Source organism: Ictidomys tridecemlineatus, chromosome 15 (assembly GCF_052094955.1).
Source record: "Ictidomys tridecemlineatus isolate mIctTri1 chromosome 15, mIctTri1.hap1, whole genome shotgun sequence".
NCBI classification, from domain to species: Eukaryota; Metazoa; Chordata; class Mammalia; order Rodentia; family Sciuridae; genus Ictidomys; species Ictidomys tridecemlineatus.
Genome location: NC_135491.1, coordinates 24,804,119 through 24,875,610, shown reverse-complemented (window position 1 = coordinate 24,875,610; position 71,492 = coordinate 24,804,119). Strand labels below are relative to the sequence as shown.

Genomic DNA, 71,492 nt, shown 5'->3' with positions numbered 1-71,492 from the left:
TAGTGTTATTTTTAGGGTTTGGGTTAGGTTTCAAGTTAGTTTAGGGTAAGCGTTATGGTTTGTGGTAATGTTAGGTTTAGGGTTAGGGTTAGTTTTAGGATTAGGTTTAGGGTTAGTGTTAGGGTTAGGTTGAGTGTTAGGTTTAACGATACAGTTAGGGTCAATGTTAGAATTACAATTAGGATAAAGTTTAGGTTAAAGTTAAATTTAGTGTTAGTGTTAGGGTTAGAGTTAGGTTTAGGGTTAGTGTTAGGTTTAAGGTTACTGTTAGAGTTAAGGTTACTGTCATGGTTAGGTAACGGTTAGAGTTAGGATTAGGGTTTGTGTTAGAATTAGTATTAAGATGAGTGTTAGTGTTAGGGTTAGTGTTAAAAATAGGGATAAGGTTATTGTTAGGGTTAAAGATAGGATTAGAGTTAGTTTAAAATTTAGTGTTAGAGTAAGAGTTAGGTTTAGGGTTAGGGTTATATTTAGTGTTAGGTTTACGGTCAGTGTTAAGTTAAGGGTTAATGTTAGGTTTAGGGTTAGTGTTATTTTTAGGGTTTGGGTTAGGTTTCAAGTTAGTTTTAGGGTAAGCGTTATGGTTTGTGGTAACGTTAGGTTTAGGGTTAGGGTTAGTTTTAGGATTAGGTTTAGGGTTAGTGTTAGGGTTAGGTTGAGTGTTAGGTTTAATGATACAGTTAGGGTCAATGTTAGAATTACAATTAGGATAAAGTTTAGGTTAAAGTTAAATTTAGTGTTAGTGTTAGGGTTAGGGTTAGGTTTAGGGTTAGTGTTAGGTTTAAGGTTACTGTTAGAGTTAAGGTTACTGTCATGGTTAGGTAACGGTTAGGGTTAGGATTAGGGTTAGGGTTAGTGTTTGGGTTAGTGTTATGGTTTGTGTTAGGGTTAGGGTTAGAGTTAGGTTTAGTGTTAGGATTGGGGTTAGGTTTAGTAGTAGGTTTATATTTAGGGTTAGGGTTAGAGTTAGTTTTAGTGTTAGAATTAGTTTCAGGTTTAGGATTAGGGTTATGTTTAGTTTAAGATTCGGGTTAGGTTTAGGGTTTGGTTTAGGTTAGGCTTAGGATTAGTGTTAGTGTTAGTGTTAGTGTTAGGGTTAGGATTAAAGTTAGGGTTAGGATTAAAGTTAGGGTTAGGGTTAGAGTTAGAGTTATCATTAGGCTTAGGTTTAGGGTAATATTTAGGGAGAGATAGGGTTAGGTTTATATTTAGGTTTACTGTTCAGGTTATGGTTAAGTTTCAGGATTGGGTTAGAATATGGGTTAGGGTTAGATTTTGGTAATGGTTAATTTTGGCATTAGGGTAAGTGTTTGGGTTTGGGTTAGTGTTAGATTTTGTGTTAGGGTTAGGGTTCAGATTAGGTTTAGGATTAGTGTTAGAGTTAGATTTTCTATTAGGTTTAGGGTTATGTTTAGGGATAGTGTTAGTGTTAGGGTTAGGTTTAGGGTTACTGTTAGGTTTAACGTAAGGTTAGAGTCAGGGTAGGTGTCAGAATTAGGGTTAGGGTTAGGGTAGGCTTAGTGATAGGGTTAGGTTTAGGTTTAGGCTTAGGTTTAAGGTCAATGCTAGAATAAGTGTTATGTTTAGCTTTAGAGTTCGATTAGTGTTAGGGTTAGTGTTAGGGTTAGCGTTAGTGTTAGGTTGAGGGATAGGGTTAAGGTTAGTGTTAGGGATAGGGTTAGGCTTAGGGTTACGGTTAATTTTAGAGTTAGGCTTAGGTTTAGAGTTAAGGTTTTGCTAGGGTTAGTGTTTGTGTCAAAGTTATGGTTATGGTTAGAATTATGGATATTTTAGGGTTATTTTTAGGCTTAGTGTTAGGGTTACTGTTAGTGTTAGGGTTAGGGCTAGGGTTAGGGTTAGGTTTGGGGTAAGGTTTAGGATTAGTGTTAGTGTTAGATTTAGGCTTAGGTTTATGTTTTGGGAAAGGGTTTTTTCCTTGGTGTTCAGCTTAGGGATAGGTTTAGTTATAGGTGTAATGTTATTGTTAGGGTTAGTTTTAAGGTTAAAGTTATTGTTAGAGTTAGGAATAGGGTGAGTGTTAAACTTAAGTTTAAGGTTAGGGTTTTGTTTAAAGTTAGGTTTAGGGTCAGGGTGAGAGTTAGTGTTAAGTTTATGGTTCAGATAGGATTAGGGTTAGGGTTAGGGTTATGTTTAGTGTTAGGTTTAGGGTTAGGGTTAGAGATAGTGTTAGTGTTCATGTTAGGTTTAGGTTTAGGGTTATGGGAAGTGTTAGGGTAAATGTTAGTGTTAGGGATAGGGTTAGGGTTAGTGTTAGAGTTAGGTTTAGGGTTAGGTTAGGGATAGGGTTAGGGTTAAGTTTAGGGTTACAGTTAGGGTTAATATTAGGGTAAGTGTTGGGTTGAATTTTAGGATTATATTTAGAGTTACTGTTAGTTAAGGGTTAGGGATTTTGTTAGGGTTAAGGTTAGGGTTAGGTGTAGTCTTAGGGTATTGTTAGTGTTATGGTTAGGTTTAGGTTTAGGGTAAATTTTAGTTTTAGGGTTATGTTAATGGTTAGTCTTAGTGTTAGAATTAGGGTTATGGTTAGGGTTAGGTTTAGGTTTAGTGTTAAAGGGTTTAAGGTTAGGCTATAGTTTAGTGTTAGAATTAGGATTAAATGTAGGGTAATCATTGCAGTTAGGATTATTGTTAGGTTTAGGTTAGGGTTAGGGGTAGGGTTAAGTTTAAGATTAGATTTAAGGTTATTGTTAGGGATGGGTTTAGGGTTAATTTAGGCTTGCATTTAGTGTTAGATTTAAAGGTAGGTTTAGGGTTAGGGATAGTGTTATGTTTAGATTCAGAGTTAGGTTTAGGATAAGTGTTACAGTTAGGATTAGGTTATGGTTAGTGTTAGGGTTAGTGATAGTGTATGCTTTTGGTTAGAATTAGGTTTAGTATTAGGGTTAGACTAAGGGTTAGGGTTAAGAGTTAAGAGTTAAGTAGAGTTAGGGTTAGTGTTAAGGTTAGGTTTATGTATAGGTTTATAGTTAAGGTTAGGGTTAGAATGAGGGTTAGTGTTAGAAATATCATCAGGTTTAGGGTTAAAGTGCGGGTTAGAGTTACTTTTAGGATTAGGTTTTCTATTAGAATTATTGTTAGGGTGAGGTTTAGGAATAGGGTTAGGTTTACGGTTAGTGTTAGTGTTAGGGCTAGGGTTTTGATTAAGATTAGCATTAGTGTTATGCTTAGGTTTAGGGTTAGAATTTTGGTTAGGGGAAGGGGTAGGGTCAGGGTTAATTTCAGCATTATGTATAAGATTAGGTTTAGTTTTAGGGTTAGGTTTTGGATTAGGGTTAGGTTTAGGGTTACTATTAGGGTTATTATTATGGTTAGGGTTAGTGTTAGGTATAGTGTTAGGCTTATTGTTAGGGTTAGTGATAGGGTTAGGTTTAGGGTTAGGGTTGTGTTTAGGGTTAGTGTTAGGGTTAGGGATAGGTTTAGTATTAGGTCTAGGATTAGGGATAGGTTTAGGTTTAGGGTTAGGGTTAGAGTTAGGTTTAATTTTAGGGTTAGGTGTAGCATTGCATTACTGTAAGGTTACAGTTAGGGTTTGAGTTAGAGTGAGGGTTAGTATTAGGTTTAGTTTTAGGGTTAGTGTTATTGTTAGGGTCATGGTTATGGTTAGGGTTTGGTTTATGTTTAGGGTTAGAATTGTGTTTAAATATAGGCTTAGATTTATTGTTAGAATTTAAGTTAGGGTAGGTTTAGTTTTAGGGTAAGTGTTAGTTTTAGGGTTAGGGTTAGTTTATGATTAGGGTTAACTTTAGGGTTATTGTTAGAGTTAAGGTTAGGGTTAGGGTTAGGGTTTGTGTTAGTGTTAGTGTTAGAGTCAGGTTAGTGTTAAGGTTAGGGTTAGGTTTATGGTTAGGTTTAGTGTTAGGTTTAGGCTTAGGGTTAGGGTTAGGTTTAGAGTTAGGGTTAGGGTTACTGTTAGGGTTCGAGTTAAGTTTTGGTTTAGGGTTAGGATTAGGGTTATTGTTAGGTTAATTTTATGGTTAGTGTTAGGATTAGGGTTAGGTTGAGGTTAAGTGTTAGCTATAAAATTAGGGTCACGTTTAGGGTTAGTGTTAAGATTAGGGTTAGTTTTAGGGTTGGGGTTAGTGTTAGGTTTAGGGTTAGGGTTAATGATAGTGTAAAGATTAGGGTTAGGTTTATAATTAGTGTTAGGGTTAGGGTTTGTGTCAGGGATGGTGTTTTGGTTCGTGTTAGGGTTCGTGTTATGGTTAGTGTTAGGTTATGGTTAGGGTTTGTGATAAGGATAGGGTTAGGTTAAGGGTTTTCGGATACTAATAAGGTTGAGGTTAGGCTTAGGTTTAAGTTTTGGGTTAGGGTTTAGGGTAATTGTTAGTGTTAGGGTTAATTTTAGTATTTGGGTTACTGTTAGGTTAGTTTAGGATAAAGATTCGGGTTCGTGTTAGATTTATGGTTAGGATTACGTTGAGGTTTAGTGTTAGTGTTAAATTTAGAGTAGGGTTAGTGTAAAGGGAAGGGTTAATTTTAAGATTAGAATTAGGGTTCAGATTAGTGTGTTAGGTTTAATGTTAGTTTTATAATTAGGGTTAGACTTAGAGTTAGGCTTAGGTTTATGGTTATTGTTAAAGTTCTGGTTAGGGCTAGGTTTAGGGTTAAGGTTATGGTTAAGTTTAGTGTTACATTTAGGGTTACGATTAGGTTTATTGTTAGTGTTAGTGGTAGGGTTAGGGTTAGTGTTAGAATTAGGCTTAGTGTTAGTGTTAGGGTTATCATTAGGGTTAGGGTTAGTTTTACGTTTAGGGTTAGAGTTAGTGTTGTAATTAGTTTAAGTGTTAGGTTTGGAATTTGGTAATGTTTAGGGTTAAGGTTAGTGTTAGTGTTACATGTAAGGTTAGGGTTAAAGTTAGGGTTTAGGTCAGGTTTAGGTTTATGGTGAGGGTTAGGGTTAGTGTTAGGATTAAGTTTAGAATGAGAGTAATTTAGGTTCAGAGAGATTTTGATTTGGGTTACGGTTAGGGATAGTTTTAGAGTAAGTGTTAGGGTTTGGTATAGTGTTAGGTTTTGTGTATGGTGGGTGTTAGGGATAGATTTAGGGTTAGGGTTTTGGTTAGTGTTAGAGTTAGTGTTAGCATTAGGGTTAGGATTAGTATTAGGGTTCGGGTTAGGATTAGTGTTAGGATTAGGTTTAGTGTTAGGTATTGGTTTATGTTTAGGGTTTGTGTTAGGGTTAGGGTTCGATTAGGTTTAAGGTTAGGTTTAGTTTTAGTGTTAGGATTATGGTTAGCATTAGGGTTAGTGTTAGGGTTATGGTTAGGATTAAGGTGAGGTTTAGGGTTATAATTTGGGGTACGGTTAGGGTTAGGTTTAGGTTTAGAGTTAGGGGTTAGGGTTAGGGTCAGAATTTGGTTTAGGGTTTGTGTAAGGTGTAGATTTAGGGTTAGAGTCAGGGTTAGGGATAGAGAAAAGTTAAGTTTTAGGTTTAGGGTTAGTGTTAGGGTTAGGGTTAATCTTAAGGTTAGGTTTAGTGTTAGGGTTTGTATTATGGTTAGGTTTAGTGTTAGGGTTAGGTTAGGGTTAGAGTTTGTGTTAGCGATAGGTATAGGTTTAGAGTTATGGATAGAATTAGGGTTAAGGTTAGGGTTGGCTCCAGCATTTGGTTTAGGATTAGGGTTGGTGTTAGGGTTAGGGTTAGAGTCAGTGTTAAGGTTAGTGTTAGAGTTAGGGTCAGTTTTAGGTTTAGTGTAAGGGTTAGGGTTAGCGTTAGCGTAGGTTTAGGGTTAGTATTAAGGTTAGGATTAGGATTATAATTAGTGTTAGGCTTATGATTAAGTTTAGGGTTTGGGGTAGGGTTAAAGTTAGGTATAAGTCTATGTTTATGGTTTGGGTTACTGATAGGGTTAAATTTAGGGTAAGTTTTTTGGATAGAATTAGTGCTATTTTTAGGCTTAGGTTTAGAGTTAGATTTAGGGATAGTGTTACTGTTAGGTTTAGGGTTAGGGTTAGTGTAAAGGTTAGGGTAAGGATTAGGTTTAGGGTTAGTTTTAAAGTTAGGTTTAAGCCTAGGTTTATGGTTTGAGTTAGGGTTAATATTAGGGTTACAGTATGGTTTGTTCTAGTGTTAGTCTTAGGGTTAGGGTTAGGGTTAGTTTTAAAGTTAGGTTTAAGATTAGGGTTATGGTTAGGGTTAGTGTTAGTGTTTGGTTTAGAGTTACTGTTAGGATTAAGGTTAGATTTTGGATTTGGGTTCTTGTAGGGTTAGGGTTATGGTTATGAGTAGGGTTAGGGTTAGGGTTAGTTTTACTTTTAGGTTTAGGTTTTGGATTAGTCTTAAGGTTAGGATTAGGGTTAAGGTTTGTATTAGGTTTAGGGTTAGGATTATGGTTAGGGTTAAATTTAGTGTTAGGTTTAGGGTGAGGTTAGGTTAGGTTAGTGTTAGGGTTATGGTTTGTGTTAGGTGTAGAGATTGGAATTATTGGTTTAGTGTTAATGTTATTGGTTTAGTGTTAATGTTATGGTTAGGGTTAGGGTTAGGGATAGGGTAAAGTTTAGTTTAGGTTTTGGGTTTAGGGTTAATGTTAGTGTTATTGTTACAGTTAAGGTTAGGGTTAGTTTTAAAATTGGTGTTAGTTTTAGGGTTAGGGTTAATGTTAATTTTACGGTTAGGGTTAGGGTTAGGGTTGTGGTTAGGGGTAATGTTAGGATTAGGGATAGGGTTAGGTTTATTGTTAATTTTATGGTTACACTTAGGGTTAGGGTTAGGTTTAGGGTTAGGTTTAGGCTTCAAGTTAGGTTTAATTTTCATGTTAGGGGTAGTATTGCATTACTATTAGTGTTAGGTTACAGTTAGGGTTTGAGTTAGGGTGAGGGTTATTGTTAGGTTTAGGTTTAGGAAATGGGTTAGTGTTAGGGTCATGGTGATGGTTAGGGTTTGGTTTAGGTTAGGGTTAGGATTAAGTATACAGTTAGATTTATTGTTAGGGTTTAAGTTAGGCTAGGTTTAGTTTTAGGGTTAGTATTAAATTTAGGGTTAGGGTTAGTGATAGTTTATGTATAGGGTTAACTTTAGGGTTATTGTTAAAGTTAAGGTTAGGGTTAGGGTTTGGGTTTGTTCGTGTTGGGTTAGGTTAGTGTTAAAGTTAGGATTACACTTACGGTTAGGTGTAGTGTTAGGATTAGGGTTAGGGTTAGGGTTATGTTTAAAGTTATGGTTAGGGTAACTGTTAAGGTTAGAGTTATGGTTAATTTAGGGTTAGGATTAGGGTTATTGTTAGTTTTAGTTCTATGGTTAGTGTTAGGAATAGGATTAGGTTTACATTAAGTGTTAGTATAGGATTAGTGTTAGGGTGATGGTTAGTGTTAGGGTGAGGGTTAGTGTTAGGGTTATGGTTTGTGTTAGGTGTAGGGTTATGGTTAGTGATAGGTAAAGATTGGAATTAGGTTAAGGTTAGTGTTAGAGTTAGGGTTAGTGTCAGGGTTACTTTTGGGGTTCATGTTAGGGTTATGGTTAAGGATAGTGTTAGGTTATGGTTAGGGTTTGTGTTAAGAATACAGTTAGGTTTAGAATTTCTGATATTAATGGGGTTGGGGTTGGGGTTAGGCTTAAGTTTAGGTTTTGGGTTAGGGTTCAGGGTTATCATTAGTGTTAGAATTAATTTTAGTATTAGAGTTAAGGTTAGTTTAGAATAATGGTTCGGGTTCATGTTAGAGTTATGGTTAGGATTATGTTGAGGTTTAGTGTTAGCATTAAGGTTAGGGTAGGGGAAGTGCAAGGGCAACAGTTAATTTTAGGGTTAGAATTAGGGTTTGGATTAGTGTTTTCGGTTTAGTGTTAGATTCATAATTAGGGTTAGGCTAGAGTTAGGGTTAGGTTTAAGGTTATTGTTAAGGTTACGGTTAGGGATAGTTTTAGGGTTAAGGTTACAGTTAAGTTTAGTGTTATATTTAGGATTATGATTAGATTTAGGATTAGTGTTAGTGGTAGGGTTCGGGTTAGTGTTAGAGTTAGGATTATCGTTAGGGTTAGGGTTAGTTTTACATTTAGGGTTAGGTTTAGGGTTGAAGTTAATGTAAGTGTTAGGTTTAGAATTTGGTAATGTTTCGGGTTAGGGTTAGTTTAGGTGTTACGGTTAGAGTTAGGGTTAAAATTAGGGTTAAAGTAAGGATAAGGGTTATGGTAAAGGTTAGGGTTAGTTTTAGGATTAAGTTTAGAATGAGGGAAAACTTTAGGTTTAGGGATAGGTTTTGATTTCGTTAAGAGTTAGGGTTAGTTTTAGAGTTAGTGTTGGGGTTAAGTACAGTGTTAGGGTTAGGGTGGTGTTAAAGATAGATTTAGGGTTAAGGTTAAGGTTAGGTTTAGGGTTAGTGTTAGGGTTAGGGTTAAGATTAGTATTACAGTTAGTGTTAAAATTAGTGTTAGAATTAGGTTTAGTGTTAGGTATAGAGTTTTTTTAGAATTTGTGTTACAGTTAGCATTCTGTTAGGTTTAGAGTTAGGTTAAGTTTTAGTGTTAGGATTACGGTTAGCATTAGGGTTTGGGTTAGTGTTAGGGTTATGGTTAGGATTAAGGTTAGGGTTAGGTTTAGAATTTGTGGAAGGTTTAGGGTTAGGGTTAAGTTTAGGGTTAGAATCGGTTTAGGGTTAGTGTAAGGTGTAAGCTTACAGTTAGATTTAGGGTTAGTGTCAATGTTAAAGTTTACAGTTAGGGTTAGTGTTAGGGTTAGGGTTAAGCTTAGGGTTAGATTGAGTGTTATGGTTTGTATTATGGTTTATGTTAATGTTAGTGTTAGTGTTATGGTTATTGTAAGTGTTAGGGTTAGGTTAGGATTAGAGTTTGTGTTAGCATTAGGTTTAGGTTTATGGATAGGTTTAGGGTTGAGGTTAGGTTTAGCTCTAGCATTTGATTTAGGATTAGGGTTAGTGTTAGGGTTAGGGTTAGAGTCAGTGTTAGGGTTAGTATTAGTGTTGGAGTTAGTAATAGGTTTAGTGTAAGGGTTAGGGTTAGGGTTTGGATAGCATCAGTGTTAGTGTTAGGGTTAGGTTTAGGGTTGTGATGATAGTTGGGCTTATGATTAATTTTAGGTTTCGGGTTTGGGGTAAAGTTAGGGATAATTTTAGGTTTTGGTCAGGGTTATGGTTAAGCTTAGGTTTAGAGTTACATTTAGGGATAATGTTAGTGTTAGGTTTAGGGTTAGGGTTAGTGTAAAGGTTAGAGTTAGGATTAGGTTTAGGGTTTATTTTAAAGTTAGGTTTAGGCCCAATAAATGATTTGGGTTAGGGTAATGTTAGGGTTACAGCTAGGTTTTGTGTTAGGGTTAGCTTTAGGGTTTAGTTTAGGGTTAGTTTTAAACTTAGATTTAGGCTTAGGGTTATGGTTAGGGTTAGTGTTATTGTTAGGGTTAGAGTTACTGTTAGGGTTAGGGTTAGGTTTTGGATATGGGTTAGTTTAGGGTTATGGTTATGATTAAAGTTATGGTTAGGGCTATCGTTAGTTTTAATTTTAGGTTTAGATTTTAGGTTACTCAAAAGGTTAGGGTTATGGTTAAGGTTTGTATTCGGGTTAGGGTTAGTATTATGGTTAGGGTTAAATTTAGTGTTAGGATTAGGGTGAGGGTTAGTTATAGGTTTAGTGTTAGTGTTAGAGTTAGGATTAGGGTTAGGGTTAGGGTAAATTTTAGTTTTAGTTTTATGTATAGGTTTTGGGTTAATATTAATGTTAGGGTTACAGTTAAGAGTTAGTGTTAGTTTTAGGGTTAGGGTTAGTATTAGGTTTAGGGTTAGGGTTATTTTAGGGGTAGGGTTTGTGTTAGGGTTAGGGTTAACGCAGGGTAAGGGTTATGGTTATGGTTAGTGTTAGTGTTAGTGTTAATATTAGATTGAGTTTTAGGTTTAGGTTTAGAGATAGTGTTAGGGTTAGGGATATGTTTAGGGTAAGGGTTAGGGTAAGGGTTAGAGTTTGGTTTATTCTTAGGGTTAGAGTTAGTATTAGGGTTAGAGTAAAGTTTAGTATTAGGGTGAGTGTTTGTGTTATGTTATAGTGTTAGTGTTAAGTTTAGGTTTAGAATTATAATTATGGTCATTGTGAGGGTTAGGGTTAGTGTTAGAATTAGGGTTAGGTTTAGGATTAGTGTTTTGGTTTGGTTTATTGTTTGGATTATGGTTATGGTTAGTGTTAGGATTAGGATTAGGACTAGGTTTAGGGTTAGAATTAGTGTTAGGGGTAAAGTTAAGTTGAGGGTTAGGATTAGGATTTCTGTTAGGGTTAGTTTTAGGATAAGGCTTACAGTTAGATTTAGTGTTAGTTTTAGGTTTATGGTTACTTTTAAGTTTAGAATTAGGGTTAGAGTTTGTGTAAGGGTTAGTTTTAGGATTCAGGTTATGGTTATGGTTTTTTTTTAATGTTAAGGTTATGATTAGTTTTAGGGTTAGGTTTAGTTTTAAACTAAGTTTTAGGGTTAGAAATTTTGTTAGTTTGAGGTTTAGGGTTAGGGTAATGGTTAGGGATAAATTTATGGTTAGAGATAGAGTCAGGGATAGGGATACGGTTTAATTTATTCTCAAGTTCACGTGTAGGGTTAGGGTTACTTTTAGGTTTAGTTTTAAATGTAGGTATAAGGTTAGAGTAATGGTTAGTGTTAGGGTTAGAATTAAATTTAGTTGTAGGGTGAGCGTAAGGCTTAGAGTTAGATTTAGTGTTAGTGTTTCATTAGTGTTATGGTTAAGTTTAGGGTTAGTGTTAGTATTGGGGTTAGGTTTATGGTTAGTTTTAGTTTTAATTTTAGGATTAGGGATAGGATTAGTGTTAGTGTTAGGGTTAGAGTTAGGATTTGGTTTATGGTTAGGGTTAGTTTTAGGTTTAATGTTGGGGTTAGTGTTAGGGTTAGGGATAGTGTTGGTGTTAGGGTTAGGTTTAGTGCTAAGGTTAGGTTTAGTGTTAAGGTTAGGTTTAGGGTAGGGTTAATTTTAGGGTTAGGGTAGGGTTATGTTTATATTTAAGGTTAGTTTTAAGATTAGGGTTAGGGTTAATGTTATGGTTACGTTAGAGATAGGGTTAGGGTTACTCTTAGGGTTAGGATTAAAATTATGTTTAGGTTTTGTGTTAGGTTTAGGGTTAGGATGAGTGTTACAGATATGATTACTGTTAGGGTTAGGCTTAGGTATAGAGTTTGAATTAGTTTTAGGGTTAGGGTCAGTGTTAGGGTTAGAATTAGGTTTAGGTTTACATTTAAGGTAAGGTTTGGGGTTATGGTTAGGGTTATGGTTAGGGTTAGTGTTTGTTTTAATGTTATGGTTATGGTTAGGGTAGGATTGGTTTTAGGGTTAGGGTTAGTTTTAGAGTAAGTGTTAGTTTTATATTTAGGGTTAGGGTTAGGTTTAGTATTAGGGTTAGGGTTAGTTTTAGGTTTAGGATTAGCATTAGTTTTAGTGTTATGGTTATGGTTATGGTTAGGGTTACATTTATTATTAAAGTTAGGGTTAGGATTAGAGTTTAAGGAAGTGTTAGGGTTCAGGTTATGGTTAGGGTTATTGTTAAGGTTACATTTAGGGATAGTTTTAGAGTTAAGTTTATGCTTGATTTTAGTGTTAGGTTTAGTTTTCAGGTTAGTTTTAAGGTTGGGGTCACAATTAGGGTTAGTTTTAGGTTAAGATTTAAAGTAAGAGTTAGGTTTAGTGTTAGGGGTTAAATTTAAAGTTAGGGTTAGCATCAGGGTTAGTTTCAAGTATAAAGTTAGTGTTAGATTAGCTTCAGGGTTAGAGTTAGGGGAAGAGTTAGTATTAGTGTTAAGGTTAGTGTTAAAGTTAGGGTTAGAATTAAGGTACGTATTAGGGTTAGGTTAGCATTAGAATTAGGTTTAAGGTTTGGTTAGTGTTAGGGTTGAAGATAGAGTTAGGTTTGGTGTTACAGATAGTGTAAGGATTTGTGTTAGTTTTAAGGTTAGGCTTAAGGTTAGGGTTAAGTTTAGTGTTAGGTTTAAATTTATGGTTTGGGTTAGGGTTAGTGTAAGAGTTAGGTTTAGGTTTAGTGTTAGGGTTAGGGTTATTGTTAGTGTTAGGGTTTGTTATAAAGTTAGTGTTAGGTTTAGGCTTAGGTTAGGGTTAGGGTTTGTATTAGGGCTTGAGTTATGGTTAGAGTTAGGGTTTCGGTTAGGATTAGGGTTCGAGTTAGGGTTAGTGTTAATTTAGAGTTAGGGTTTGGGTTAGTGTTAGAGTTAGGCTTATTGTTAGTGTTAGTGTTAGGGTTAAGGTTAGGATAAGGGTAATGTTTAGGTTTACATTTAGGTTTAGGTTGTGGGTAGTGTTAGCTTAGTGTTAGTGTTAAGTTTAGGCTTAGGGTTAGGCTTTGGTTAAGGGTTAGTTTTAGGTTTTGAGTTAGGTAAGGTCTAGTGTTATGGTTAAATGTTTAGAGTTTGGATTAGTGTTAAACTTACATTTAAGATTAAGGATTGTGTTAGTGTTAGAGTTAGAAGTAGGGTTAGGGTTACAGTTAGTGTTAAGGTTATAGTTAGAGATAGAATTAGGGTTAGGGTTAGGTTTAGTATTAGGTTTAGTTTTAGGGTTAGAGTTAGCGTTAGTGTTAAGGTTAATGTTATGGTTAAGTTTAGGGTAAAGCTTAATGTTAGGCTTAGGTTTGGGATAGGGTTAGTTGTAGGGTTAGCATTAGAGTTAGGGATATGTTTAGGGTTAGGGTTTTGGTTAGTGTTATGGTTAGGGTTAAGTTTAGATTTATTGTTAGGTTTGGGTTAGGATTAGGTTTAGTGTTAGGTTCAGGATTATGGTTAGGGTTAGGTTTACTCTTAAGGTAAAGTTTGGGGTTAGGTTTAGGGTTGGGGTTAGTTTTAGGGTTAGGGTTATATTTATTGTTAGTGTTAGGATTAGTTCTAGGATTAGGGTTATGTTTAGGGTTAGTGTTAGGGTTGAGGTTAAGTTTAGGATTAGGGATAAGTTTAGGTTCAGTTTAGGGTTTGTGTTAGGGTAAGGTTTAGGATTAAGTTTGTGGATAGGATTAGCATTAGAGTTAGGCTTAAATTTAGGCTTAGGGTTAGTGTTAGGGTTAGGGTTAGTGTTGGAGTTAAGGTTAATGTTAGGGTTAAGGATAGGATACATTTTGTGTTAGTGTTAGAATTATGATTAGGGTAAGTGATTGGGTTAGTGTTACGGCTAGGGTTATGTTTAGAAATGGTTAGGGTTTGTGTTATGGTTAGGGTTAGTGTTAGGATAAGGACTATGGATAGGATTTGGTTTAGTGTTACTGTTAGTATTATGGTTAGGGTTAGTGTTAGTGTTGCATTTAGGGTTAGTTTCAGTGATATATTTAGTGTTAGGTTTAGGATTAGGCTTAGGATTCGGTTTAGTGTTAACCTTAGTGTTAATTTTAGGTTTTGTGTTAGGTATAGGGTTAGGGTTAGTGTTAGTGTTAGTGCTAGTGTTATGGTTAATCTTATGGTTAGGATTAGGATTAAAGTTATGGTTAGCTTTAGTTTTAGGGTTAGTGTTCCTGTTAGGGTTAGTGTTAGATTTAGTCTTAGGGTTAGGCTTAGTGTTATGTTTGAGGTTATAGTTAGTGTTAGGGTTAAGGTTAGGTTTTGGGTTTGGTTTAATTTTAGTGTTAAGGTTAGGGTTAGCGTTATGATTAGGGTTATTGTTAGATTTAGTGTTAGATTTAGTTTCAGAGTTTTTGTTAGGTTCAGGGTTAGGGTTAGGGTTACGATTAGGGTTAGGATTAGGGTTAGAGTTAGTGTTAAGTTTAGTGTGAGTGCTGGAGTTAGGGTTTATGTTAGAGTTCAGGTAAAAGTTAGTTTTAAGGTTAGGGTGAGGTTTATTTTTAGGGTTAAGGTTATAGATAGAGTTGGGGTTAGTGTTAAACTTAAGGTTACGCTTGGGTTTAGGTTAGTGTTAGTGTTAGGGTTAGGGTAAGATTTAGTGTTACTTTTAGTGTTAGGTTTAGGTTTATTATTAGGGTTAGCATTAGATTTTGGTTTAAGATTAGTTTCAGTGTTAGGGTTAGGGTTAGTCCTAGGGTTAGGGTTAGCATTAGTGTTAGTTTTACTGTTAAGTTTAGTGTTAGGTTTAGGATTAGGGTTGAGGTTAGTGTGAGAGCATTACGGTTAGTTTTAGGGTTGAGTTTAGGGTTAGGGTTAAAGGTAGAGTTAGGTTTATGGTTAGAGTTAGCGTTAAGGTTAAGTTTAGTGATAAGTTAAGTGTTAGAGTTAGGGGTAGGTTTAGGTTTAGAGTTTGGTTTAGGATTAGGGTTATGGTTAAGTTTAGGGTTATTTTATGGTTGTGGTTTAGGGTTATTGTTAGTGTTAGTGTTAGTGATAGTTTTAAGGGTAGTGTTAGTGTTAGTGTTAGGAATAGTTAGGGTTAGGGTTAGGGTTTTATAGTTAGTTTTAGGTCTACAGTTAGTGTTATGATTAGTCTTAGGGTTAGGATTAGGTTTAGTGTTAGGTTTAGGTTTACGGTTAGGTTTAATGTTACTGTGAGAGTTAGGTTTAGGTATAGTGTTAGGTTTAAGTTTATGGGTAGATTTAAGGTTAGTTATAAGGTTAGTTATAAGGTTAGTGTTAAGATTAGGGTTAATGTTAGGTCAGTGTTAGAATTAGGATTAGGTTTAGGGTTAGATTTAGGTTTACAGGTTTGTTTAGAGTTAGGGTTAGTGTTAGGTTTAGTGTTAGTGTTAGAGTTAGGCTTAGATTAGGATTAAGGTAAGGGTTAGTTTTAGAGTTTGGGTAAGGTAAGGGTCAGTGATAGGGTTAAGGATATCTTTAGGTTAATCATTAGTGTTAAACTTAGGGTTATGGATTATGTTAGTGTTAGTGTTAGGGTTAGTGTTAAGTTTACAGTTAAAAATAAAATTTGGGTTATGGTTAGGTTTAGTATTAGGTTTAGGGGTACGGTTAGGGTTAGGGTTAGTGTTCGGGTTAGTGTTATGGATAGGGTTATGGTAAGGGTTAGTTTTAGGTTTAGGTTTGGAACAGGCTTAGTAGTCGGGTTAGCATTAGGGTTAGGGTTATTTTTAGGGTTAGGTTTTTGGTTAGAGTTAGGTTAGGGTTTTGATTAGGGTCAGTGATAGGGTTAGGGTTAGGTTTAGTGTTAGGTTTAGGATTAGGGTTAGGGTTAGGTTTAGTGTTCAGGTTAGGATTAGGGATAGGTTTAGAGTTAGGGTTAGTGTTAGACTTAGTGTTTTGGTAAGGGTTAGGTTAGGTTTAGGTTTAGTTTTAATTTCAGGTTAAGTTAAGGAATTGTGTTAGCATAAGGTTTATTGTTAAGGTTGCAGATAGAATTAGGGTTACAATTAGGCTTAGGTTAGGGTTAGGGTAAGGGTTAGATTTAGGTTCAGGTATAGGGTTAGGGTTAGGTTTAGAGTAGGCTAACTGTTAGGGTTAGGTTTAGTTTTATGATTAGTTTTAGAATTACAGTTACTGTTAGGCTTAGGGTTTCAGTAATGGTTAGGGTTAGAGTTAATTATAAATATATTGTTAGGGTTAGGATTTGGTAAGTGTTAGGGTTAGGGTTAGGGTGAGGGTTATTGTTAGGATTAAGGTTAGAGATAGGTTTAGGTTTAAGGTTATGATTAGGTTAAGTGTTAGGAGTAGGGTTAGGATTAAAATTAGGTTTAGTGTTAGGTTTAGGTTTAGGGTTAGGTTTAGGTTTAGGGTAAGGTTTAGGGTTAGAATTAGGGTTAGTGATAGTGTTAGGTTTAGGGTTAAGGTTAGTATTAGTGTTAGGGTTAGTGTTAGAGTTAGAGTTATGGTTAGAATTAGGGTTAGTGTTAGCTTTAGTGTTAGTGTAAGGATTACGTTTAGGGTTAGGGTTAGGATATGGTTTAGGTATAGTTTTAGGGTTAGGGTTAGGGTTAGGGTTAGATTTAGGTTAAGTGTTGTTTAGGGATAGGGTAAGGTTTAGGTTTAGTGTTAGGTATAGGGTTAAGTTTAGGGTAAGTGTTAGGGTTAGATTTAGCATTAATGTTAGGGTTACTTTTAGAGTTAGGAATAGTGTTAGGATTAAAGTTAGGGTTAGAGTTAGGGTTAGGGATAGGATTAGGGTTAGTGTTAGCTTTAGTTTTATTATTAGGATTAAGGTTATGTTAGGTTTAGTGTTAGGGTAAGGGTTAGGTTTAGTTTTATGGTAAGGGTTAGATTTAGTGTTAGGGTTAGAATTAAAGTTAGGGTAATGGTTAGTTTTAGGCTTAGTATTATGTTTATGGTTTTGTTAAGATTAAGGTTAGTGTTATTGTTAGGGTTAAGGTTAGAGTTAGGGTAAGGCTTAGGTTTAGGTTTATAATTAAGGTTAATGTTAGGGTTAGAGTTAGGTATAGGTTTAGGGTTAAGGTTAGTGTTAGGTTTAGGATTATTTTTAGCTTAGAGTTATGGTTAGGTTTAATGTTAGAATTAGGGTAATGATTAGGTTTAGGGCTAAATTTAGAATTAGGTTTAGGGTTAGTGTTGGTGTTAGGGTTAGGGGTAGGGGTAGGTTTATTTTTAGGGTTAGGTTACAGTTAGGGTAACATTTATTTTTTGGCTTAGTGTTAGGCTTAGTGTTTGGGTTAAGCTTAAGTTTGGTGTTATGGTAAGTGCTAGGATTAGATGAGGGCAAGGCTTAGTCTTAGAGTTATGGTTAGGATGAGGGTTAGTTTTAGTGTTAAGGTTACGTTTAGGGTTAGGAGTATTTTTAGATTTTGAATTAGGGTTAGTATTAGAGTTAGGGTTATGTTAGGATAAGAATTAGGTTATAGTTATAGTTAGGGTTTGGATTAGGGTTAAGGTTATTGTTAAAGTTACAGTTAGTTTTAGGTTTAGGGTTAAGTTTAGGATTGTCATTAAAATTATGGTTAGGGTTAGTGGTAGGTTTAGTGTTACTGTTAGATTAATGGGTAGTTTTAGATTTAGGGTAACATGTAGATTTAGGGTTAGTGTCAGTGTTAGGGTTCAGGGTAGGATTAAGTTTTGTGTTAGGGTTAGGTTTAGTGTTAGGTTTATGATTAGGATTATGTTTAGTGTTAGTGTTAGGTTTAGGGTTAGAATTAGGGTATGGTTAGTTTATGGTTATGGTTTGTGTTAGGATTAGGGATATAGTTTGTATTATTGTTAGGGTTATGGTTAGGGTTGTGGATACGATTCCTGTTGGGGTTAAGCTTAGGTATAATGTTATGTTTAGGGGCAGGTTTAGGGTCAGTGTTAGGGTTAGGGTTAGGTTTATGTTTAGGTTTAGGGTAAGGGTTGGCTTAATTGTTAGGGTTAGGGTTTGGAGTAGGGTTAAGTTTAGTGTTAGAGTTATGATTAGGGTTGGGTTTGTGTTAAGGTTAGGGTTAAAATTTGGGTTAGTGTTACAGTTAAGGTTATGGTTAGGGTTAGGGTTAGCTATAGTTTTACAGTTAGGGTTGGGATTAGGGTTAAGGTAGTGTTAGGGTTAGGGTTAGGGTTAGGGTTATTTTTAAAGTTACGTTTAGAGATAGGTTTAGAGTTAAATTTTTGGTTAGGTTTAGTGTTAGGTTTAGGTTTTGGCTTATTTTTAGGGTTAAAGTTACGGTTAGGGCTAGCTTTAGCGTTAGGGTTAGGATTAGGGTAAGGTTTGGTTATAATAAGGTTTAGTTTTAGAATTAGTTTTAGGGTTAGAGTTAGAGTTAGGGTTAGCATGAGGCTTAGGGTTAGAGTAAAATATAGGGTTAAGTTTAGCTTTAGAGTTAGTGTTAGAGTTAGTGTTATTGTTAAGGTTAGTGTTAGGGTTAGAGTTAGAATTAAGGTAAGAATAGGGTTAGGTTAGTGTTAAAATTAGGTTTAGGGTAAGGGTTAGTGTTAGGGTTAGGTTTTGAGTTACAGTAAGGGTTAGGGTTTGTGTTAGGGTTAGTGTAAAGGATAGATTCAGGTTTAGGTTTAGTGTTAAGTTTACTATTAAGGTTAGGTTTAAGATTAGTTTTAGGCTTAATGTTAGGTTTAGGGTTAGTGTTAAGGTTAGGATTAGGTTAGGGTTAGGGTTTGTTTTAGGGATTTTGTTAGGTTTAGGTTTAGGATACGGATAAAAATAGAAATAGATTTAGCGTTAGTGTTAGGGTTAGTGTTAGGTTTAGGATTAAGTTTACGGTTTGTGTAAGGGATAGGGTAAGTTATAGATTTAGGTTTAGGTTTAAAAATAGGGTTATTGTTAGGATTTGTGTAGTATTAAGTTTAGTGTTAGGGTTTGGGTTATTCTTAAGTTTACAATTAGAAATACATTTATGGTTAAGTTTATGGTTAGGTTGAGTTTTAGCTTTAGGGTTAGGGTTAGGTTTAGGTTTATTGCAAGGTTTAGGATTAAGGTTAGGGTAATGGTTATCATTAGAATTAGTGTTAGTGTTAGGTTTAGGGTTAAGGATAGTTTTAGGATTACGGTAATTGTTAGAGTTAGGGTTAGGGTTAGAATTAGGGTTAGTATTAGTTTTAGGGTTAGTGTTAGATTTTGGGTTAGTGTTAGGTTTAGGGTTAGGTGTAGGTTTAGGGTTAGGGTTAGGGTAATGGTTATGGTTAGAATTAGTGTTAGTGTTAGGTTTAGTGTTAGGGATAGAGTTATAATTATTGTTAGGGGTAGAGTTAGGGGTAGAGTTAGGGTTAGGTTTAGGATTAGGATTAATATTAGATTTAGGGTTAGGTGTAGGGTTAGGGTTCGGGTTAGGTTTTGGGTTATGGTTAGATTTAGTGTTAGGTTTAGCGTTAGGGTTAGTTTCAGGTTTAGTGTTAGGTTTAGGGTTAGGGTTAGAGTAATGAGTATTTTTAGAATTAGTGTTATTGTTAAGTTTAGGGTTAGGGATAGAGTTATGATTGTTGTTAGGGGTAGAGTTAGGGTTAGGGTTAGCATTAGGGTTAATGTTAGATTTAGGGTTAGGTGTAGGGTTAGGGTTCGAGTTAGTTTTTAGGTTATGGTTAGATTTAGTGTTAGGTTTAAGGTTAGGGTTAATTTTAGGTTTAGTGTTAGGTTTAGGGTAAGGGTTAGGGTAATGGGTATTTTTAGAATAAGTGTTAGTGTTAGGTTTAGAGTTAGGGATAGTGTTAGGATTACAGTTAGGCTTAGAGTTAGGGTTAGGATTAGGGTTAGTGTTACATTTAGGGTTAGTATTAAGATTAGTGTTAGTGTTAGATTTACAGTTAGTTGTAGGGTTAGGTTTAGGGTTAGGGTTAGGGTTAGATTTAGTGTTAGGGTTAGGGTTAGGGTTATGGTAAGGGTTAGGTTTAGAGATAGGTTAAGGACTAGTGTTAGGGTTAGGGTTAGTTTTAGGGTTAGTGTTAGGGTTATAGTTTTGTTTAGGGTTAGGCTTATTGTTAGTATTTGGTTTGGGGTTAGTTTTACTATTAGTGTTAGGCTAAAATTATGTTTAATATTAGGGTTAGGGTTAGGGTTAGGTTTAGGGTAAGAATTAGGTTTAGTTTTAGTGTTAGTGTTAATGTTATTTTTAGTGTTAGAGTTAGGGTTAGGTTTAAGGTTATAATTAAGGTAATGGTTAGGGATAGGGTCAGGATTAGCAATAGGTTTTGTGTTATGGTTAGTTTTAGGGTTAGGTTTAGTGTGAGTTAGGATTATGGTTAGTGTTAGGATTAGGTGTAAGTTTAAGGTTAGGGTTTGAGTTAGGGTTAGATTTAGGGTTAAGATTAGGTTTAGGGTTTGTGTTAGGTTTAGGGTTAGGCTTAGGGTTAGGTTTAATTCATGGTTATGGTTTGTGTTAAGTTTAGGATTAGGGTTAGGATTATGTTTGTGATTAGGTTTAGGGTTAGGGTTAGGGTTAGTGTTAGGGTTATATTTACGGTTATGATTAGGCTTAGCTTTAGTGTTAGTGTTAGGTTTAGTATTATGGTTAGCTTTAGGGTCAGGGTAATGTTTAGGGTTATGATTAGAGTAAGGGTTAATATTAGGTTTATTTTTAGGTTTAGGAGTATGGTTAGGAATAGGGCTATAATAAGATTAGTATTAGGTTTAGGGTTAGGGATAGAATTAGTGTAAGAATTAGGGTTAGGTTTAGGGTAAGGCTTAGTGTTAGTGTTAGGGTTAGGGACATGGTTAGGGGTAGTGTTCAGGTTAGGGTTAGGTTTAGGGTTATGATTAGTTTAAGTTTAGTGTTAGGTTTAGGGTTATGATTAGACTTATGGTTTGTTTTAGGTTTCCTGTTAGGGTTAAGGTTAGCTTTAGGGTTAGTTTTAGCTTAGGGTTAGGGTTTTTGTTAGGCTTATGGTTAGTGTTATATTTAGTGTTAGTGTTAGTATTAGGTTGAGGTTTAGGTTTACAGTTAGTGTTAGGATTAGATTTATGGTTAGGGTAAGGGTTAGTGTTAGGGTTACATTTAGGTTTAGTCTTAGGGTTACGATTAGTTTTAACGTTAGTGTTAGGTTTAGTGCTAGAATTATTTTTAGGGTGAGTGTTAGGGTTAGGGTAAGTGTTATGATTAGTGTTAGGATTAGGATTAGGGTTTGGTTTATAGTTAGGATTAGTTTATGTTTAGTGTAAGAATTAGGTTTAGCATTAGGTTTAACATTAGAATTAGTGTTAGGTTTAGGGTAAGTATTAGGGTTAAGTTTAGGTTTAGGGTTCGGATTTGTGTTAGGGATAGGTTTATAGTTAGGCTTTCAGTTTGGTTTAGTGTTATGTTTAGGGTTAGTTTTAGGGTTAGGGTTAGGATTAGTGTAAGTTTTAGTTTTAGGGTTTGGATTAGGGTTAGGTTTAGGGTTATGGTTATAGTTATGGTTAGGTATAGGGTCAGGTATAGTGTTAAACATAGTGTTAGGTTAATACTTGGGTTAGTGTTAGTGTTAGGGTTAGGATTATTGTTACATTTATGGTTAGAGGCAGGGTTAGAATTAAGGTTACACTTAGGTTTAGTGTAAGGTTTAGGTTTAGGGTTAAAGTTAAAATTTGTGTTAGATTTAGTGTTAGGGTTAGGGTTAGCATAAGGTTTAGTGTTAGAATTAGGTTTATTGTTACGGTTAGGTTTAGGGATAGGTTTAGAGTTAGTGTTAGTGTTAGGTTTAGGTTTAGGGTTAAAGTTAGGGTTAGGTTTAGCTTTAGGGTTAGTGTTAGCATTAGAGTTAGTGTTAGTGTTATGGGTAGTATTAGGTTTAAGGATAGAATTAAGGTAAGGTTTAGGGGTATATTAGGGTTAGTATTAGTTTTAAGGTTAGGGTTAGTTTTACAATTAGGGTTAGGTTTAGGTTTAGTGTTACAGATAGCATTAGAGTTTCTGTTAGGTTTAGAGTTAGGTGGTTAGAAATAGTTTTAGTGTTTAGTTTAGGGTTAGAGTTAGGGTTTGATTTAGACTTAGTGTGAGAGATAGGTTAAGGTTTAGTGTTAGGGTTAGGGTAATGGTTAGAGTTAGGGTTAATTTTTGGGTTACTGTTAAGGTTAGTGTTAGTGTTAGTGTTAGGATTAGGATTTGTGTTAGCGATTGGGTTAGGGTTAAGTTTAGGGTTTCGGTTAGGATCAGCGTTAGCGTTAGGGATAGGGTTAGTGTCAGTGTTAGGGTTTGTGTTAGATTTAGGGTTAGAATTAGATTAGAGTTAGGGTTAGGGTTGGGGGAAGGGTAAGGTTAGGAATTAGGTTTAGGATTAAGTTTAGTGTTAGGGTTAGAGTTAGGGTAAGGGTTAGGTTTAGGTTTAGTTTTTGGCTTAGTGTTTGAAATACTGTTAGGTTACGGGTGAGGATTATTGTTAGGTTTACTGTTAGGGTTAGATTTGTGTTTAGTATTAGGGCAAGTGTTAGTTTTAGGGTTAGGTTTAGGGTTTAAGTTTGGGTTAGTGTTAGGGTCAGAGTTAGGTTTAGAATTAGAATCAGTGTTAGGGTTAGGGTAAGGGTTAGGTTTTCTGTTAGGTTTAAGTTTAGGGTTAGGTTTAAATTAGAATAAGGGTTAGAATTTGTGTTAGGGTTGGGATTAGGTTTAGGTTTACTGTTAGGGTTAGGGTTAGGGTTAGTGTTTGGTTTAGTGTTAGTGTAAGGGTTAGGCTTAGGGTTAGGGTTAGTGTTTGGTTTAGTTTTAGTGTAAGGGTTAGGCTTAGGGTTAGGTTAAGGGTAAGGGTTAGTATTAGGGTTTGGGTTAGGTAAGGGTTTGTGTTAGGGTAAAGGTTATGATTAGGTTTAAGTTTAGAATTATTGTTATACTTAGGGTTAGTGTTAGTGATTGTGTTAGTGTTAGGGTTATTGTTAGGGTTAGCTTTAATGTTAAATTTACAGTTAGAGATAGAATTAGGGTTAGTGTTTCAGTTATTATTAGTTAGGCTACGGTTACGGTTAGGGTTAGGATGAGTGTTATGGTTAAGGTTAGAGTTAGGGTAAGGTTAGTGTTAGGGTTGGTTTGGGATAGGGTTACAGGTAGGGGTAGTGTTAGGGTTTGTGTTAAGTTTAGAGTTAGGGTTTGAGTTAGTGTTAGGGTTACGGTTAGGGTTAGTGTTAGGTTTTAGTTTAAGCATTAGGTTTAGGATTAGTGTTAGGGTTTGGGTTAGTGTAAATTTAAGGGTTAGGGTTTTATTTAGGTTTCGGGTTAGTGTTAGGGTTAGGGTTAGTTTTAGTGTTAGTTATAGGGGTAGGTTTAGGGTTAGTGTTGGATTAGAATTAGTGTTAGGGTTAGATTTAGAATTAGTTTAAGGTTAGGTTAAGTTTAGGGTTTGTGTTAGGGTAAGGTTTAGAGTTAAGTATGCAGATAGGACTAGGGTTAGAGTTAGGCTTAGGTTTAGTGTTAAAGTTAAAATTAGGGTTAGGTTTAGGGTTAGGTTTAGTGTTAGGGTTAGGGTAAGGATAGGATTCGTGTTAATTTAATGTTTAGTTTATGGTTAGGGTTAGGATTACACTTAGTGTTAGGGTTCGAATTATGGTTATGGTTATGGTTAGGGTTATTTTTAAATATAGGGTTAGTGTTGGAATTTTGGTTAGGGTTACGTTTAATGTTACCTTTAGATTTTGGTTTAGGGTTAAGATTAGACTTAGGGTTAGGTTTTGTATTAGAGTCAGATTTAGGATTATAGTTAGGGTTAAATTTAGTGTTAGGATTAGGGTCAGTGTTACTTTTATTTTTAGTGTTAGGGTTTGGGTAAAGTTTAGTATTAGGGTTTAGTATAGGGTTATGGTTAGACTTAGCGTTAAATTTATGATTAGGGTTAGATTTAGTGTTAAAGATAGGTTAGGGGTAGGTTTTGGGTCAGTGGTACAGTTAATGTTAGGTTTAGGGTTAAGGTAAATGTCAATGTTAGGGTTAGGGTTAGGGTTAGGTTTAGAGTTAGGGTAAATTTTAGGGTTATGTTCTGGTTAGGCTTTTGGTTATGGTTAGGGTAATTGTTAATGTTAGTGTTACGGTTAGGGTTAGGTTTAGGGTTAGGGTTATTTTTAGGTTTTCTGTCCAGTTTATGGATAATGTTAGAGTTAGGGTTAGGGTAAGTATTAGGGTTAGTGTTAGTGTTAGGGTTATGTTTAGGGATAGATTTAAGTTTACAGTAAGTGTTAGGTTTAGGGTTAGTGTTAAGTTTAGAGATAAGGTTAGGTTTAGGGTTAGAATTAGGGTAAGGGTTAGGAATAGGTTTATGTTTACTATTATGGTTAGAGTTAAGGTTAAGGTTAAGCTTAGTTTTTGTGTTAGTGTTAGTTTTGGTGTTAGGGTTATGTTTAGTGTTAGTTTTAGTGTGAGGTTTAGCGTTAGCTTTAGAGTTAGAATTAGGGTTAGTTGAAGGTTAGCATTTGTGTTAGGATAAGGTTTGTGGTTAGAATTAGTGTGAGTGTTAGTGTGAGATTTAGGGTTAGATTTAGGGTTAGGGTTATGATAAGGGTTAGTATTATGTTTAGTGTTTTAATTAGGGTTAGGTTTAGTGTTAGTGTTAGGTTTAGGGTTTGGGTTTGGTTTAGTGTTAGAGTTTGAAATTACAGTTAGGGTTAGGATTATGATTAGGCTTAGTGTTAGGCTTAGAGTTAGGGTTAAGATTAGGTTTAGGTTAGGTTAGGATTAGGATTAGTGTTTATGTTAGCATATGGGTTAGTGTTAGGGTTAGGATAATGGTTAGTTTAGGGTTAGGGTTAAGGTTAAAGTTAGGTTTAGGGTTAGGGTTAGGGTTAGCGTTAGGGTGTGTTTTGCTTTTACAGTTAGGGTTAGGGTTTGTGGCTAACATTAGGTTTAGAGATAGGCTTATAGATATTGTTAGATTTAGTGTTAGTATTACAGTTTGGGTTAAAATTAAGTTTAGTTTTAATGTGAGACTTAGTTTTAGTTTCAGTGTTATGGTTAAGGTTATGTTTAGAGTTAGTGTTAGTTTTAGAGTTATCGTTAGGGTTAGGGTTAGGTTAGAGTTAGGGATTGTGTTAGGGTTAGGGTTATTGTTATGGTTAGGTTAGGGTATTTTTTAGGTTTAGGTTTAGTATTAGGGTTAGTGTTAGTGTTAGGGTTAAGGTTAAGTTTAGGATAATGGTTTAGAGATAGTGTTAGTGTTAGGGTTAGATTTAGGGTTAGGGTTAGGATAAGGGTTAGTATTATGTTTAGTGTTTGAATTAGGGTTAGGTTTAATGTTAGTGTTAGGTTTAGGGTTTGGGTTTGGTTTAGTGTTAGAGTTTGAAATTAAAGTTAGGGTTAGTGTTAGGATAAGGGTTAGTGTTAAAGTTAGGGTTAGAGTTAGGGTTAGTTTTAGGGTTATTGTTAGGGTTAGAGTTAGGTTAGAGTTAGGATTTGTTTTAGGGTTATGGTTAGGGATATTGTTAAGATTAGGAACTGGGTTAGGGTTACTGTTTGGGTTAGGTTAGGGTTAGCATAAGTGTTAGAGTGAGAATTAGTTTAGAGTTAGTTTTAGGGTTTTGGTTAGGTTTATTGTTGGGGTTAGGGTTAGAAATAGGGTTAAGTTTTTTGTTAGGGTTATGTGTATAGTTAAGTTTATCGATAGGATTAGGATTAGGGTTACGGGTAGGTTTAGGATTAGTGTTAAGGTAAGTTTAAACATAGGTTTAGGTTTAGGGTTAGGTTTAGGGTTACAATTAGGATCAGGGTTAGTGTTAGGGTTAGAATTACTCTTAGGGTTAGGGTTAGTTTTATGCATAAAATTAGAGTTAGCATTAGGGTTAGAATTTGGGTTAGTGTTAGTGTTAGGCTAATGTTTTAAGTTAGGATTCTGGTAAGGGTTAGAGTTATGGTTATAATTAGGGTTGTTGTTAGTTTTAGTGTTAATGATAGGGTTAGGGTTAGGGATAGGGCTAGGGTTAGTGTTAGGATTATGGTTAGGATTAGTTTTAGAGATTGGTAAGGGTTAGTGTTAGGGTTGGTGTTAAGGAGAAGTGTAGGGTTAGGGTTGGAGTTAGGGTTAGGTTCAGGGTTACTCTTAGGTTTTGATTTAGGGTTAGAGTTAGGGTAAGTGTTAGGTTTAGGATTAGGTTTAGTGTTAGGGTTAGGGTTTGGGTTATGGTTAGGTTTAGTGTTATAGTTAGGGTTAAGGTTACTGTTAAGTTTAGATTAGGGTTTGGGTTGTCTTAGGGTTAAGGTTAGTGTTACAGTTAGGTTTAGGATTATTGATAGGATTAGAGTTAGGGTTAGGGTTAGGTTTAGGGTTAGTGTTAGGGTTAGGTTAGGGCTAGAGTTAAGGTTAGTTTTAGGGTAAGCATTATGTTTAGTGTCAGGGTTAGGTTTTGTGGTAGGTTTAGTGGTTTAGGGTTAGCATTCATTTTAGGGTTAGTATTATGTTTTGGTAAGTTTTTGTGTTAGCTTTAAGGTTAGGATTAGGGTTAGATGAGTGTTAACATTGGGTTAGGGTTAGGGTTATTGTTAGGTTTAGAGTTAGTGTTCTAGTTAAAAATAGGGTTAAGGGTAGGGGTAGTGTTAGGATTAGGTTTAGAGTTACCTTTAGGGATAGGGTTAGGGTTAGTTTAAGTTTAGTGTTAGGGTTAGGATTTGGGTTACTGTTTCTGTTAGTGTAAGGGTTATTTTCAGTATTAGGTTTAGGGTTAGGGTTATATCTAAAGTTTTGGTTAGTGTTAATGTGAGGTTTAGCCTTAGGTTTATGATTATGGTTGTTTTCAGTTTAATGTTAGGTTTAGGGTTACGGTTTGGATTAGAGTTAGTGTTAGGTTGATTTTAGGATTAGAATTAGGGTTAGGTTAAAATTAGGGTTTATATTGGGTTATTTTTAGAGTTAGTTTTAGATTTATAGATAGGATTAGGGTTAAGGTTAGGTTTATGTTTAGGATTAGGTTTAGGGTTAGTGTCACGGTTAGGTTTAGGGTTAGGGTTAATGATAGTGTTAGGGTTAGGGTTACGGCTAGATTTAGGATAGAGTTCGATTTAGGGTTGGGGGGGAGGTTAAGGGTTAGGGTTAGTGTTAGGGTAAGGTTTAGGGCAAGGATTATTTTAGGGTTAAGTTTTGGGTTAGGGTTAGGGTAAGATTTAGTGTTAGGGTCACTATTAGTGTTAGGTTTAGTATTATGCATAGGACTAGGATTAGGTTTTGGATTAGGGTGAGGGTTAGAATTAGTGTTAGGGTTCGGTTTAGGTTTAAGCTTTGGGAAAGGGTTAGTGTTAGGGCTAGAATTAGTGTTAGCGTTAGGTTTAATGTAAGGTTTAGAGTTACGGTTAGAGTTGGTTTTAGGGTTAGGATTAGGGGTATGGTTATGGTGAGGTGTAGGGATAGTTTTAGGGTAAGTGTTATGAATAAGGTTCAGGAATATGGTTAGGATTAGTTTTAGTGTTAGGATTAGGATTGGGTTTAGGCTTAAATTTAGGTTTAGGGTTATACTTAGCGTTAATATTAGCTTTAAGTTTACACTTTGTTTTATGTTTAGGGTTACGATTTCAAGGTTAGTGTCAGAGTTAGGGTTACAATTAGGGTTAAATTTATGTTTAGGATTAGTATTAGAGTTCATACTAGGGTTAGCGTTAGTATCAGTGTTAGGGTTAGAGTTAGGATTACTGCTAAATTTAGATTACTGTTTGGGTCGTGGTAGGGTTAGGGTTAGAGTTAGTGTTAATGTTAGGTTTAGTGTTTGGATTAGGATTATTGTTGTTGATATGGTTAGGGTTAGGTTTAGGGTTAGAATTAGCATTATGGTTAGATTTAGTGTTCGTTTTAAATTTAAGATTAGAGTTAGGGTTAGGTTTAGGTTTAAATTAGTGTTTTTGTTAGGGTTATATTTAGAATTTGGGTTAGAGTTATGGATAGGTTTAGGGTACAAGTTAGGGTTAGTTTTAAGTTTAGGATTAGGTTTAGGTTAGTGTTAGTATTAGTGTTAGTGTTAGGGTGAGAGTTAGGTTTATGATAAGGGTTAGATTTAGGGTTAGGGTTAGGGTAAGTGTTAGGATAATAGTTATGGTGAAGTTAGGGTTAGGGTTATAGTTAGGGTTATTTTTAGGGTTAGGGTTAGTGTTAGGGTAATTTTTAGCTTATGTTTAGAGGGTTAGAGTTACGGTTTTGGATAGGTTTAGGGTTAGAGTTAGGGTTAGGTTTAGTGGTGGGATTAGGATTATGTTTAGGGTTACGGGTAGGGTTATTCATAGGGTTAAGGTTAGGTGTAGTGTTACTTTGATGGTTAAGTTTCAGTATTTGGTTAGGGTTAGTTTTAGTGTTTGGATTAATATTAGGTTTAGGGTTAAAATTATGGTTAGAGTTAGTGGTAGGTTTAATGTTACTGTTAAATTTATAGGTACTTTAAGATTTAGCGTTACGGTTAGAGTTAGGGTTAGTGTCAGCATTAGGATTTGTTTTAGGGTTAGACTTAATTTTAGGCTTCACATTAGGGTTAGGGTTATTTTTAGCATTAGGGTTAGTGTTGGGGTTACACTTAGAGTTAGTGTTAGGGTTAGGTTTTGGGTTAGGGTTAGTGTTAGGGTTATGCATAGATTTAGGTTTAGAGTTAGGTTTAAGTATATTATTAGGGCTAGGGTCAGGGTTAGTGTTAGTGTTAAGGTTAGTGTTAGGGTTAGAGTTAGTTTTAGGTTGAATTTAGAGTTAGGTTTAAAGTTAGGGTTAGGGTTAGGCTTCTGTTTTAGTTTAAGATTAGGGTTGGGATTAGATTTAGAGTTAGTGTTAATGTTAGTGATAGGGTTAGTGTTATGGTTAGTTGTAGAGTTAGGATTAGGATTATTGTTTGTGTTAGGGTTAGGTTAAGGGTTAATGTTAATGTTTGTGTTAGGTTAAGGGTTAGGATTAGTGTTAGGTTTAGATTTAGAATTAGAATTAGTGTTAGGGCTAGTATTAGGTTTAGGGTCAGGTTTAGGGTTCGGGTAAGGTTTAGGGTTAGGTTTAGGGTTAGTGTTATATAATGGTTAGGGTAAGCTTTAGGATTAGGTTTAGGTTTAAGGTTATGTTAGGCTTAGGATTAGGGTTACTGTTAGGTTTGTGGTTAGGGTTAGGGTTGCCGTAAGGATTAGGGTTAGGGTTAGGTCTAGAGTTACAGTTATGATAAGGTTTAGGGTTAGGATTAGGTTTAGGAATAGTGTTAGGGTAAGAGTTATGGTTCTGGGTTAGGGTTAGTGTTCAGATTAGGGTTAGCGTTAGGGTTATGGTTACTATTAGGGTTAAAATTACTGTTAATGTTAGGGTTTGGATTAGTTTTCAGGTTAGGTTTTGTGTTAGGGTAAATTTTAGGATCAGGATTAGGATTATGGTTGCGGTTAGGATTAAGGATAGGGTTAGGGTTAGGGTTAGTGTTAGGTTAGAGTTAGGGTTAGGGTTAGGGTTACTTTTAGTATTAGATTTATGGTTAGAGTTAAGGTTAGTGTTAGTGTTAGGGTTTGGGTTAGTGTTAGGGTTACAATTAGCGTCAGTGTTAGAGATAGGGTTAGTATTTGGGTTAGTGTTAAAGTAACGGTTAGGGTTAGTGTTAACATTAGCTTTAGGGTTAGGTTTTGGGTTAGTGTAAGTGTTAGGGTTAGAGTAAGGATTAAAGTTAGGGTTAGGTTTAGTGTATATTTTACTGTTAAGTTAGGGTTAGAGCTCAGTTAAGTTTTAGGGTTATGGTTAGGGTAAGTGTTTGGGTTGGGGTTAGATTGAGTGTTAGGGTTAATGTTATGTTTATGGTTAGGGTTAGATTTAGTATTAGAATTAGGGATAGGATTAGGACTATGTTTAGGGTTTAGGTTAGAATTTGTGTTAGGGTTAAGGTGAGGGTGAGGGTTAGTGTTAGTGTAGGGGTTAGTGTTAGAATTATGTTTGGTGTTTAGGGTTAGGTTTAGGGAAAGTGTTAGTGTAAGTGTTCACATTAGGGTTACTGTTAGGGTTAGCTTTTGGGTTAGTTTTAGGGTTAGTGTTATTGTTAGTGTTAGGTTTATTTTAGGTTTAGGTTTAGGGTTAGGTTTATTGTTAGGTTTAGGTTTACTGTTAGGTTTAGGGTTAGATTTAGGGTTAGTGTTAGAGTTAGGGTTAGGTTTAGTTTTAGGGTTAAGTTTAGGGTTAGGGTTAGGGTTGGTTTAGGGTTTGTGTTACATTTTGCTTTAGGGTTTTTGTAAGGCTTGGTGTTAGATTTAGGATTAGCTTGAGGGTGAGGATTTGGTTTAGAGTTAGTGTTAGGTTTGGAGTTATTGTGAGAATTAGATTTAGGATTAGGATTAGGGTAATGTTTATGGTAAGGCTTATGGTTAGTATGAGGGTTAGGGCTAGGGTTAGGGTTACAGTTAGGATTAGGGATTGTGTTAATGTTAGAGTTAGGGTTAGGCTCAGGGTTACTTTTAGGATTGCAAATAGTGTTAAGGTTAGGTTTAAATTTTGTGTTTGGATTAGGGTTATGGTTGTAGTTAGTGATGGAATTTCAATTGGTTTAATGGTTAGGTGTAGGTTTAGGGTTAGTGTCAGGCTTATGGTTAGGGTTAGGGTTAGGGTTTTTGTTCGGGTAAGGGTTAGGTTTAGTGTTAGTTTTAGGGTTAGGGTTAGGGTTACTGTTAGGGTTAGAGTTAGGATTAGGGTTAGGGTAAGTTTTAGGGTTAGAGTTAGGGTTATTGTTAGGGTTAGAGTATGTTTTATAGTTAGGTTTACCATTAGGGTTACGTTTAGGGTTAGGGTTAGTTTTATAGTTAGGTTAGGGTAAGGTTTTGTGTTAGGTTTTTAGGTTTAAATTTAGAATCACGTTTAGGGTTATTGTTAGTGATAGAGTTAGGTTTAGGATTACTGTCAGGGTTAGGGTTAGGGTTATGGTTAGTAATATTGTTAGTGTTATAGTTGGTTTTAGTGTTAGTGATAGGGGTATGGGTAGGTTTAGAGTTAGGTTTAGGATTAGTGTTAGGTTTAGGTTTATGGTAAAAATTATTGCTAGTGTTTAAGTTAGTGTTAGGGTTAGGTTTATAAAGAAGGTTAGGGATAGTGCTAGGTTTAGGGTTAGGTTTAGTGTTAGGGTTAGTATTAGAGTTAGTGTTTTTATTAGAGTTAGTGTTAGGTTTAGGATTAGAGTTAGGATTAATTTTAGGGTCAGGTTAGGGTTTGGATTAGGTTTAGGTTTAGGGATAGGGTCAGTGTTAGGATCAAGTTTAGGGATAGGGTTAGGATTATGGTTACAGTTAGGTTTATGGTTAGAATTAGGGTTTGGGTTAAGGTTAGGGTTAGGGTAACTTTTATGGTGATGGTTAGGGTTAAGGATAAGTTTAGGATTGGGTTTAGGTTTAGTGTTATGGGTGGGGATAGGTTTAGGGTTAGTTTTAGGATTAGGTTTAGGGTTAGTGCTAGGTTTAGAATTACTTTTAAAGTTAGGGTTTTTTTAGGCTTAGGTTTAGTCTTAGTGTTAGGTTAAGAGTTAGGTTTTGGGTTGGGGTTAGTGTTAGGTTTAGTGTTAGTGTTAGGATTAGGGTTGGGTTAGGGTTCACATTCGGGTTAGTTTTGTTTAGGTTAAAGGATAGGTTTAGTGTTAGGGTTTTGGTTAGGGTTAGGTTTACAGTTAGGATTAGGGTTATTATAAGAACTGGGGTTTGGTTTAGTGTTAGCTTTAATATTAGAGTTAGGGGTAGTGGTAGGGTGAGGATTAAGGATGGGATTTGAGTTAGTGTTCTGGTTAGGGTTAGGGTTAGGATTAGTGTTTGTTTTAGTGTTGGATTAATTTCAGTGTTAGAATTAGTTTTAAATTTAGGGTTAGTGTTAGGGTTACGTTTAGATTTAATGTTAAATATAGGGTTATAGGGTTACTTTTAGTGTTAGGGTTAGTGTAAAAATTAGGGTTAGGGTTAGGGATCAGGTCAGTGTTTCTTTTAGATTAAGATATACTGTTAGTTTTATGGTTTGGGTATGTGTTAGGGTTAGGGTTAGGTTTATTATTGGGATGAATGTTTGGTTTAGTATTAGGGTAAATATTAGGTTTAAGGGTAGTTTTAGGGTTAACATTAAAAATGAGGTTTGGTTTAGTGTTTGTTTAGTGTTAGGATTAGGATTAATGTTAATTTTAGGGTTATGTAGAGTGTTAGAATTAGTTTTAGTGTTAGCTTAATAGATTGTATTAGGTTTAGGTTTAGGTTTAGGATTACGGTTAGGTTAAGGGTTATTGTTAGGGTGAGGTTATGGTTAGAGTTAGTTTTAGGGAATCGTTACGATTAAAGTTAGGTTTAGTGTTAGTGTTAGGGTTAGGATTAAAGACAGTGTTCTGTCTTTAATCCTAAAATTTAAATTTTAAAAGCTACTGAGGAGGAGCTACCAGGAAATTAAGGTGGTTTAAATTTCAGTGTCTTTTGACAAGGGGAAATGGATTATAAACCTAGGAAGTGGAAGAGGTATTTGAGATCATTTTAAAAATAAGGAGGCCTAATTATGAAGTCAAAAGAGTTTTAATTAATTTTTTTTACCTTCGTAGTTTAGCCCATTAAGTAGCTTAAACCAAACAGGCATTTTAAAACTCATCCATTTTTTTTTTGTCTAACAAATTTGTAGGAATGTGGTTAATGGTTAATCTCTTGCTAGTGTGTCCTACTGCTGAAAATAAAACAATCTTATTTTTCAACTGACTGGGCCCTTCACATTAAACTTGCATTCTAATATTAGCTGTGAGTTTTTCTCAGTGTTTGTTAACTGGACCACAAAAAGCCCTGTTAAACCAAAATGTTAAACCAGGGAGTATGAATTCAGTGTGACTGTAGCTCCTTTAGAAAATGACATCCCATACTGCTGTGATTATGTATGAAGCAGTGGGTTGTAGCCGTTCTGTTCAAATTTTTAAATTTTGGATTATGCTGATATCCTTACTTGAAGTTCAGATTTGTTAATTTATTTATGGTAATGCTACTCTTCCCCTCCAATCAATTTTCTAAAAGCAGTCAAAGGCATTGTCTTAAAAGACTAGTGTGCCATTTCTCTATTTAAAACCCCTAATGTATTGCACTTACCAAGGGCTTAGTGTTTACTTAATGTCTTCTCACTGTGCTGGAGAACAGGTAAAATCCAAGTTCCTTCTGATGTCCTTTGTGTCCTGGTCACTTTGCCTTTCTCATCTCTTGCTGCCTCTACTCACTCCCTGTCTACTCCCTTTGGTTCCAGCAAGAAGCACTGCCTTTCTTCTCCTCCAGATGTGAAGCTTGTCTCTACCCCAGGACTTTTGCACTTTCCTTGCTCTTATATTGCTGCTTCCTTTTTATTCTTCTTAGCTTAGAGGTGACTTAGCCTGATCATCCCAGAAAAACCAGGTCATCATACCTGCTTATTATTCTCTGTCACATACTTATCACCATCTTGTTTATTTTTCTTCCTGATTACAATATAAACACCATTAAGGTAAAAGCCAGACCTGTCTTGTTTTCCCTTTATATTACAAAAGAAGACTCCCCTTCCTCATTTCAAGCTTTTTAAAAAATTAGGCTATCAGTAGTGTTTTGTATGTGTATCTTAATTTTGATTTACATGTGTTAAGTGACATTTTAAATTTTAGGTTACAGATGTGGACTTTGCAGCCTTGAAGGAGTCGTGAAGCTTGCTGAACCCTATGTCTGTGACTCTGAAGTGAACACTTTTACCTTGGATTGTGTGAAAGAGCTCCTGGAGCTGAAGGAATGTCGGTTGCCCCTGCAAAAGTTGTGGGTGGTGTTTGATGGTTCTGGAGTATTTGACCAGACAGCCCTTGCAATTGAGCATGTCAAGTAGGAAGAGAAGTTGGTAAAAATAACCTTGTGGCCCAAAACTTTGGATGAAGTGATGTTCTTGTCTCTGTTAGATTCAGATTTAAAAACTCAAAATGTAAACTTTGTCACTGCAATGTGTGTGTGTATTTTTTGGTCCTGGGGATTGAATCCAAGGATGCGTTACCACTAAGCTATATCTCAGGCCTTTTTATTTTTCATTTTGAGACAGGGTATCACAAGGTTGCTGAGGCTTGCCTTTAACTTCTGATCCTCCTGCCTCAACCTTCTAAGTTGCTGGAATTACATGTGTGCACCGCCATGCCTGGCTGTCACTGTAATATTTTAAAATATTCAAAGATTAGGAGAATCTCGAATTCTTTTTTTTTTCAGTGCTGGAGGTTAAATCTAGGGCCTTGTGTCTGGTATGTGGGTGCTCTACCACTGAGACACACTTCTAGCCCCTAGGAGAATCTTTATTAAATTAAAAAAAATTTTTAAATGCTTTAAATGTTCATTTTATTATCATTTTAAACTTATAGAAAACTGGAAAAGACTGGTATAAGGAATACCTGTTTAGCCTTCACTGAATTTCCCCAAATGTTAACATAAGATAGGAGATTCTCTATTTGGTTTGTATATATTTAGAAACTGCCTTTAAAGTTGTGGATGCTAAGGCTTTTGGCTGGTGTATTTGAAAATAAGAGGATAGAAAGAAAAAAAAAGGAAGTAAAGAAAGTGGTATAGTATGATCTATGTGTTGATAAGACTACACTTTTTTTTTTTTTAAAGGATGTGCTGGTAAGAAGGTATTTTCTCAGGCTGCTTCCTAAATCTTTAGAGGATGTGTTCATGTGTTCTTTTTGGCATGGTTTATTTCCACTTGCACAAGTGTTCTCTTCTTTGTCCCTTAAGTGAGAAAGCAAGCCCATGATACCTGGATTGACTGGTATGCTTTTAAAATACTTCAGATAAGTCTTTTATCAAATAGCTCTTGATACAGCCCGCTTTTTTTATCTTCTTATATAAAGAAAGCTTACTTTTAATTCAAAATGGATGTATTTTCCTCTAGGAAGTGGAAGACTAGATAATGTAATGATCATAATTGTAATAATGTTGTGTGATGTTTTTGTAGTTGAATAAGTACTTTCTGTTAGGGTATCTGGCACAAATATCCATGAGATGTCAGAAGCAATGTGTGAGACATTCTGCTTCTTTGTAGAGTATTCAACTAAGAGAGACATAGTTCTGAGTTCAAGCAAAGGTTTATTGATAAAAAATATCTGCCAGGCTGCCCTTCTGCATGGCGCAGCAGCCAGTATACTTGAACGGAAACTTAAATATCTTTTGGACAAGCAATAAGACCAAGCTATAACTGAACTTGGGTGCAGGTGGTTTGGTAACAACAGTTTTTTGTGTTTAGGGATCTTGACACCCCTTGACAGGGGTGATGTTACGGGAACAGGGTATCTGAAGTTTCTTTTTCTTGGCAGTTTCAATTTTGGGTCAAAGTAGAGTCCCAGAACCAAAATGGAGTTACTAATGTTTAGAGACCCAACACTTTCCAGTTTCTATACCATTAGTGAGTTAACCTGATTAACTTAAGTTGAATACAAAGAAGCAGAATGTCTCAGACTTTGTTTCTGACATCTCATTGAGAATTTCTAATTGTGTGGAAGAACATTTAACTCTAGGCGTTCAGTATTAGGCCAAGCAATATAAATCTGAAGAACTGGTTTCTGTTCAAAGCCAAAATAACTTCTTTGTGCTTTTCTCTTGTTAAAAAGAAAACCTGTCAATTGATGCAATTGAAGGTAAAGCTATAACTGATGGATTTAGGAAATTAGGAGTCTAGGAACTAATCTCTTTTATTATGTTAGAAATTAGTAGAAAAAAAATTACCTAGATTGGTTATATTGTTTGAAGCAGAGCCTAGCTAAATTTACTCTTCATTTGGAGAGCTCAGATTCTGATCAGAGAAGGTCAAATTAAGAGGATTTTCATTTGTTAATGATTCAATAATATTTGAGTGCTGGGTCCTCAGTGTGACTGGTACACAAAGCTGACCCAAGCACCATCATCAGGAAGTTATTAGTTAAACATGTGCGACGAGCCTTGATGACATAACCACCCTAATATATATCCATGATTGGAAATGGCATTGAGTGCCATGAAGAATTACAGAGTTTCCAAAGACTAGGTTAGGTTCTATTGTTATTTCCTGAGGAAATGACATTTGAGGTTGGGTTTGAAGGGCTAGCTGAAGGAGGCGCAGGTGCAGGAAACAGGTGCAGGAACTGAGTAAGTTTAGGGAACTGAAAGGTCAGTAAGGTCAGAACACAGTGCTGGGAGAGAACCAGGAAACCAGGCTGGAGAGGCTGGAATGGGTCAAATGTATAGGGATTTGTTAGCCAATTAATCATTTTTTGTCTTTATGAGGAGTGGGAAGCCATTGAAGAGTTTTTATTCTTGAGAGAATATGATCATGGTGATGCATGCCTCTAATCCCAGCAGCTCGGGAGACTGAGGCAGGAGGATTGAGAGTTCAAAGTCAGACTCAACAATAGTGAGGCCCTAAGCAACTCAATGAGACCCTGTCTCTAAATAAAATACAAAAAAGGGTTGGGGATGTGGCTCAGTGTTTGAGTGCTTCTGAGTTCAAACCCTGGCCTCCCCCCTGCTCAAAAAAAAGTTTCATTCTAGCTTCTGTGTAGATGATGAATGGAGGGAGATGAAGTAGGGAGGTCAATTAAGAAGCAAGATAAAGAAAGTGGGGATACTGAGAGGACAGATAGAGCCTGATGAAAAAGTGGAGAGGTTGGGACATGGTGGGAAAGATGTGAGGATTGAGAAAGGTAGTACTGGATATGGAGACAGTCAAGACTAACTCCCAAGTTTCTAGATTGAAAGAATAAACACTGGAAGAGGTGCTGATGTGAATGATAAGTAAGTGCCTGGTAGCATGTTGGTAAGGAGGATATTTGAGCTGAGTTATGAAATGTAAATCTAAGTTTACCAGGTGGAGAAGTTGGAAGGCTTTTGACCAGCATCTTACATGGAAGTTTGAAAGAACTTTTGAAGTTAGGAGTTTACATGCAAGGACTCTGAGGCAGGAGATGTGCTTTAGAGTTAGAATATTAATCCTTGTAATATCACCAAGATTAGGACTTCATTCTGAGGGCAAAATGCATCTTGAAGTTCAGTTTAAAAAAAAAAACCCAAACCAACTAAACAACAACAACAAAAAATTCTCCAGAGGGTGAAGAGACCGACCACCTAATCTACAAGAATTCAGACCTGGCTTCATTTTCTGCATTCCTTCCTTTTCATAGCAGAACTTGAAAGAGTATATATAGTCTCATGTACTTCCTGGCATTCTAGTAATGCTCCCAGTCCCACTTCACCACTGAAATTTTGCTCAAGGTTGTTAAAGACTTCTTTGTTCTCATATCCAGTTGTACTTCTCTGATCTCATCTTGGTTGGCTGCATTCTGGGCATCTGGTCATTTTCATTTTCTTAACACACTCTACTTCAGCTTCTGGGACACTGCTGTTCAGATGCAATCTCACAGACTTGCTTCTCAGTCATCCTGGCCAGCTTTCCTCTTGTGCTCAAACTAGAATGTTGGAGTTTCCCAGGGATCAGTCCTATGTCATTGTCTTACTCTGTTTCTGTTACACTAATATCACTGATTGGGTAAATCTATAAACCATGGTCTCTTTTGTCACATGGTTTTGGAGATGGTTAAAGAGCATGATAAGGCTCTCATGACTTTTTTTTTGTGGTGCTGGGGATTGAACCCAGGGCCTTGTGCACACATTGCAGGCACTCTACTAACTGAGCTATGTCCCCAGCCTTCTCATGACTTCTTAATACTGTTACATTCACATTTCAATTTCAACATGAGTTTTGGAGAGGGATATTCAAAGCATAATAGTCATTTACTCTGCATAATAGTCATTTACTCTTTTATTCTTGATTAACTTTGGAAGCACATTAGAATCATCTGGATTATTTTCTTTATAGAAATATTCCAAGTAATATATGAAGAAGGAATGATAGAATATCAGTATTTTATAACCACTAATTACATAAAGGTTATAGGGAGTGATCATCAATGGCTGCTAGATGAAAAACTGATAAGGAACTTTGTAGTGAGTGAAATCAGGCTGACAATGCCTGAATTCATCTATCAGTTTTAACATCATGAAAAAGAATGGCCAGGAATTATGTGCTTCCTGATAGAGATATATTATACCTCCCTTGGGGTATTCTTGCCAGAAATCTTACCTAAAGCCTATCAAGCTACTAGATGTTACTATCATTTTACTAGAAATAAAGGAAACAAAAGACTGTGTTAAGTGACCCTATTGGGATGTAATTAACAAAATTCAGAGTGTGGGAAACTATTAAGTAAATTCCATAGTAAAAAAAGAGGAAGGAGTAATCTATAAAATAATTTAAGAGCTATATTGATTAAATGCAACAGCTGACCCTTGTTTGATCCCAATAAAACCCTCTAAAACAAGAGCAAGAGACAATTGGGAAAATTTAAACACTAACTGTATAATTAATAATATAAGGAATGAAAACTTTCTTTTTGGTATAAAGATTTATTTTATAGACAATACTAAAAATTTATGAATGATATTGGTGAGATTTTTGCTTCAAAATATACAGTATTAGGGTGATGGGGGAGGAGCAGAGATAAGTGGGTGAGGTAGAGATGATAATGAGTTGATAATTGTTGAAGCAGGGTGATGAATACAAGGTACTCATGATACTGTGTTCTCTGATGTATGTGTTTGAACTTTTTTTAAAAAAAGTTAAAATTATTTTGGCAGCTTTAAAAAAATATAAATGCTGATTTTTCTCACCATACTGAGAGGATATGATTTATTAGTCTAGAACAGGGAATACATTTTTAAAACATCCCTGGGGACTCTAATGTGTAGCCAGGGTTAAGAACTATTGCTTTATATTATGTCCCTAGATGATAACATCTATTGCTTTAATACCATCAATATGTTGCCCCTACCAGATTTATATCTACACTTGACCTTTCCCTAGAGCTCTGGGGTTCTGTATTCATCTGCATACTGGACATCATCCATTTGCAGATCAATAGGCATCTTAACTGGAACATTTTAAAAACAGAACTCTTTATTTTTAACCCCAAACCTGTTTTTCTCCCCTTCTTTTTTATCTCAACACGGGCATTATCATCTGCCTAGTTACTGATAATCAATAAATAGCCCTGATAAAAAGAAAGTTCTAACAGAAACAATGTTGTGGAAAAACTTTTCCAGCTGATCTGAAGGTCTATATTTTATATGACTCATGACTGTCAATTATAGCAAATAACACAATGTTCACATATATTAGAGAATGTTGTGAAAATAGTTGTAAATAGCTGTAAATGGTAGGATTTTGATTTTCTCTTTAGTTCTCATTACTCCAGAACTCCAATATACTGAGCAAGTGATTGAATTTAAATGATACTAAGCTCTTTTTCAGATTTTTCTACCAAAACGTTTGGAGGAGTTGGGATGAAGAAGAGGAGGATGAGTATGATTATTTTGTCAGATGTGTTGAACCTCGATTGAGATTGTATTTATTACTGTCCTCATATGTGTTGCAAAATAGATTTTTTTAAAAAAAAATCTACCCATGTGATACACATATCACATGCCCCAGATGCCATAGACAAAAACAGATCAGTGTACAAATAGTACAAGTTATTAAATGAAGCTTGTGTGAAGTGTAGACACTTACATTTTAAATTTATGAACCAAGTTTAAAAGTAGAGAATTCAAGACATTTAAATTATAACTATTCATGAATATACATAAAATTCAATTGAGCTAGTGTTTTAAAAGCCTTTTATTAAAGTCAAAGACAATTGTTAGAAAAACAGTGAAATTATTTGAATTACTGAAGACTCCTTTGATTTAAATTTTTAAAGACTACTTTTAAAGTATATGGTTTTACTCTAATATTTTGTCAAGCAAGATCTTGCTTTATTTGACAAATAGTTAAAAATATTAAATCATTAATATTGGTAGAATGAAAATTTCCAAAGTACCAAAGTACATTTTTGTAATTTATCATATTTTGGTGGGGAAAAACCTTTCCATAAAAAAATATAAAAATTAACTATATCCTAAACTGTTGTTCTATACTGACCTTAAATATGGTATTCATTTATCATTCCACTAGATGGTAGTCTAAGACCAGTGATTTTCTTGTATTCATGAATTGTAATTTAATAGGCAGTGCTGCAATGAGAATAAAATTAGAACTTGCACTCCAAAAAAAGAATTATGGGAGATGATTTTTTTCTTGTGTGAAAGATGATTTGACTCTATAAGATAAGGCAGTAAGCCTTCACATTTTTGTGGAATCCAATATGATTTAGTAAGTTTCTCTTGGTTTCAATAGTAAATAATAAATAAAAATTTAAAAAATGTGAAACTCTGGCTAATGATTCTTACTTATTTAGAATTATGTATGTCTGATTTCAGCTCTTCAAAAATTGACTATGTTTTCTATTCAGTCTTTCCAGTTTTTTCATTGTGTCTATTCTGTTTTCCCACAATGTACTCTAATGACAGATTTTCAATACACTTGAATATTTTCTTGGTTTGTGATATTTGCTCTTAAACTGTAATAATCGGTTTTGATTGAAGTGAAATGTAATGGTAGGTGACTATCATGTATATCTGGCAAATTTGATCTTTACTTGGAGAAAAATTGTATTCTGATTTGACAGCTTTGCATTGCTAACAAGAAGTGATTTACATACATACTCTGTGTATCACCAGCAGATGGAAAAGCATAAGGCAGAAATGGTTTGGGTTATGAAGAAGAAACTACAGTGCTTGATGGAGAAACTGGAATTTTATCAAATGTAGGCAGATCTGAAATGGTTCATTAGCTAAGATAGGAGTAGAGCGTCAGTAGACAAGATTTAAAAGGAATCAAATCATACTGTCTCGATTTTATACTGTGCGGTAAATATCTTTCCTTTCTAATTCAAAACAGAATTCCAGAATTTAGGAGTCTGAGATACAAATGTTGGTTCATTGCATCCAGACCATGAAGTATCAATATGAGGAGAAGAAATAAACTGATTACCATGGGTGTTAGAAATACTAAGAGACTCATTTTAAAATTTGAGCCTTAATCTTCACAGTTTAATGGACCTGATCAGTCAGTTGTTTGCTCCCTAATTTCTTCTTTGCAAAGTGAATTTAAATCTTTAAATAATTATGGATTAACCAAAGCAGAGGAAATCCTCGCTTTTTTTCCCCCAAGAATTGCCTAATTTATTTACTTGAAAAATGGGGAAAGAATTACTTTTTATGTTTTTTAAATACTATTTGAGTGTTCACCATAATTTGGTGTAAATTTATTTAGAATTATGGTTCTGTTCCTTAGTTTTATTCAGAGCATAACTAAGTAAAACAAAAACAAAAACAAAATGAATGAAATCATCATCTAAAGCAATATTTCTCAACCTTGGCTATATTACATCTAGGGAACTTTAAAAATTACTTCTAGCTGGTGCTGTGGAACACATTTGTAATCCTAGTGGTTTAGGATGCTGAGGCAGGAGGATTGTAAATTCAAAGCCAGCCTCAGCAACTAGCAAGGCCCTAAGCAACTTAGCATGACCCTGTCTCAAAATAAAAAGATAAAAAAGGGTTGGGAATGTGGCTCAGTTTTTAATTTAACTTAAAATTAACTCTGTATCCTAAACTGACCTTCTTAAATGTGGTATTCATTTATCATTCCACTAGATGGTAGTCTAAGACCAGTTAGTTATTTTCTTGTATTCATGAATTGTAATTTAATAGGCAATGCTGCAATGAGAATAAAATTAGAACTTGCACTCCAAAAAAAAAAAAAGAATTATGGGTCTGAAAAATGTTGGTTCATTGAAACAATACCAAAACCAAAACCAAAAACAAAAACAAAATAACTTTTAGAGACCCATTTAATTGGTCTGGATGGGGGTCTAGGCATCTGTATTTTTGAAAGCTCCCCAGGTGAGTTGAAGGTTGAGAAGCGCTGGCCTAAGTCATTGCTAGTCACTGTGTTTTTAACTAAGAAATAAAACAGTTACTTAAAAACTGTGTTTAATAGCAGTAATCTTATATTTTATTTTCAAAACTATTGATTTCCTTTTTTCTATTTTATTAATTTTATATCCATTAACTTGTACATTCCCAAATTATTTTACTGCACCCAGAAATACTTCTTGATATGTCTTTACAGAATTTTAAAGGCTATCTCTAATAACTTCCTGAGATAATTTTTGTGCATTAAATGCATGCAGATCTAGATAATTTAAATAATTTCTCATTTTTGATCCTATAAATCTGGTAGTCTTAAAAGTTGTAAAACAATTTTAGATACTTCCCTTCCTACCCCCAGTCTCAAATTTCTTAAATAAGACTCAAATTGAGGGCTGGGAATGTGGCTCAGGTGGTAGCGCGCTAGTCTGGCATGCGAGTGGCCTGGGTTCGATCCTCAGCACCACGTACCAACAAAGATGTTGTGTCCGCCGAGAACTAAGAAATAAATATTAAATATTCTCTCTCCTCTCTCACTCTCTCTTTAAAAAAAAAAGACTCAAATTGAGTCTCAAATAAAACTTGAAATCTTATTGTTAGGATTCTTTTTGTGTGTATGTGTGTTGCTAGGGGTTTAACCCTGCGGTACTCTGCCACTGAACTACACCCCCAGCCCTTTTTATTTTTTTATTTTGAGACAGTGTCTTGTTAAGTTGCTGAGGCTCTCCTGGAATTTGCAATCCTTATGCCTCAGCCTTTGAAGTTGCTGGGATTACAGGTATTTACCACCATGCCCAGCTTGAATCTTAATATATGAGGAGAAGATACTTTCTTATTGGATAATGATTACACATTATGCAGCATGAACTGACAATGTTTTAAAAATACAATGCTGGGATCTCAGGAAAAAAAAAAAACTCCTCGAAAGAAGAAAAGTTAGTGACCCTAATGAAGCTGTTCTTCATACTTCCAATTGCTTTCACTTATAATGGAGTGCTATTCAGAGCAACTTAACGTATACCTGAATATGTACTATAACTTGCTGGATCTTTTAGAACTAAATGAGCTGTCTAATAAGAAAATTTACTTGGAAGGCAATGGATTTCAATTTATTTTCAGGTATTATGATATTCTTGAAGACCGAGTTCCTTCAGGACTTGTTGTTGACTACCATATCTGTTGTCTCAATGTGAGGAGAGTTACAGGAAATTTCTAAATCTGAGAAGCAGTTTGTCAAATTGTAATTCTGATTCTGAGCAGGAAAATATCTCCATGGTCGAAGCATTAAAATTGTATTCGGAGATTGAACAGTTGAAACAAAAGCTAAAATTCATTGAGAATCCTTTGTTGAGGTATGTGTGTCTTTTTTTTTTAACTAGTTTGTATTAGCTATCTTACTGAGAATTAATGGATGTATTTGTTTTTTTTAAGATATGTGTTTGGTTATCAGAAGAACTCTAATATTCAAGCAAAGGGCATCTATCCAAATGGCCAGAAGGTCACCCATGTGGTTTCATCCACCATGATGACTGGTCTACTTCAGGCTCTGCTCAGGGACAAGCTTTGTGAAGAGCATTGCGAGGGGGAAATAGAAGTTCAGGTAAAAGGGGAGTTGTTTGCTCCAGGTGACTTCACCTTTTGATTCATACAAGATTTTTATGAATTCTACAAAGTGCTTATAGAAGATTTCTAGGGCTGGTTTTCAATGAAATGAGAAGTAGTAAGAGCACTGCCTTTTTTTAACAATAGTCACTTTAATAAGAGCATGCTTGGGGCTCAGTGCATTTTCACAGGAGACACTTAATGCAGTTTGTCCTCCATTTTAAAGGTCAGACTTGAAGACACTTGCAATAATACTCAAGTTGCAATACTCAACCGTATTACAATATGTTGTTTTCTAGTTCCACAGAGATCCATTGTCTGCTATAAATGCTTGCTTTGAAGGTGACACTGTTATTGTTTGTCTTGGTCACATTACATGGTACATGGCACATTCTCCATTGCTGATTCCATTGAATTGGAAGGTGAGTATGGATGATAATACAACCAATTTCTCATGCATACATATAAATAAGCAGTAAATCAATGATCGTGTTGAAGCTCCAAGAATGTAATTTCAACCCATTTGGTTTCAAGTGAGATGCCTTGAAACATTAAGGGTATTTAAAGCTTTCAGGGTTGAGCCAGTGTTTAAGCAACTTGAATCAAAGGTCTTTGAGACAGTATATATGTTGGGAAGATGTTTACAGGAATATTTTTTTAAAAAAACCATTTGGAAGAAGTGTACTTTCTAGATTATATGTAGTTTGTGGAAAAGAAGTCTAATTTATGGAGTGGAAAAATATTTCCAGCAAAATATAATCATATATCTATGTTTAATATTTTCTTATCTGTTGCTTGCTCTTAGGCCATACATTTTGTGGATATCTTGGTACCTGATTTTTTTGTTTGTTTTGTTTTAAAGTTAGCTTATTTTTATAAGAGATATTTTTGAAAAGTGCATTTAACTTGAATTGGTACAAAAATTATCTTAATTCTTTAAAAGCTTACTGAATGTCACAAATACTACATTTTGTATCCTGGCCAAAGTATACTTTTGAGAACATCAATATTTGAAGGTTGTATAAAAGCAACTTTTTTTTTGGTTGATAGATCTTTATTTATTTGTATATGGTGCTAAGAATTGAACCCAGTGCCTCATGCGTGCTAGGCAAGCGTGCTACCACTGAGCCACAACCAACCCTTTAAAAGCAGCTTTTTAACAGTAATAATCTTAAAGTTCATTCAGAATGATTCTTAAATTTAGTTTAGTTCACAATTGTTCATTTTGGTTCGGCATATTTCTATAAAGTAAAATTTAGATGCACCTGTTCAACTATTTACCAGAACAGCTTCAAGTTAGTAATAAAGCTTATAATGCAAAAAAAAAAAAAAAAGGATATATCATTTTGTGACTTAAGCAGCTGTTCACAAATGGCTAAAGCTATGTTCTTTATCTTGTCAAAACTTCTTAATGGAAGCAAGACTGGGAGTTTAATTTCCTGCTGTTCACTACTATATCATCGTTCCCTTTTTTTTATGTTTATAATTTTTGTTTTTTCTCCTCTCCAATATTTGATTTATCATAGATATATGTGTATAAAAAACACATCTGCAGGGTAAATCACTGCAATAAAAACACTTTATTTTTTGGCATAGTGAAAATATCATTGATATTATATTGTTTGGTGGATAAAAATTCTTTCTAGATTGGTGAAGAAATAATAATGTAATTGCCAGAGTGTTATAAATAACCATAGAATTCTGATGAGTGAGTATAAAAATGAGTATAAATTTACTAACCGAGGGCATTTCTAAGAATTGGGGAATCAGATGTGATCTGCAGTGTGAATGTGTGGAGTACTAGTGATTCACCGATAACACTTGTAACAAGTGTTACAAGTGTATTGAGTACCTACTGTGTGCAGGTTTCATAAATATGTGCAGGGTGAATAGCTCTTACAGTAGGCCTTTTTTGTTTAAAAAAAATCTATTCAATTAGGTTATGGTTTTGTTTTTAACTGCTAAGAATACATAATTTGTATAATAATCTCAGTTTTTTTTCCTCAACATGGAATTCTTTTTATATATATTTTTTTTATTTTTCTGAAGATAAACAATGATTGTTATAGGAAATATACAAAGTACAGACACAAAGAATCAGAAACAACTCAATCCAATTATCCAATGTCCACCCTGGTAGCATTCTTGTGTTTGGAGTCTTAGTGCCCCTCAAGGCTTGTCTAAACTCTTCAAGTAGCTTTGCTGTTCAATGCTGTTACTACTTCCATCTACTCAAGCAAAGACTCTTCTTTATGAAAAGCCTAGAAAAAACAATGCACCAAACATCCAGATACTTAACTATATCTTAGAGAGAGTTTTTTTCTTACAGCTTTGTTTGTGTGCTTCTGTTTTATGATGAAAGAAAATTCTCTAGTTTTCTGTAAGAGCATCCAGAGGCTTGGCCTGCATTATTAGTTGGATTAAGTTTTGTTGAGTACAACGGTGTGCACTGTATTCCCAGCTACTGGACAGGTGCAGGCAGGAGGATTGCTTGAGCCCAGGAGTTTGAGGCTAGCTTAGGCAGCATTAGTAACACCCTATCTCAAAAAGAAAAGAAAAAAAAGAAAAAGAATTATGAAACCTGATTTTTAAAAATTGGTTAATAAAGTAGACCTTTTTTTGTATTAGCTTAAACTGTTTGAAGTTAATTTGTCAGGTTCTAATTTTGAGAAATGCTAGATATATTTCATATAATTTATATTAGAGCCACAAAATCTTAGGGGAAAACTTAGAAGAGCTGAATGCCTTAGAATTATTTATTTTTTTATAGCAGTTTTGTAAGTGAATTTAGTGGTAAACTGACCTAAGGTGGTTGGCAGAACAGTCTTCCTAATATGGGGATAGATTGGAGGTTGTTATTAAAAATTGGATACCTTGACTTAAACTACACAAGGTATGTAGAGAAAGAGATTTTATTTAAATATAACTAACATTGATTGTCTCGAATTATCATTAGAAATGTTTAGACTAGTGAAATTTGTTCTAACATTTTTGTGTTCAGATGTTTTCCCTCACCCTTCTTGAGTATTCTTGCTTTCTTCCTTAGGATATGGTCTACCAGATGATATTGTGATAGAAAAGAGAGGCAAAAGAGATACTTTTGTGGATTGCACAGCTGCGGATATTAAAATCTCAAAAATAAAATTTGTTCAGCATGATGCTGTAGAAGGAATCTTAAGTAAGTATCTGAATATTTGGTGCATTTTTTTCCTAGGCTTTGAAAGACTATTTTCTATGGAAGATAAACTGTAACTCAATACCACTGGAGTATATGGAAGGCTGATTAGTTACTGTGTATATAGCATGATGAGTTAAGCAGTTTACCTTAAGGTGAAAAATAGTTCAGCTTATTCTTTTTTTTTTCTCCTTGTTCAGCTTATTCTTGAAAACTTATTGGTTTATTATCATTTTCTTTTCTTTTCTGTGTGATTAATTATTTTAAAACATTCCAAAATTGTATTTTGTGTTTTTTGTATTCATTTTAGCATTAGACTTAAACTTGCTACTTTGACATTGTGCTAAGGTTTGGATATAGTTTGTCTCCCAAATGTTCTTGTGCTTAAAGCTTGGTGGTGGTGTTGATGTGTTGACTCTTTAAGAGATGGGATGTAGTGGAGGTAATTATGTCACAGGGGTTCCACACTCACGAATGGATTAATGTAGGTCTCACGGGAGTTGATCAGTTTCCCCTGAGAGTGGGTTGGCCCATGCCCACTCTCTTGTTTCCTTGGTAGTACATGTTTCCCTTCTGTATGCAGCTGATGTCATTTCTTCTCTTCCATGTTGTCATACAGCTGGGAAGATCTTGCCAGACACCATGCTGTGTTGATATTATAAATTGTTTCTTGGGAATGATCTTGGCTGAATGTGTGTCTAAAAGATGATGTTTTATTGTAACAATCTGGTATCTGAATGGGTTTTTGATGCATTGCACAATGCTGCAGTTAAAAGTTGGGTTTAGGTAATTGTTTAGTTTATGATTTCAGATAATTCATGCCAGAGAACTTAAATACTTAGGATGGAAAACTAAAGAACTCTACTTCCAAGTTGGCAAGTAACTTCCCAATCATTCAGTCTTTTTTTTTCACCAATTTTGAATTGGGTAGCCTGGGAAAATGTTACTGTGTGTACCAGTGCATTAATTTGGGCAAGGATAGTAAATCATAGTATGGTATCTGTTGACAAAACAACAAGTTGTAAAGATATAAAATTTTGTGAATTGTATCTTAAACTTGTATCATAATTTTCAACATTCAAACCTGAAAATTATGACTTATAGTTAAAATGCCTTAGGCCTGAGGGGTCTGCTCAGAATAGCAGTTTTTCCCTGCTCCTTCCAGACCTCAGCCAGGACTTATGTTGAAATGCAAATGAAAGAAGCCTGCAAGCTCAGTAGGAGACTGATCTGAGACCTAAGGAAAAAAAAAAGTAAATTGTATGGTATTTACTAATTACTGGCCAGTCATTTTCACTAGGACTCTTGTTTTTTTTCCTTAGATTCTGTATTTTTTTGAGCTCATGATTTTGACTCTACAGACCTAGGTTAATGTTTTTCTGATCAGTCCTATCTTTGACCAACTGTGGAGTTTTTGAAACATTGCAATGGAGATTTCACTTGCGAAAAGCTACTAAGGCCTTTACTATTGTTATGTGTGCACACTTTTGTTATGTGTTGTATGTCTATATATACATATGTCCTATATCATAAATATGATATACAAATTAACATATATAAGGAGCGCTCATAAAACAAATTTAAAAAAATGGATCCAAAGATCTTTAATTCATGTGATTTAAATGGTTCAATTTAAATTGGATAAACAAATAAAAATAAATGTCTTTAAAATTTAAGCTTACAAGTTTTTCTAGATATTCAAAAACCTCATAAAATATTAATGTCTATAACATGTCTAATATGCCTTGGTTCTAGGACTTTTTCTTCAACAAAAAATGGTTTACACTGTTCAATACATTTGTCTAATATTTTGATAAATAAGTAAAGTAAATTTGATATGGGATTACTCATGAGTACTTTTGTTGGATATCTGATTGATTTACTAAGGTCTGTATAAGTTTGTACTAAAGTCTGTATAAGATTGTAAAAATCAGTCATGTGTTAAAGAGACAAAAACTTCGTAAAACATAAGTTTACCTATAGCATTGTGTTTATTAAGTTTTACTTTTTCTAGAGCAAGCAACCATAAAAATTAAACAACTAGTTAAATAAGAACTGTTATTTTAGAGCACTGTACTGCCATTTCTTTAAAAGCTAAACTTGGTTAATGTAGAAACATCAATGTAATTGTGATGCTATTAATGTGCTCATATCTTTCAGGTATACAAGTCTGTAAGGTAGAAACTTTGAAAGAGAATTATATCAAGCTGGTGTTCGAAAGTTGTATGGTAAAAATATATTGGGGATTTATTTACCTGTTATCAATAAGATATGTAAAGTTTTGTAATTCTTACATTGGGGAACAATTTAAATGTATTTTTAAGTTAATGAGAGCCTAATCTATGTAAAGGTTAAAAACTTTCAGCCTTTCTTTAATTCATGTTTTAAATGTGATATCATATGGTGTTAGCTAATGTTCATGTGACCTAAAACAATTTATGTAAACTTTGTAAAATGATATTTAAAAATACAAAGATCAGCTTTAGAACTAAAACACTTAAGATTTATAAAGAGCCCTGCCTTACCTGAGATGAGGCTCTGTGTCCCATCTTATTACATGTAGAATGACTATGAAAGCAGTAGGCCAGATTTTAGTTCATTTAAAGTTATGTTCAAAAGTTTGTTTTTTTGTTGTTGTTTTTTTCTGTCAAGATAACTAGGATCTCAAACAGGGGATATAATGTATAACTCAGCCAAAAATTCAGGGTAGCTGTTACACGAACTAAGTGTTTTTACTCTTGTTACTTTTATTTTGTAATTTCCTTATAAGTGATCTAAAGATTCCCTGTTAGTGTTTTACAGAAGTGTTGCTTTAAGAACACAACATGGGTTAGTTTGAGATAATAAGCCATCACCTACAAGACAGATAGGATAATACAGATCCCAATTAATAAAAGATGAATAATTATAAAGTTATAGACATTAAAGCCCAGTACTCTTAATATAAGGCTGTTAAAATTTATTTGCTGGATGTTTAAGATTAAGTTTTAAAATTAAAGTTAAATTAAAAGGGCCAGAAAAAACAATATTTGGCTCTTGCCCTCTGAGTCAGTCTGAATCCAGGGAACAGGGGACTTCTCTAAAGAGCTTTGCAACTCTGGGCCACATAACCTCCCGATCAGAGAGACTAATGAGACCACTGGAGAACAGAAAGCCAATCAGTGCATTTGCTATAAAGAGGATAGTCATCAGAGAAGGGAGACATCCCTGGTGCTTCCGAGGGAAGCCACATGGTCAAGCAAGACCTAGACCCATCCTAGCGCAAATGGCACTAACAGAACTGAGAAGTTTCCCCAGGAATGACTCCCATAAAAGCTCAGCTGACTGTTAACAATAGATAGAAACAAAAGTCAGTTTGACTGCTTCATCTTAAACACTTAGCAAAGACAGTTAAAACCAAAATACAGCCATTCCTGGGCATTTTAAATAATAATAATGATGATAATAATAATAATTATTATTATTATTTAAGGTATACACTTTATGTTAGCCTCCCAAAATAAGTAAGACTGGAGGCTACAAAGAAGGATTCTCAGACAGAAATGCCTGATAACTATAAAAATAGACTATCAAGAGGAGCTGCCAGAGACAGAAGTTTTTAGTTTAAGGCCTACAGATATTCCTAACCTACACAGGTAGGCTTCGTGTTTGCTAGTATGATTATCCAGCCCTGAGTAACAGAATTAAAGGTTTCTCCATTAGACACAGAGCTCATACTAGTAAGAAAATTTTACAACGTCAGATGACATTAAATTATTAAACTGTATCTTATGGGGAAGGACATCTGTAACACTAAAAGTTAAATGTTAAATTTACAGGCCTGATAACTGGAAATGTTAAAGCCTGGTGAGAAAACTTCTATACAGTGACACATTCTAGCTGCTGCAACATTTACTCAGTACTCTTGGTTTTTGTTTCTCTCATAGAAGCACCAATCCCCAGATGACTTTACAACCTGTTCTTCCCCAACCAGACTTCAAACCGAACTGACTTCTAAAAGGCAACTCATGTCCCTCACGCCGTGCCCCCTCACGTCACCCTCTCTCAGCTCAGAAGAAGCCAAAATGAGTGACGCCTGTCTTCTTACAACAATGGAGCCAAAAATAAATAGATTATCAATATAAGTAATTAATTAAGTCAGGTAAAATCAGGGAGACCGGTTTTGGGTGAGTTCTAAAAATTTGGAGACTGTTACCTGAGGGATTAAAATTCCCTCAGTGCTCTTCCCCTACCCTATCAAAGATTTGAAAGGCACACATAAGAAAAGGAGGGAATGATAAATCCAACCTGATCTTTTATTAAATTGGGAGCCATCTTGCCACAAAGCCATGAAAAGCTAATTTCGGCTTTACTATAAATTACTGCAAACTCTGAACCTGCTTGGAATGCCTGCCCGTGCCTTGAACTCACCCATGCCTGGCTCTCTGACCAGATAGCAGCCCTCTCTGAAACTTTAGTGACACCTCATAAATATTGGCCTTCCCTGGCCAGACAACGACCCTCTCTGAGGCTCTAATGGTCTTCATAAATTCTGATGTTGGGGTCAGCAAAAATTGTAAACTACCATTAGTGTGATGCTTGTCAGAGTTCTGTTATCTGTAACCACCCCTTTTGTGTAACTTTCTGGGCTATAAAGCTGGGCTGTAGGAAAGGTGGGGCTGCTGTTTTGTTCCCACTGTTTTGGGAGGAAAAGGCAGTCCAACCAGTCAAAATAATAAGCTTGCTTTAATTTGATTTTAATTGGAGTCAGTGGTCTTTTCTTGTGTCCTGGTCTAACAATAAATAGCCCAACATGTGGTTGTTTCAGTTTGTTTATTCACCTATTGAAGAAGTAGATGATGTAGATTTTCTCTCATTTTTATCTGTTGTGAGCTTCTTCAACTTGACAGAGCATATCTATAAAAAGCTGTTTATATTTAATGATGAAATACTGAATATATTTCTCCTAAATCAAGAACAAGGTAAGGATATCTGCTCTCACCACAATTATTCAACATAGTGTTAGAAGTTTTAGCCAGTTCAATAAGGCAAGAAAAAGGTGGCAAAGGGTATAAATCCCCGTTTACAAGTGATGTGATTATCTGTACCAAAAATCTTCAAAAATACTACTGGTTCTGAAGTTATCTTCTATTTCTTTGCTGAGACTTTCATTTTTGTTAAGTATGTTCACAATTGCTAATTGCAGTATTTTTTTAATCATGGTTCTTTTGATATTATTGTCAACTAATTCTAACATCTTAGACATTTTTATAGTTTTGACATCAGTTGATTGTCTTACTTAGTTTGGCATCTTCCTGGTTCTTGGTGTTTTAAATGATTTTCAGTTGAAACCTGGACATTTTTGTATTGTTATGAGAGTCTGGATCTTCTGTTTTAATCGGGCTTCTCTGAGTGCTATAAAGAGGATGGAGCAGGATTGATTCTTAGGTTGGGTGGGATACTTGTATTGCTGGGTGGAAGTGAGAGATCCAGCTTCCCTCCTGGTTTCCAATGACACTGTTGTACTTGGGGCTTGTCTTATTACCACTGAGCAATGATGAAAGTCCAGATTCTCCATTAGGCCTGCTCTGATACCACCCCAGTGGGGATGGTTGCAAGGCTCTTGTCAATGTCAGGTGGAGGTAAAAGTCTGGACTTCCCATGTAGTCTCTACTGACACTGCTAGGCCAAAGGTCTTGGTTCCAACTACTGGGGATGAAAAAGTTACCTGGTTACAGCCTGGTTTAAGCAGAAGAATTCTAGGCTCTTGAACTTTGCCAGTGTTTAGTGGGAATGGGGGCTGCTGTTGTTGTTTTATCCTCTGTGGTATTTGGCTGGAATAGAGCTGTTATTGTAAGTTTTCTATCTTTAGGTTGTCTGGTCTTTTGACTATTCAGAGCAATCCTTTTTTTTTTTTTCTTTTCTGTGTCTGTTCATGTGTCTGGATCACCAGCTTCTTCAGTGTGGGGATTATGAGGCAGAAGGAAAATCCAGGGAACTGACCATTGTGTTGGTGTCATTCTTTGTGTTTTGAAGTCTCAAGCAGTTCTGCCTTCTTCTCTCCACTTTTTTAAAAAAATATTATATTTTAGTTGTAGATGGACACAACATCTTTTATTTATTTATTTATTTGTCTATTTATTTATTTATTTATTTATTTATTTATTTATTTATTTATGTGGTGCTGAGGATTGAATCCAGTGCCTCATACATGTGAGCCAAGTGCTCAACCACTGAGCCACAACCCCATCCCACTTTTCAGTCTTTTTCTACTTGTTTTGTATATATTGCCTACATTTTTTATTATACCTAACAGAAGGAATAGGAACATGTACTTCATCACATTTAGTGGGAATGGGGCAACTATTTTTAACTCGCAAATAGCTGTTCACTTCATTTTCTAGGCGATTGCTGGTTTAAATTGTCCTTTTAAAATTTTACATTATAGGTTATTTTAACTATTTTTTTGAATATTCACATGTCTTATAATGGCATATCAGTATGACATATACAACTATAAATACCATATAGCCTTGGTGTGTAGTAGGCTCTACTATCTAGGGTTGTGTAGGTACACGCTAAGATTACACAATGACAAAATCACCCAACAACAAATTTCTCAGAACATATCCCGATTATTAATTGACCTATGGATGTATATATATTTTTTCAGTATAATCCTAAATCTTTTTGCACATAACCCCAAACTGAAAATCCTTTAGCTTAATTAGCAATTAAAAAAGACATTTTATAGAACAGTTAGGGTTAGTGTGTACGTAGGGTTCAGCCATATGTAAAGGAGGAAGTAATAACAAATGTACTCTCATGGAATACTACTACTCTAGAAAAAACAACACAACACCCATGCAGTAGATGTGTCATAAATGATTATAACTTTTTAATCAATGATATCATGAATTAACATATTCTGAAATGGTTTCTTTTTCTTTCTTTTTTAAAATATGTTTCTAGTTACAGATGGACACATTTTTATTCATTCATTCATTCATTCATTCATTTATAATGTGTTGCTGAGGATCAAACCCAGTGCCTCATGCATATTAGTCAAGCACTCTACCACTGAGCCACAACCCCGGCCCCCCACCCATGAAATGCTTTCTTAATTATATAGATTTTTGTTTTCTAAAGTATGTAATATAATATTAGCAATAAATAGTTACTGTTACTTTTTTGTTGATACCATGTGGTATCATGGGACAATGTGAGAAAATTGGATCATGGTGGGTCTTTCTGGTTACTATGAATAAGTAACATTTTTATTAACTGCTAATTTTAACATGAGTGTAGTAGTAGAGGCCATTGCTTGACTCATAGAAGTGATTTTAAAATCATTATGGTAGGGTTATTTTAAACTGTGTTGTTTTTAAAAATAGAATCTTATTTCTGTCTTAAAATTTCAGTATTTTACTAGACTCATGCTGTTCTTCAACTAATTGAGTATGTTTGAGAATGATCATTTTAAGTGCATCTTTCAACAAAATTGTTAAATGACTATTTTTTTGGCAGAATCAGAAAACATTTGTTTAGAATGAGAGTGGAATAAAAATCAAGTTTTGACACTCTTAACCACTGTGTGTGTATGTGTGTGTGTGTGTGTGTGTGTGTGTGTGTGTGTGTTAAATAATCAACAATTTGTTGGAAATGGAGCAAATAGAAATGTTGATTAAAAATACCTAAAGCCAAGCACAGTGGTGCACAAGTGCCTCCAGAGGCTGAGACAGGAGGATCACAAGTTCAAATCCAGCCTCAGCAAAAGTGAGGTGCTAAGTAACTCAGTGAGACCCTGTCTCTAAATAAAATACAAAATAGGGCTAGGGATGTGGCTCAGTGATCAAGTGCTCTTGAGTTCAATCCCTGGTTAAAAAAAAAAGAAAAAAAAATACTTAAAGTCATCTGTAAAACACTTTATCTTTTTATGTTACATTTTTTTTCTGTGTTAAAGGCTAAAAAGTCATTGTAATAAATCTTTTTAAAACTGATTGTCATTACCCCCAATTGTAACTTACAGGGCACTGGTATTGAAATATATCCTGGGAGTAAGTGTATCCTGAGTGACAATGGGATCCATCATTGCAAGGAGGGGATCCTCATTAAGGTGAGCATTAGCTGAAATACATTCTTTCTAAAGATTAGAATGGTTTCACCTAAGAAATTATGTTTTATTAAATTTCTATGTTGGATTCTATTGCTTTCTAGTTTTGAAAGTATTTACAGCATAGAAATTTAAATAATACAAGTAGTTGGTGATTTCTTGTGAAAGAGCTTTGCTGTCTTTAGATATGCAGAAGTGACAGGAACGCTATGTCACTCTGGTGCAGTGTATTAATAAGCATAGATTTTCTACTTTATTTTTAGAATAGTATGAAAAAAGATTTTCAAAACAGGCAATGTTGAATATGACAGTTTCTTAAGACATTTGTTTTCAATGTCACAGGACTTTTTAGATGATCATTACGACATTCCCAAAATATCCATGGTAAATAATGTCATACATAATAATGAAGGTTATGGTGTTGTTTTGGTGAAGCCTACAATTTTCTCTGAACTGCAGGACAATGCCCACGATGGAATTGAAGGTAGGCTATATTTAGTAACTTCTTAAATAAAGACCATATATGGTTTGCTTTATTTCAGCATTAAACTGATTAGGACTGAGTCTTCCTCCCCTCTTTAAAAATATTCCTAGAACATGCTTAGGCATGAACATAGAGAAGCTTGGTAAAGTGTTAGCATTATAGAATCTCAGGGTGAGAGAGACTTTGAATGTCAACAAGTTCATCTGTTCATTCAAAACTTGATGTGGTGGTTTCTGTGACCCCCACACTCCCCTTGTTTTCATGCTTGGTTTTCTGTAAGTGTATAGAATAAGGATAGCTATATGCTAGCAGTGGTGGCTCCTATTAGCATTTGTTAAGGGAGGAGGCAGAGAAGTAAGTGTGCCAGGTTGAAGGCTGCATTTACTTAGGGATATACTAAAGCTTGCTTCTATTTTTCATTGGTAGAAGTTAAGTGTTTCATTGTCACCTGCCTTTCTTGGCAGCAAAATGAGCTAGCTCAGAGGAGATTCATGAATTTTAAGCCATCATGCAGGTCACTATTAAATCTCAGTTACAGATAGGGATTAGACATTTATGTGGATGAGGGAAGTTTAAAGCAGTTTAAATAGTAGTCCTTGTTATTCTTCAGAATATGCTCTATTTATATCTCTAGAAGTTTTTATCTCCACACAGGTCTCACAGTGTGAAAATAAGGTGTCAGGTGAGCAGAATTTTATCTGAAAGCTCTGGTGAAAGAATCTACTTATAAGCTTATTCATGTCGTTTCACTGGCTGAATCCATTCCTTTAGGTTGAAGGACTGAGGTCTCTGTTTTTTTTTTTTTTTCTGGCTGTTGGTTGGGGATTATGTTCAGCTTCTTGTCTCATTGTCTCAATCCTTCTTAGCTACAGAGAACCTCCCTGAAGGCAAATCTCCCTGACTTCCTCTTCCTCAACTAGCTGGATAAAATTAATTAGTACATTGAAAAATTACAATGCAAAGTTCTGTTGCCATTTAAGAATAATGAGTGTGGGGTTGGGGGTGAAGCTCAGTGGTAGAGCATTTGCCTAGCATGTACGAGGCTCTGGGTTTGATCCTCAGCACTGTATAAAAATAAATAAGGGTCTGGGACTGTAGCTCAGCGGCACAGCACTTGCCTAGCATGTGTGAGGCACTGAGTTCAATCCTCAGTACCACATACAAAAACATAAACATAAAATAAAGGCATTGTGTCCATCTACAACTACAAAAAAAATTTTTTAAATAAATAAATAAAATAAAGGTGTCTATCTACAACCAAAAAAAGTAAAGGAGAAAAAAAAAGAATAATGGTCGTAACACCAGGGGTTAGGGATTGTGGGACCTATCTAGAATTAGCTGCTAGATTAGAAGTTTAAGAAAAGTAGCACTATCTATTTATCTTTGCATCCTAGCTCCTAATGCAGTGCATAGCAGACAGTAAATACCCAGGATATGTTTGTCGAGTGAATGAGATTCTAGGATGAAGAAGGTAAATAAAGAATTTAAAATTGATGAAGAGTAAGACAATTGCCAGTTGAGAATCTTATGGCAAAGAATTTGTAAAATACAAATATATCAGGAGTCCTTGGCAGAAAAAAAACTTGAAAGCTCTAACAGACTGTGTAGATATATATTTTAGTTTGGTTAGACTGTTTATTGAACTTTGTTATAATTTGTTTGTTTCTCCAGAAAATAAAGCACTTAAAATTCAGACAAGTTGGTTCCACAGTCTAGCTATTGTGAATTATGCTGCTGTGAACATCGATGTGGCAGTATCCCTGTAGTACGCTCTTTTAAGGTCTTCAGGAATAGACCAAGAAGGGCAATAACTGGGTCAAATGGTGGTTCCATTCCTAGCTTTCCCAGGAATCTCCATACTGCTTTCCAAATTGGCCGAACCAATTTGCAGTCCCACCAGCAATGTATAAGAGTACCCTTTTCCCCACATCCTCTCCAGCACTTGTTATTGTTTGACTTCATAATGGCTGCCAATCTTACTGGAGTGAGATGGTATCTTAGGGTAGTTTTAATTTGCATTTCTCTGACTGCTAGAGATGGTGAGCATTTTTTCATGTATTTGTTGATTGATTGTATGTCCTCCTCTGAGAGGTGTCTGTTCAGGTCCTTGGCCCATTTGTTGATTGGGTTATTTGTTGTCTTATTGTCTAATTTTTTGAGTTCTTTGTAAACTCTGGATATTAAGGCTCTATCTGAAGTTTGAGGGGTAAAAATTTGTTCCCATGATGTAGGATCCCGATTTACTTCTCTTATTGTTTCTCTTGCTGTGAAAAAACTTTTTAGTTTAAGTAAGTCCCATTTGTTGATTCTTGCTATTAACTCTTGTGCTATGGGTGTCCTGTTAAGGAATTTGGAGACTGATCCCACAATATGTAGATCGTAGCCAACTTTTTCTTCTATCATACGCAGAGTCTCTGATTTGATATCAAGGTCCTTGATCCATTTTGAGCTAATTTTTGTGCATGGTGAGAGGAGGGGATTCAGTTTCATTTTGTTGCATATGGATTTCCAGTTTTCCCAACACCATTTGTTGAAAATGCTATCCTTCCTCCATTGCATGCTTTTAGCCCCTTTATCGAATATAAGATAGTTGTAACTTTGTGGATTAGTCTCTGTATCCTCTATTCTGTACCATTGGTCCACCCGCCTGTTTTGGTACCAGTACCATGCTGTTTTTGTTACTTTTGCTCTGTAGTATAGTTTGAAATCTGGTATTGCTATACCACCTGATTCACACTTCCTGCTTAGAATTGCTTTTGCTATTCTGGGTCTTTTATTTTTCCATATGAATTTCATGATTGCTTTATCTATTTATACAAGCAATGCCATTGGAATTTTGATTGGCATTGTATTAAACCTATAGAGAACTTTTGGTAATATCGCCTTTTTGATGATGTTAGTTCTGCCTATCCATGAACAGGGTATATCTTTCCATCTTCTAAGATCTTCTTCTATTTCTCTTTTTAGGAATCTGTAGTTTTTATTGTATAAATCTTTCACCTCTTTTGTTAGGTTGATTCCCAAGTATTTTATTTTTTTTGAGGATATTGTGAATGGAGTGGTTTTCCTTATTTCCATTTCAGAGGTTTTGTTGCTGATATACAGAAATGCCTTTGATTTGTGCATGTTGATTTTATATCCTGCCACTTTGCTGAATTCATTTATTAGTTCTAGTCGTTTTTTGTAGACCCTTTTGGGTCTTCTAGGTATAGAATCATGTCATCTGCAAATAGTGATAATTTAAGTTCTTCCTTTCCAATTTTTATGCCTTTAATTTCTTTCGTTTGTCTAATTGCTCTGGCCAGTGTTTCGAGAACTATAGCTAGACTGTGGAACCAACCCAGATGCCCTTCAATGGATGAATGGATTAAAAAAATGTGGCATTTATACACTATGGAGTATTACGCAGCACTAAAAAATGACAAAATCATGAAATTTGCAGGGAAATGGATGGCATTAGAGAAGATTATGCTTAGTGAAGCTAGCCAATCCCTAAAAAACAAATACCAAATGTCTTCTTTGATATAATGAGAGCAACTAAGAATAGAGTAGGGAGGAAGAGCAGGAAGAAAAGATTGACATTAAACAGAGGCACGAGATGGGAGGGAAAGAGAGAGAAAAGGGGAATTGCATGAAAATGGAAAGAGACCCTCATTGTTATAAAAAAACTACATAAAAGAGGTTGTGAGGGGAATTGGAAGAAAAAATAAGGAGAGAAATGAATTACAGTAGATGGGATAGAAAGAGAAGATGGGGGGAGGGGGATAGTAGAGGATAGGAAAGGTAGCAGAATACATCAGTCACTAGTATGGCATTATGTAAAAATGTGAATGTGTAACCTATGTGATTCTGCAATCTGTATTTGGGGTAAAAATGGGAGTTCATAACTCACTTGAAACTATTGTTCGAAGTATGATATGTCAAGAGCTTTGTAAGGTTTTGAACAACCAATAAAAAAAAATTCAGACAAGTGAAGAGGCAGATGCAGCTGAAAGAGTGGATCTAGAAGAGCTGATTCAGTGTGCAACAGGCAGAATGGAGCTTTATGAAAGAACTGACCTTTTTGAGCAAGTTGAGGGTAATTGTGAAATTGTAAATGAACTAGTTGCTGTCTCTACACAGAAAGGCCACATGAAGAAGAAAAGGTTGAGTGAACTGGGGATCACACAAGCTGATGACAACTTAATGTCACAGGAGATGTTTGTTGCAATTGTGCAGAACCAGTTTAAGTGGAATGGAAAAGGGAGTTTGGGCACTTTTCTTTTCTGACCACAGTGATAAAGATAACAAAATATTGAATTTTGCACATGCTGCTCTAAGAATCACTGCTTCTCTGTAGTTTGCTTTATGTTGTATTTTATATTTTATATATTTGATTGGGCTTGAGTGAAATGTAGATTTATTTCTATCTGCAGCTATTGCACATAAACACTCTTCATAAGAAAGGTTGTAAAAACATAAAATAATTGGAGATTTCTTATTTAGAATGTCTTGTTTTCTTAAACACATAGTTCGCATATTAAACCTGCTGTGTAGCTTTCTAGTGTGAATACACTTTAATCCAGCACTTCAAAGAGGAGGAAGAAAGGTAGGGAATGCAAGACAGCATGCATCAAAATGCAGTAGGTATCACATGTGCAGGGTTCTTCTAGAGTCGTCTTTTTATCCCAATTACAGTGAGTCTGATTTCCACACTATATTTGCAAAATACTTTTCTTAAAATAAAAGCTTTTATGATTGGGAAGTTATCTAACTAATCAGACTTATTATTGAGAATTTGAGTAGAATGAATTTTTATGTTGAACTATGCAATCATAAAGCCAGCAACAGATAACTTAGCAGGTTTAAAGCAGAAACAAAATGTGTTGGAGTCATGTGTTCGTAGAGCATTTCCAGTACTGAATGTGAATGATTAAAAAGAAAGTCTTTTTCTTTCACCATAACAATATTCTGATCATATTTCTTACATAGTCAAAATGATTACCTATACAACCTATGTCAACTATGTATTCTTGGTATCTTATATTGTAAACAAAGCTTTTAAACATATTTAAAATTTAAAAAGCTATATGTGACATTAATATGCCTACTGATTAAAATTATACTGATGAAACAATAAAATGGAATCTTGTTCTATTTCTCCAAACACATTATTGACTGTACTACCAAGGTAGCATTTGTAGCACCCAGTATTTTGATATCTTTTTAGTGTTTCAGAAAGAATATTATACTACTGGGGATGGTGGTGCAGACCTGTAATCCCAGTGGCTTGGGAGGCTGAGGCAAGAGGATTGTGAGTTCAAAGCCAGCCTCAGCAAAATCGAGGAGCTAAGCAACTCATTGAGACCCTTTCTCTAAATAAAATACAAAGTAAGTAGGGCTAGGAATGTGGCTCAGTGGTCAAGTGCCCCTGAGTTCAATCCCCAGTAAACCCCCCTACCGCCCCACCCCATCCCACCCCCCGCCAAAAAAAAAAAGGAAAGAATATTACATCTTCCCAAGTGTTGTTATGTTTGTTTCTTACATTTGAGTAGATAATAACTCTTATTTTTCAAATGCTACTAAATATAGGAGGATTTATATTAGATTTATTATTTGATCCTTGAAAGACATTTTTTCTTTTACATCTTTTTAAAAAGAGGGTTAAAAAGTAATTTTGAATAATTCTGCATTAGCTTTAGCCAAATACTAACTGGAAGACTATTTATTCAACTTTTTTAAATTAAATTGGTTTTCTAGTTGAATTTTCACTAATAGAATTTAGATCGTTTTGTATATTCTTTCATAACTTGCTGCAGTATCAAGAGACTACGTAGCTACGTAAATTAAAGCTAATATCTTTCTTGTTGTTTTTTTAGCATGATAGTTTTTCAGATTTCACTTCATTTCTCTTTTACTTTAAGTCTAAAACTTCATTTGATCAGCTAGTAAATATCCTGACATGCTTTTATTTAAGTAGAATATATGTTGTCTCAGTTAATGAAAAGTTAAACATCACAGATGGTTTAGTATAGAAAGTAGAGAGAAGCCCTGTAAGTGTGTGGATTTGACATTTGAGATGAAAGCACTGATAATGTAGAGAAAGGACAATTCTTTATGTTGATTGAGTTACCAAGTGTCCTATTCTCAAGGTCTTTCCTTAATGTGACCTCAAATTTATGGCAAGTAGCAAAATTTGTACCTTGAGTATTTCTTTATTTATAAGTATTTCCCTCCCTAAGTTTGACACATTCATATGTCAATGAATGTTCTCTTTTCCCAAGTTCTAACTATTAATAGAAAAATGTTTCTTTTCAAAACAACAAAAAAGGTGTAGTATTATAGTGCTCTGAAAATTTCCACTGCTTTTTTCTCTTACTATATTGTGGAATCTATGTTTATGCATACAGAGGAATCTCATTTTTTTTTGATAGTTGTGTATTCTCCATTGCAAGTATTCTTTCATTTCTAAGTGATAGAAACTCAACTCAGACAGGCTTATGTGGCTCTCTGGAATTAGAAATTCTAGAATAAGAGCAAATGTTATATGTGGCTATGTGGATCCATTCTTTTAGTTCTGTCTTCCTTGGTGTTGACTTCATTCTCAGTTAGCTTTTTCTGCACAGTGATAAAGATGGCCTCTAGCAGCTCCAATGTTTATAGACTGAGAAGGAGGGAGAGAGATTTTTCTTCTAGCATCTGAGTGACTCTGTCTGTATATTGTGCTTATTTTTTAACCATCACTATAAACCGGAGGAACAGAATTATCTGTTCTCATTGAATAACATTTCTACCCTTGTGGAGAGTGGGTAGAGTTTTGAGGATGTCTTATTCTCTAAAGTGTAGGAGGGCAGTTTCTAGAGGAAAAGGGGGTTGTGTTACTAGAAGTGAAAGGGCTGCTTTGCTGGCAAAAACATAGAAGTCTGGGACATATGAATGGGTGGAAAACATTCTCTCATACTGAAGGGTATTCAGGATTCCAGTTTTTACCTCCCTTCCCTTTCTCTTTCTCCTCTTCTTGTTTTGTTTCTTTTCTTTCTTGAAACCCAGGTCCTCACATAGGTGAGGCAGATGCTATACCACTGAGCCAGATCCCTGGCCCATTATGGTTACAGAGTTATCTAAAAAGGATGCTCAATGTACCGGTTATGGTGGCACAAACCTTTAGTCTTTGTCACTTGGGATGCTGATGCAGGAGTTCTACAGTTTGAGGCCAGTCTTAGCAACTTATGAGACATTTTTTGAGACAGTGAGATCCTGTCTCAAAAAAGTTGTGGGGATGTAGCTCAGTGATTGAACACCCTTGGGTTTAGTCCCCAGTATCACCACCAAAAAGAAAAAAATAAAAGCGATGCTCAATCAATCACTTTGTGACAGCGCTTAAGATTTCCAATGGTTAGGTTATTGGGTCTACACTTTCTGGATTGAAGGTTGTAGATTTAAAATTTTGATAGCTCTGCTGTTACTAGACTGTCCTATAAAACAAGGAGCTCTGTTTTATACTACCACCAACAGTGTATGGGTGTGAAAGCTTGTCATACTCATGTAATACCAAATATTGGCAATTTAAGAGCTACTTCTGAATAAAATAAACATTTAATTTGTATTTATTTAAGTACTATTATTTGAATGATTTATTTTTTATTACATTGTCACATTTAAAAAAAAATTTTCAGTTTATCTTTTGCCTATTGTTGCAATGGGTTGTTTGAGTTTTTTGAGTTATTGGAGTTTTATATAGTGAGACTTTTTTTTTTAAAGAGAGAGAGAGAATGTTTAATATTTATTTTTTAGTTTTTGGCAGACACAACATGTTTGTTTGTATGTGGTGCTGAGGATCGAACCCAGACCGCACGCACGCCAGGCGAGCTTGCTACTACTTGAGCCACATCTCCAGCCCTATAGTGTGACTGTTAATCCTATAATATTAAAAGTACTCACACATACACACACATACACATAGTTTTCCCTTTGCATCTTAAGGAATTGTTTCCAGGTGTCCTCTCAGATACTCAGATCTGCAGATACCAAAATCACATCCTTTATATTAAATGGTGTGGCATTTGTGTATAACCTATGTACATTATCCATCTTATTTACCTTAAATAATTTCTAGATAACTTATAATACCTAATGCCATGTAAATGCTAAGTAAATAGTCATTACTGCATTGTTTAGGAATTAATGACAAGAAAAAAGTCTGTACATGTATGTTTAGTCACAGACAGATTTTTTTATCCTGAAAAAAAAAAAATATATATATATATATATATATATAATTTTTTTTAAATCTGTGGTGGGTTGAATTCCAAGGATGTGGAACCCCTGAATGTGGAGGGCTGACTGTATGTATAACATAAGCAATATATACTCATATACATTATATAAATATGTATATTTTAAGGATGAAATAGTCTTTAAAATTTTTTATATACTATATTCAAAAATTCACGCAATAAAATATTCTTTTGGGATGTCTGTGCTTTTGAGTTTTGTTTATGGAATTTTGTTTAATTTGTAGTCAGATTTGTTCTTTTGAATCTTGTGACTTGTTTAGGGATTATCTATCACAAGATTTAAAATATTTTATATTGTCTTCTAGTTCTTTTGTAATCTGTTTAAACTTACATCTGTAATTCATCTGTAATTTGCTTTTGTGTGCTGTCTGATGTGGAACTACTTTTCTCTAAATGTCTAGGGAGTTCTCTCTATACTTTCTATTGAGTATTCCATTATTTTCCCATTTACTAGGAATCCTACTAAATTCCCACAAGAATCCTACTAAATTTACCATGCCTGGCTTGCTGTCTCTTAAAAAAAAAAAAAAAAAAAAAAAAACCAAAAAAAAACAGTTTTACCAGTGTTTTGTACAAGTTTTTTAAAAATCACCAACTTTAAGCATAAAATTCTGAGTCTTAACAAATATACCTAGTTGTATATTATATCACAATACAGTGTTGGATGTTTCCATCACCTACAAAAATTTCTTTGTTTGCCTTTGCAGTCAGTCTTGTCCTGCCACCCTTGGATGTGGCAACCATTGACCTGTTTCCTGTCTCTCTAGTTATTTCTAAAATTACAGATAAAAGGAACAATTCATATCCATAGTCTTCTCTGTTAATTTTCTCAAATTGTACCTAATGGTCTTAAAAATCATCTATGTTGTTTTGTGTCAGTAGTTTATTTCTTTTCATTAACATTGTATAGATATTGAGTAATTTGTTTATTTGTTGACCAGTTGATGGGTCACTTGGGCTGTTCATAGTTCTTGGTTTTTATGGGTAAAGTTGCTAAGAATATCTGGGTAGAAGTCTATCTGAACAATTGTTTTTATTTCTTTTGGGGCAAATACTTGTAAATGGAATCAATGTCTTCTTTAATTTTGAGACAGAGTCTTGCTGAATTCTTAGACTGACTTTGAACTTTCAATACTCCTGCCTCAGCCTCCTGAGTAGCTGGGATTATAGGCATGCACTACCATGCCTGGCGCATTTGCATTTCTATTAGCAGTGTATGGGAGTTCTAGTTCTATGTTCTTGTCAACATTTGTTAGTATCAGTCATTTAAATTTTAACTAATTTATGGATATGTAATGATAATTCACTGTGGTTTTAGTTTACATTTCTTCTATTTATAATTTTTAAAAATTATGTTTTCATGTGCTTTTTCTTTTACCATTTCTGTCCTAAATTGCCTATATTAAAATCTTTTATCTACATTTTTATTTATCCCCCCACTCCCAAATCAAATTGTTTGTTTACTTAAGTTATAAGTTTTATTTTGATTTTGGCTTTTAATTCTAGAAAAATGTATGCTTTGCAAATATTTTCTTTCTATTATTTTTTTTCTCCTGTTCTCGTTTGCTGACTTTTTTTTTGGATTGAGCTTAAAAATTATTTTAATGAATCCATTTTATCTCCACTGTTGGTTTTTTTCTTAATTTTATTTCTGCTCAAATGCAATATTGCTTAACTGGCTCCCCCCATCTCCCTGGAGACTGGGTTAGGGTGGGGTGCTAATACCCTCTGTTAAATAGAGGCCAGGGGTGCTATGATGCTCTGTTCGATGGACAGGATAACCCCTTACAACAAGGACTTTTTGGGCACAAATTGTCAGTAGTGAAAACCATGAAAAATCCTGTTCTGGAACAGGCATCAGCAACTTTTCTGTAAAGAACCAGATAATAATATTTAAGGTTATATAATCTTGCATCTCCTTTTCCCCTTTCAAAATGTAAAACCATTCTTAACTGTATAAAAATAGCAACCTGTGACCAGTGATTACCATCCTTGCTCTATTGTCACTTACTTTAAACATATATTTTATAAACTTCTCAATATATTTGTTACTTTTATTTTAAACTGTTATATTTTAAAAGATTAAAAATAAGTATATCTTTTTCTTTCTTTCTCTTCTTTTTTTGGTATCAGGATTTGAACCCAGGGGTTTTTAGACACTGAATTACATCCTCAGCTCTTTTTATATTTCATTTTGAGACAGGCCCTGAGTTGCTTAGGGCCTTGCTAAATTGCTGAGGCAGGCTTTGAATTTGCAATCCTCCTGCCTCAGCCTCCCAAATCACTGAGATTACAAGCATGTGTCACTGCACCTGGCTATCTTCTTTTATTAACATATTTAGCATTTCTGTGCTCTTCATTCTTTTGTAAGTCTACATTTCTAATTGGTATCATATCCCACTTAAATAACTTCATCTATCATTTCTTTGGGCATAGGTTTACTGATAATTCTTCCAGTTTTTGTTTGAAAGTGTACTTCATCTGGGCTAAAAACTGGAGTCTTCTTGAATCCTTTATGTTGGAACCACTTCCAAAGGAAGTGAGGGGACTTTACATTAGTAGTCAGTTAATAAACTGGCCAAATTTCCAAGTTTCTTGAGCTAATTTCTGTTGAGGTTGTTACTAATTGGTGGCAGGTTCTTTTACTCAGTTTGGACAGAAATCACAAATGGAAAAATGCAATTTTCAGTTAGAAGCTCTGAGTTTTGAATGTTACCAGCTCTGAGCCTTGAATGACAGCAGCTCTCAGCTCTCTGAAACTTTTTCAGCAGCTGAAACTTACAGCTGGCTATTGCTCTCAGTAACTCCCTGCTGCTCTTTTTGATAAGAGAGTAGGGGAAAGGTGCTTATATAGGCACGCAAAAAAGAAAAGTAAAAGAAAAAAAGTGCATTCACTCATGTGCAGTGTTCTGCCAGCTAACTGCAGACTTTCTGCTCAGCTGTGATAGGAGAGAGGCTGCAGAGGGTATGGTCACCTGTGTTGGACCCAAGACTGAAACTGCCACAGCCAAAGCAAGTCTCCAAGCTGCTGTGAGGCATTTAATGTAGCCATGGCCAAACATAAAGTATTTGAGGGGCAATCACAACTGTCAAAGATGGAAGAAAGAAAAGTACATTATCCCTCTTGGGAAGCATCAGGCCTTTCTTTTCTGTCTCAGAATCTTTATTAAAATGGTTGGCATTTGACCATAAAAACATTAGAGGACATTTTAATAAAGGGGAATCTGAGTTTGAGGGAAGTGGAATCATGGGATAGGAACTTCTGTGAAACACATTCAATATTCTGGAATCTCAGGCAACCCTAATTCAGTTTGCTTGCATCTCAGATTAAGCATTTCCTGTACTCAGGCCTATTTGTGGGTAAAGTCAAGGGTGAGGATAAATAAAGCCATACTATGAAACAAGCCTCTACATTTCTGGAGGTTAGCTTTTACTACTTTTAGGCCAGGTGGTCTGATAATTTTCTCACTGAAATATTGGAAGTAATCTTGATGTATAGTAGCACTTTAAAGGCTATTTTGAATAAAATTGGAACATTCTGGCAAGCAATTTAAAACTAATTTGAATCTTTGTATTATTTTCATGGGAAGCATAATATACTGTATTTATTCGTGGATCTTGTTACAAAATCAAGTATCTATAGTTTATAGTTGGCCTTTGAGCTACAAGCAGCTTTTCAGGTGATAGCTAGTGATGTGTTTCATCAAGGTTTTTAGGAACTCACATACTGTTTTATTTTAGATCTATTAAAAACTTTCTGAACGTATTAGGCATACTGCTGTTGATGTGGTTCCAGTATGTTAATAAGGGCTCTTGCACTTAGTTTTTATTCAGTGCTTACAAAGTACCAAATGAGCTGCAGGGAAGATGAGAAGACAGTTGAACACTTTCTGAAGTAATATTAAGCTTTACAGCTCTAGAAATCTACTTAATTCCCTGTCATTGCTTCTAACATGCATTTCAAATCTATTGTCATTGGTAAAATGCTCAGAGTCATTGGAAAATTATTTTTGACTTGGTGTTTATGTCTAAAATTTGTTAGTGAGACAAATCTTCTCCAGTGCTGGAGGAAATTAACATTTCGGTTTTTCAACATAGTATACATATTAGGTTAGAGCTTACAGTTCCCTGAGATCTTTCCATCTTAAGGGTTTAGAAAGGCTAACAAGATTTCTTACTTCTTGTTTTTGGAAAGTCACATTGGTCACAGAGTTTTCCTCTAAATCCAATTTTCTATTATTTTAAATAATCATTTTGTTAAACCAAGTCACTGTAATTCTGTATTACGTAGATGTTGTCCCTTAATTTGAAAAACAGAATCAATGGCTGTAGTTTTTTTTTTTTTTTGAATCAGTGTAAAATTTGTATGTCCAGAATGTAATTGAATATTCAGCAGCTGACAGGGGAGGGTGGGACACACTAGGCTCAGTGGAACATAATGACTAATTTGTTGATGGCATTATGCTTTGAAGTGGGAAGAACAACTATTATCTGAAAGCCTTTCTGGAGAGGAGGCTGATGTGGGCTGGTGATGTTAGGCAAGTGCTTATACTGTGAAAGTCACCACATAACATCATTGGAAAGATCCAAGGGTATTAAAGCAAATATTAGCAATGGGAATGCTAAATAATTTCTCCCCCAAATATTAATGTAGGTCTACAGGTACTTTCTGGAGCATTTGTTACATGTCTTGAAAAAAGAGCTCAGGTCTTTTTCCACATCCAATATTTGAAGATGTAGAGAATGTGGAAAATGGCAGAAATATTGGAGGCTATAGAAAGACTATTTTAGATGTCATGGCAATGTGTGAATATCTTGTTTATCCCACAGTTTTGTTTCTAGATACTCTAAGGATGATTTCCTTATAACATAAATGTAGAATTATGTAAGGTTCATTAACTTAAATAGTGGTTGGTTGTGGATATATGTGAGTAGGAGTCTCTTACTGTTTGGTCCAAAGACCAAACAGACTTGTGGGACATTATTTTAGTTGCTTTATGACCCCTTTCTGTGCAGCTTTATAAAAAAAATGGGGATGGAGTATTAGACAATGTTTTTCAGCACTTGTCTGCATATTAGAATTACCTGGTGAATTAAAAAAAATATGTATGCCTATCTTCCTCTTCCCTTTTCCCAGGGTTCTGAATTGACTGATCTGGAGTCAGTCAAGGGACAGGCAATTTCTAAAAATACACTGATGTGCTGCTAAGCTTAACCACTGCTGTAAGGGAAGGTGTGCAGCTGGACTGGTATCTTAACTCTATTCAGAGCCAGGCACTATGGTGTATGCCTGTATTCCTAGCAACTTGGGAGGTTGAGAGAGGAGGATTGAAAGTTCTTGTCTCACCTGGGTAATTTAGACCCTGTCTCCAAATAGAAAACAAAGGGAATGGGGTTGTAACTCAGTGGTAGCGCACTTGCCTAGCATTCATTAGGCCCTGGGTTCCATCCCCAGCACCACAAAAAATCAAAGAAACCCACAGACTGTTCAGAGAATGAAGGTTGTAGGCTGTGCTTTTCATTATTTCTTTTTTTTTGGGGGGGGTGGTGCTGGGGATTGAACTCAGGGGCACTTGAACACTGAGCCACATCCCCAGCCCTATTTTTTAAAATTGCTTTTATTTTTTTAAATACACAACAATGGAATGCATCGTAATTCTTATTACACATATAGAACACAATTTATCATATCTCTGTATATAAAGTATGTTCATAACAATTCATGTCTTCATACATGTACTTTGGATAATGACATCCATCGCATTCCACCATCATTGCTAACCCTCTGCCCACTTCCTTCCCCTCCCACCCCTCTGCCCTATGTAAAGTTCATCTATTCCTGGCATGCTCCCTCTCCCTACCTCACTGAGTCAGTCACCTTATATCAGAGAAAACATTCGCCATTTGTTTTTTTAGGATTGGCTAACTTAGCATTATCTTCTCCAACACCATCCATTTGCCTGCAAATACCATGATTTTATTCTCTTTATTGCTGAGTAATATTCCATTGTGTATATATGCTACATTTTTAAAATCAATTCCTCTACTGAAGGGCATCTAGATTAGTTCCACAGTTTAGCTATTGTGAATTTTGCTGCTAAAAACATTGATGTGGCTGTGTCCCTGTAGTATGCTCTTTTTCAGTCCTTTGGGTATAGCCGAGGAGAGGGGATAGCTAGGTCAAATGGTGGTTCCATTCCCAGTTTTCCAAGCAATCTCCATACAGCTTTCCATATTGTCCCAGCCCTATTTTGTATTTTATTTAGAAAGAGGATCTCACTGAGTTGCTTAGTGTCTTGTTTTTGGTGAGGCTGGCTTTAAATTCTCGATCCTTCTGCCTCAGCCTCCTGAGCTGCTGGGATTACAGGTGTGTGGCACTGCACTCAGCTCCTTCATTATTTGTTAATCCTGCTTTTTGTGTTCTCCAGAAATGATGGTTTCTGATTAATAATAGTCAAGCCTAGAAACAGTTGCTAAGCCTTTTTGTAACTTTTTCACAGTTGTCACATTTATTGTCTGGTGTCCAGGTTTGCAGAAAGCCAGGAACTCTGTCTGGAGTTTCATGAAAATTCTTTTTTCTTGATCTCTACTACCTATTAGCCATATGATCTTGAAAACCTGAATAAGCCATCTGTGAATGTTTTGAAAAATGGGAATAATGTAAGTTTTGCTCACATGCTTAAAAATAACTTCGAAAGAGTCTTAATGTCCAAGTCTCTTAATTAAATATTCCTGTGATAATAACTATTTCCCCGTGACATATCTGGAGAGTTCTTTAAATGGCATTCTGCTGAGTGTCAAGGGTGAGCAAAAGATGTGAAAGAGTCAGCTTCTGTTTCAAGGAGCCTCTGTAAGTAGACAGAACCCTACAATAAAAATCCAAACTATTGCATATTAAGTGTCAAATGATTAATCAAAGTATACAGAGGAAGAGAGAAGGTTGTAGACTGGGAAGGTGAATACCTACCTTAGTTTGCCTGGAACTTTCCTGGTGTTAGTTCTAAGAGTTCCATGTCTCAAGAAACCCTACAGTGGTTAAGTGAGGCTTGGCAATGACTGTAGGGTACCTTAGAGGGGCAGTGACTGGAGGATTCCTTAGAGGGGCATTTTATATGGTGGTAAAAATAATAATTGCTTCACTATTAAACATGAACATTATCTCCTCAACATTCTGTTACCCAGCAATCCTAGCTACAACTACAATGTCCACCAATAGAAGAATGGGTACATAACTGTGGTGTATTCATAAATTGAACTGTTACATACAACATGGGTGAGTTTCTTGGATTTAATGGTGAGTGAAAGAAGGCAGAAATACAAAAGGTCAGAATTCATATGGTTTCACTTAAAGCAAATAAAATCGGCAAACCTAGTCTATATGGTAGGAGAAAGAATAATTAAGGGCTACTGATGTGGAAGGGCTGGAGGGAGACCTCTGGTTGTGCTAGAGATATTCTTGACCTTGATCTGAGTGGTGGTGTACATGTATATAAATTCACATTAGATTTTTTCCTTTTTTTGCATGTATTATTTTTAAAGCTTTTAAAAGCTGACATCTATTAAGCCCATGCATTCTGTACTATGTTAAGTATTTTAATTCTCATGATAATCTTATTAGGTACAGGTATTGGGCACATTTTTATTTTTAAAGAGAGAGAGGGAGAGAGAAAGAGAATTTTTTTAATATTTATTTTTTAGTTTTTGGTGGACACAACATCTTTGTTTGTATGTGGTGCTGAGGATTGAACCCATGCCAAGCGCGTTACCGCTTGAGCCATATCTGCAGCCCCGGTATTAGGCAATTTATAGGTAGATTAGGCCCTGAAAGGGTAAGAGAATGCCTTGACTACTATGCAAGTGTTTCTCAAAAGTGTTCAAAGAATAGTTCTGCAGGTATTATCTGAAAAAAGGGACTCTTGGTTAAATACGTTTGGGGGCACTGGAGTTAAAAGTGTTAAACATACAGTAGTCCTTGTTGGTTTTGTTTGCTGTTGTTTCAGTTAGTCAATCTTGGTCCAAAAATATAAAATGAAAAATTCCAGAAATAAACAATTCATGTTTTAAATAACTTATTACAGAAAAATTGTTGTAATTATTTTTTATTTACAACATTTCTCTTGTAATTATGTTCTATTATTATTAGACATTATTAATCTGATTCTTTGTCTAACTTGTAAATTACTTTATCTTAGGTATATATGTTTAGGGAAAAAGCATAGTATACTTAACGTTTGGTATTATTCTTAGTTTCAAGTATTCACTGGGGGTCTTGGAACGTATCCTCTGCAGATAAGAGGGACTACTCTACCTCTTTACTACAGGATTTGCATGTTAATGTGCATAATGAATTCCCAAAGTAAGCAACATTTCTCAAATTTATTTGGCCACGATTTTTTTGGAGAGTGGTGGGACAGGAAAAATGTTAGAGGACTTTTGGAAACATTTCACTCTGCCATTTTTAACAGAGGCCCTCAACGGGAGAGCTGTCAGGCTGTACTTCAGCTTGTGTAGTGAAGCAGTAAGAGAGAAAGCTGGGAGTTAATTTGCATTGGCATATAGAGTTGAATGCCAGGCTAAGACATTGAACACTAGGCAGTGCATTGCAAGGATTCTAAAGAGATTTATTGTCATGAGCACAGTGTCTTGAAGGGGAGAGAAAAAGAGGTAAGATTTTAATGAAGAGGCTTCACTGTAGTCTAGGGGTGAGTCACAAAGAACCCAAGCTGGAGAACATAGCAGTAATGAGGGCACAATCCAAGTCTTTCTAAAGAAATGTTTTAACTTTTAATCTCAAGTCCCTTGAGCTCTGTTGTATTTTAAGTTACTCCATG

At 35.1% G+C, this 71,492-nt stretch overlaps 1 pseudogene; it reads left to right on the top strand.

Annotated features, from left to right (window-relative positions):
- Positions 1–32,248: 32,248 nt before the first annotated feature.
- LOC144370974 (SHC SH2 domain-binding protein 1-like) lies at positions 32,249–58,654 on the top strand (annotated as a pseudogene).
- Positions 58,655–71,492: the final 12,838 nt, after the last annotated feature.